The sequence below is a fragment of the Myripristis murdjan genome, chromosome 5 (genome assembly GCF_902150065.1).
Source record: "Myripristis murdjan chromosome 5, fMyrMur1.1, whole genome shotgun sequence".
Taxonomy (NCBI): Eukaryota; Metazoa; Chordata; class Actinopteri; order Holocentriformes; family Holocentridae; genus Myripristis; species Myripristis murdjan.
The window spans coordinates 21,082,560-21,154,648 of NC_043984.1; the positions used below are offsets into that span (position 1 = coordinate 21,082,560).

The window sequence follows — 72,089 nt, forward strand, 5'->3', positions numbered from 1 at the left end:
AAATGCTGCCATTAACGGTTTGTCCAAATGAAACAGGGTGTGAATACTTTTGCATACTGGATTTTTGAATTTCCTTAAAATTAGCAACATTCAGCTGTCACATGTTGGCATGCAGTTGTATGTAAAGTTCTTATATAATGGGGATTATTCCAAATTTTTAGTGTAGTGAATTCACCAGACTGATGATTGATTATTGCAATTTTAATAGGTTTTTGCTCATTTTGAATTACGACACTGATGAGTTAAAAAAAAAAAAATTCAAACATTTTCAAGCATTTCCTTCCTAACACAATGAATTCATACATATTACAGTTCACAAAATTAAAGACATTCTATGAACCCCTTAAATTTCCAACGCATATTTTTTTATTTTTTATTTTTTTAAATGTTGAATCATAATTTCTATAGGGCCAGAGCTATAACTTCTAGGTCTACCTGCCAGTGGGATGGTTTACTGGATGAATTTTTTGTCCCACTGGCAGGCGGTGCTTTAGGGTGGCTGTCGGTCTGCCTGTCCATCTGTGTGTTAAACACTTACTCCACAGTAACATACACTATATTACCAAAAGTATTCGCTCACCCATTCAAATGATCAGAATCAGGTGTCCTAATCACTTGGCCTGGCCACAGGTGTATAATCAAGCACTCAGGCATGCAGACTGTGAAACAAGACATTTGTGAAAGAATGGGCCGCTCTCAGGAGCTCAGTGAATTCCAGCGTGGAACTGTCATAGGATGCCACCTGTGCAACAAATCCAGTCGTGAAATTTCCTTGCTCCTAAATATTCCACAGTCAACTGTCAGCTCTATTATAACAAAATGGAAGCGTTTGGGAACAACAGCAACTCAGCCACGAAGTGGTAGGCCACGTAAAGTGACGGAGAGGGGTCAGCGGATGCTGAAGCGCATAGTGCAAAGAGGTCGCCGACTTTCTGCACAGTCAATTGCTACAGAGCTACAAACTTCATGTGACCTTCAGATTAGCCCAAGTACAGTACGCAGAGAGCTTCATGGAATGGGTTTCCATGGCCGAGCAGCTGCAGCCAAGCCACACATCACCAAGTGCAATGCAAAGCGTCGGATGCAATGGTGTAAAGCACGCCGCCACTGGCCTCTAGAGCAGTGGAGACGCGTTCTCTGGAGTGATGAATCACGCTTTTCCATCTGGCAATCTGATGGACGAGTCTGGGTTTGGAGGTTGCCAGGAGAACGGTACATTTCAGACTGCATTGTGCCGACTGTGAAATTTGGTGGAGGAGGAATTATGGTGTGGGGTTGTTTTTCAGGAGCTGGGCTTGGCCCCTTAGTTCCAGTGAAAGGAACTTTGAATGCTTCAGGATACCAAAACATTTTGGACAATTCCATGCTCCCAACCTTGTGGGAACAGTTTGGAGCGGGCCCCTTCCTCTTCCAACATGACTGTGCACCAGTGCACAAAGCAAGGTCCATAAAGACATGGATGACAGAGTCTGGTGTGGATGAACTTGACTGGCCTGCACAGAGTCCTGACCTGAACCCGATAGAACACCTTTGGGATGAATTAGAGCGGAGACTGAGAGCCAGGCCTTCTCGACCAACATCAGTGTGTGACCTCACCAATGCGCTTTTGGAAGAATGGTCAAAAATTCCTATAAACACTCTCCTCAACCTTGTGGACAGTCTTCCCAGAAGAGTTGAAGCTGTAATAGCTGCAAAAGGTGGACCGACATCATATTGAACTCTATGGGTTAGGAATGGGATGGCACTTCAGTTCATAGTATGAGTAAAGGCAGGTGAGCGAATACTTTTGGTAATATAGTTTATCTCAAAATCAATTGGGTGAAGTGCCATGAAATTTGGTGAGCACATAGAAATCAAATGGGACTAAAACGGACATTCCCATTCAAATTAACGCAGCAGGATGGTAAGAGTGGGGCCCATTTTTATTTGAATTGCTGCCTTTGAAAGAAACTGTGACTGTTGTAGCGGGTTAACTTCACACATGGGAGAAATTTGCCTTCAGGGCTTTCTGCCAGAAAGGCTGTCTAACCTAACCCTAACCCTTCTGGCAGAAATAGAGAAGAAATAGAGAGGCTTTCTGGCAGAAAGGTGTTCTGCCTTGCTGCTGGAGGGGAATCGAGGATTTTACAGACTTCACTGAGGACAAACTTTACGGGTGGATTTTATGGAGCACTTTACAGCCCCACTGATGTGTGTTGTCACCACAACAATCGCCATTTTCTTTTGAACTAGTCAAATAACCACGGCAATCGGTGCAATGTCTGTTCTCCTCCCATTCAATTTCTATGGGTGGGCACATTCATGCTACACAGAGGATGAATCCTGTCAACTTAGAGACCTCATGACCTTTCCTTTCATGCGCCACCCTCGGAACAAAATGTCAATTTTAATTAGTGAACTGGCATGAATATTTGGTACATGCATTCTCTTCCCCAAAGGAAGATTCCTCTTGATTGTGATGATCCTGTGACTCTTCCTCACCTTTGTACACAAGATTATCTCTACATGTAATGGATGGATTGCCAAGTCATTTGCTGAGCGAACTCTTGCTTCCCAGTGAATGAATCTTATCAATTTCAGCATCACCTTCACGTTTCCTCTGCTACACATTTGTCAAATGCCAGGCCCGTGGGCCAGATCAGACCCATGCACAACTATATCCATCCAAGATTAAACTAAACATTCCAAGATGATGTTTAATTTCCAAATAATACTGTCCAAGGTACGCAGAAGTCAAGATAGGTTCACCCCACAGTTTGGACATCACGGTTCAGTACAATGGAAAAATAATGAAAAACCCCAAATGCACAAGACTTGGTTTCTTTTAATTTATTTTGAACAGACAGCAAGCCCGCCCACCCCACCCTTCCTCTTCATCCCTCCTTGTCATCCTCGTCAACACCATCAAATGGGGTCTCCTCTCTCTGTGCTCCTTTTCAAGATTTCTTCCATTTCATCCTACAGCTGGGTTTTTTGGAGGGAGTTGTTTCTTGCCCACTTTGAGAATTAAACCCTATTTGTTGTAGACTTCTGGGCATGTAAAGCCCCTAGAGACTGTAAACAGTGATATTGGGCTTTAAATAAACTTGAACTTGAACTTGAGCAATAGTGCAAGTTACAGTTTGTTCCACCTTGTGTTGTTTAGCCCCCCCTGACAGCCGCACAGGTACAGCCTGTAGTGTATTAAGCAGTAAACGGTCAACATACACAATTGCATTGGTCATAATTTTATGTAGGGCTGATAAAACGCAAAAGGCAATAGATGACAATCACCTACAAAACTGAAAAGCATCTCATATGTTATAAAAGTAAAAAAAATAAATAGAATCATAAAAAAATAAAACTTTTATTAGGAGTGTTTGAATTTATTCCACTTTGGCTGTATTTAAACATTCAATGCTTGAGCCCAATCCTCCAGAAAAAAAAGGACAGAGGAAAAGGGAGGGACTGAGCAGGTACAGCCAGGTAGCATTTTGCCAACTTCTGACTTTGGTAACATTAGCATGCTCCTTGTGTTTACCCATACATACCCTACAACTGTCAAACATTGCAGACACACCGTCTTCGTCTGATCCACCACTTGCTCTCCATTGCTGTTGTAGTTTGCTGGGAACCCAAAAGTCTCTTGAACTGAAAGAAGCAGGTGAGTCTCTTAGCTCCTTAACTCGCCATAGCCTGACTGACTCAGTCCAACACCAGTCAGCTTGAGCTAAGCCTTTCATGGCATGTTGCTAATTGCTATCATCTTGCAGCTTAAGGTTTCCAAATGGAACTCATGCATGTGACGTACGTTTACGTTCATGAGTCTTCGCACATAAACCACCGTATATTCATCATACAACTGCATGACGTGACAGTTCAAGATAAATACACATATTGTTACACGCCCTGTTGATATCTCACAGTCTATGAGGGGAGATTGCTGTTACATCTAACAAGTAAATTGCTCCATGCTCCAAAGATGATGAACCCTCTCAGTGGTGCTGATCTCTCTGATGACCTTGTGATGTTTCCTCTGGCAGCGCCCTCAGACCAAAATGTGACATGCACCAAGCCAGTGGGGCAACAGCAGTGGAGGGCCCACGCTTAATTCTTAGAGGGAGCCAACCTGAGAGTTAATTATTTATGTTCAAGAGAGCAAAGCAGACTCGTGAGGCTACTGTTTCATTTTTTTTTTTTTTTTTTTATAATTTTGACAGTATCCAAAATGTTTCAGCACAATTTCACCACAGGATGTTAACCTCAATTTTCACAGGTAGGTTCAGGGTTCAGATTTCTGAGGTCTGGATGAATGTGATTCCACTGGGCATAATAACAATAATAATAATCATCATCATAATAATGACCAAAAGAGGCTTGAATATGATTAGAACAATTTTTATTAATTGGTCTTTGCAGTGCTGGTTCATTTCAGGTGATTTTAGGAATGGAGCAATAAAAAATAAAACAGCTTATATATAAGCATTTTGGCCCGGTCAATCCTCAAACACGTCAAACAATGTCTTCTGTGTGCATAAACTCTATGGAAATATTCAAGGACAATCCCAGTATTTTGTCATGTGTGTCCAATGTCATCCGTTCCTCGATTCCCTCGGTTACTCTTTCAGACTGTCGTTTGGTCATCTTGCCCCATGATTGATATGCTATTCATTTTCGTCAAGATTCCTCCGTGCCACAGGCTTACAGTGTTTGTGTTAAATATTAAGAAACAAACAAACAAACATACATACATTAAAATCACCATGACATCAAACCATACTAATCCTTGGAAGTGTCACTTTTCTGAGACTTTGTTCAAACTATAATACCACATGTCCAGTCTGTACTTCCCCCTCTGTAGACACTGTATAAAAGTAACATGGAGCAACCTTTCAGAAATCGACACTTTAGAGATGAGCCTCAATTATTGATTTAAATTGGTTTTTGAACATTTTGATGGATATTTTTTCAATATACTGGACATCTACAGCAGAGATCATTTGGCAGAAATAAGGCTGCTAAATGTATTAATAACAGAAGTTGCTGAATATCAGTCATTACTGGCAAGACTGATACAGAAACCAAATGTCAAAAGCCCTAATACTGTCCTTGAAGACAATGTTAACATTAACTGCGGCATTTATACATTGAAAGTATGCCAGTTATCTTTTCAGGTCTCTCGTCGACATTTTTATATTCCATTTCTCAGACCTCAATTAAGGAATTCATTGGGTGCAAGGGTTATAAGTAACAAAAAATATCCCACGGCATAACCCAGACACTTTGATGCCTTGAATGGCAGTGCATTCAATGACACTGAAATCCATTTAGGTTAAGTCAGGTCTAGATTCAGACACTGTTATTTCTCTCCATAACGTTTACTGCATTTCAGCTATTGCATTGCGATTTCTCCTCATCTTGGAAATATGGGTGGTCTAGTGCATTCAGGGCGGATATTCGTCTCAAGGGGTCAAACGTCAGCATTTCCTGTGGCGAAAAAAAAGAGAAAAAAAAGTCTTAGATTACAGCTGAATCACTATGAAATATCAGGTCCTAACCAATAAAATGTATTTTAAATCTTGCCTTCACAGATGACGGTGATTCATGAAATATTCGTGAGCTGATTTATGTTACCATTTTTATTACGTTTTACAGAAGTTGGTTTCAAATGCTGCTCATCCATGATAATCCTATTTTTGTATTCATTCATGTATTGATCTAGTAGAAACAATCAGAAACAAAAGTAAATACAGGGGGTGAACAAAATAACAAACACAAGCAATATACATGAATATTATGAGCTATTGTGCTCATGCTATTTCGGTGCTTGTGGGGTTGTGCATTGTTGTGCATATACAGTTTAAACGCTCGCACATGAAATCTTAATACAGTTCACTAAACACTTTACCTAAACACAGTAGGATTTTCCCTGGGAAAATCCTCTAAAGGGCAGGAAGTAATTCATTTTCTATATCTGGCAAACAGAATTTGCTTGTTTTCTGAAAGTTAAAACAATGTAGTATGTTTGTAAAAAATATAACCAGAGCTCAGTGGTCACCATGAGCATTTAGTAACTCGAGAAACTCAAACTTACAAAACAGGCAATCCCAGGGAAAAAGAAACACTGAGGGGGATCCCACATTAAAGCTGACATCTGCTGCTAACTGGCAATGAAGTAAGTAAGACTCACCTGGGGAGCTGCCCTTTGTAATTGCTTTCTCATGTGGTGTTTCAATTATTGTGTCCACTAGAGCCACATTTTCAAGATCCACTGGCCCATTAAACATTTTGAAAAGATTTGGACTGTAAAACTCTTATAGCTTGTTTTGTCAGTGCTATGTCAATGTAATGAAAAAAAAAAAAAAAAACAGTTTGCTCTAACAGAGCTGAAATATGCCCACTCCCATATTTTTCAGAGTATTTGGCCTTGATAAGTAAAACTGGCCACAAAAATTTCCCATGTTACACACTGAAATTCTTGTGGCTAGTGTTAATTATCACCAGACTATGAGCAAAGAGGAAATACGTCTGGAATCTAAGACAGCTTCTCTGTCAATGTTTCCTGAGTTCCTGACTGTCTACAGTTGGGGAAAAAAGTGAATAAATTACCAAGCAGGGTGTACTGCAACTTTTAATTTGTAATAGAGAAAGCCTTACCAGCAATAGTTGTGCCCCCTGTTCATTGATCTCTGGAACAAAGTCTGTGATTGGGCGGGGGAACAGAGGGGGGAAGTTTTTTCTTGAAAGTGTAACATCAGTTGGCCATTCTTCTTCTGCTGGCAAACCAATAACCCTGGAATGACACACAATGTCCAAACAAATTGGTATGATATGATCAACTGTCAAGACTGCACAACGTCTTTCAGCCGGTTAAATGTTGAAAAAATGATGTATTTATTACTCACTCAAATATTTTCCCCAGCTGGTCCACTTCTGACTCTCCACAGAACAAAGGCCTAACAAACAGAGGAGTTTGTATCAAAGTTAATATACTGAGGGCGACATATCGCCTGCTGGTCAAGTGTTACTTTGTTAATCCACGTCTTCAGCTCCTGACTGTTCACTAGTGTAAGCAGTAACGTTTAGGTACAGATTGTCAGCTGGATATGTGGTGCATGTTGGACATCTAGACCCATCAAGGGCCACAAAAGACTGCACCCTGCTTGCATTTATGGATAAATGTAATATCTCATTAATGTAAACTACAGTATGTATGTAACAAAATGTTGATGGCATTACCCTGAGCTACTGTAGCCTTCATATGTCACTTGGCTGTATAATGTTGACATGATTCCTGATGCTGAACAATCTTGGACTAATCTGTCTATGGTGCCATTATTATAAAGGCAAGATTCAGCTCCACCCAAGCTTACCACAGCCTTGATGCAGAGCCATGCAATACATTGTTTTTACCACTAGGCGGTGTAACTACTGTGTATTTCAAGACTAGGATTAGTTCTCATTTCAACAGAGAGTTGTTGCAGGGGGGGTTAGACATCAGTATGGCTTTCTGATACACTTCACAACATATCAGCTATAAATACTATCAACATTATGAGGCTCCCGGTGCAATGGATTGACTAAATCTAAGAGTTAATGACTTCTGGTAGCCACAACAAAAAGGCCTTTGTGCAAATGCTATACATAATCATTTTTAAGGGTCTTTGAAAGAAGGTCATACTCTTCGCACTCATAAACGCATGATGCTGGACTATTTATGAGTGTTACAGCCCTGCATGAGCGATATACAACTGTGCTGTCAACTGCTCAAACTAACTATGACTTCTGAACCATTTCAAGGTAGTGGAGGATTACCACATCCACTTCTTTTGAGGAACTGGTAAACCAATGAATAGGTTACATTACAAACTGATGGCCAGCAAAGCTTGTTTTTACACATCTGGCATTGATTCTTGCACATGGTCAGAGGAGGGGAAAGACTGAAATTTAACATACAGGCATGCTGTAACATAATCTGTACTCATGTCCCGTTTCCCCACTGTCATTCCTGTTGCCTATTTAAGATACTTTTCACCAACTTGCGTGTCAGACTGTTATGGTCTGTTTTTCCCTTTATCATTTCTTCATGCTCATATGACTGCAACACTTGAAGAACTGGTCAGTTCTCTTGCAGACTTCTCAAAATGATGCAAAACAATGCAGGGAGGGGAAGTGGCTGGTTGTTGGCGGTAGAAAGAGCATTGTCATAAGTGAAGATACAAAATACCAAACATGTGTGCATGTTTGGTGTACATGGCATGCATACAGTGTGTGCACACACACACCTATTCCCTATGCATGTTCTGTGATCATCTTAAATTCAGCAGATACTATAGCACATAGTCAAGAACTGACAAGGACAGAACATATCTTCTCTACTCACTTTAAAAACAGAGGGGGTAGATAAGATGTAAATCTTGCAATTTGAAGGTCCTGACTGAGGTTGCAATATTAGCTTTCAGTAGGGTTTTCGCAATATATTGAATTACTTGCTCACCTCTTTTTATTCTTAGAATGTTCTTGGAAATTTCATTTTAAAACAAATAAATCCTATATCTTTGTGCAGCACACTTCATTACAAAAGCTGACCTTTGCACTGACAACCTACTTAAGCTGCATTTATGTTATTATTCTCTGCAAAACACCTAACAGACCATAACATTTATTACCTCTGATAAATGCTGCCACAGGGAAAGCCACATGCTGTTACACATACTGTAATTTAATATTTTTTAAGTCAATAAAATAAACTCATAAAGTGCATCTTATGTGACTATTTTTATTCTGCTCACTCACTTGCGCCTGAACATCTCGGCAAAGATGCAGCCGGTGCTCCAGATATCCACAGGTGTGGCGTATGTGGACTGCAGCAGCACCTCGGGGGGGCGGTACCACAGAGTCACTACCTGGGAGACACAGGTTTGGAGACAGTTAGTACTGCTGGGCCTGAATACTTATTATATAAATAAAAAAATATATACCAGTGAGCATTAGAAATGTAAATATAAGACAGGACTTCTTGTGAATTTTTACCACAGGAGTGAGGGCCATGTGGCAGCTGTAGATCCTGGCCAGCCCAAAGTCTGCTAGCTTCACCTGGCCTTGGCTGGTCACCAAAATATTCTCTGGTTTCAGGTCTCGGTGCATCACGCGATTAGAGTGAAGGAATGCCAAACCACACAGCAATTGCCGCATCAAGTCCTGCAACACCACACAGGCATATTTTAACTGCGTCTTCATCTGTAAATGTTGGAATAGAAAGTTTTGAAAGATTTACCCAGCTGTGTTTCAGTCATTTCTTACTTTGATGCGGTCGGGGGATAATCCTGGTGCAGGCACTCTCTCGAGGTAGGTCTTAAGATCTTGGTCCACATGCTCAAACACAAGGGTAACTTTAGTCTCCTGGTCCGTCCTCTGGGTTGCACACACGTCCATAAGCCTGAGATGTACAATAAAAACAACACATGATTTTGTCTATGAGGTTTTTTATGCTGCATTGTAAAAAAAAAAAAAAAAAACACACTTCAGCAAGCCATAGACATATGACCCTTCATAATTGTCTTACTTGACTACATTGGGATGGTCAAACTGCTCCAGCCGTTTCAGCAGAGCCACTTCTCTGACTGTGGAGATGGGGAGGCCCTCTTGGTCTGTCTGGACACGTACACTCTTCAGAGCCACAAACTGTCCGCTCTCCATGTCCCGGGCCTTATAAACGGTTCCATAAGCGCCCCCTCCTATCTCTGCCACGGGCTCATATTGGATACTGGTGCCTTGGGCCATGGCAGGCTCAAACAGACTGAAACACAGAGACAGTATAATAAGCAAAAAAATATCCAAAAAATATGCACGATTAAAAATAAACTGTCACATAGACATTGGACTGTTTGGAATAATATTTTCTTTGTATTTCTCTCAGCAGTTTGATCCCTCCTCCCAATTCCACCCAATCCACATCCCCGTGAATAGGCTGCAGTTGCTAAGAAAAATAATATCACACATTAGGGTCTAAGGGCAGTGTATGTTGTATTGCTCTAAAGTCCCTTGAGGCAAATTTGTAATTTGTGTTATTGGGCTATACAAATAATTGGGCCAACTGAAGCAAAATTTACATTCATTTGACAAAAAAAACTTACATTATCACCAGCACTGACTCATTCCAGCGCTGCTCACAATGACTGTATCATGTATGACACCATGCAGAAAAATGAAATAGGAACTATAAAAATGTATCTTTAGGTCACAATGATGGGTCCCATATTTCTCTATGCTGTACACTGGGAGAAATAAACTCCTCTACTGGCTGTGGAAAGCTGATGGATGCTCAGTAATAAAGACTAAATTGTCCTCAGGCTGAGGAACAACACACTGGCGAAGGCCGACAAGTTTTCAGACGCTTTCATCACCTACAACAACAACCTGGACCGCTGTAATACATAATACGGATGCTCTGTGCGAACAAGGACAAAGCAGACAGTTCTTCTGCCTGAAGTCATTGAGCATGCACAACACAGTCTACACCTGCTGGCAGCGTGCAGTGGCCAGTGCACCGTTCAGCTGGTCTGTGCACAGGAGACAACATCACGGAGGGGGATGCTGGCCTGATCAACACCAGTAGACAAAAATACATGTGACCAGTAGTGGCTAGTTCTTTGGTGAATGGGCTATGATTCATTCTAAAAATATTTACTATAGTGTCCTAGGTATTTGGCATGCATTTTATTTGCCTAGGCTCTATTCATCAGCTCCTAATGCGCTTTCAGCCAGCTAGAAGAATGCTGAGGCTTGGGCTACACTCAAGAAGACCTGCAAATATTTCTCTACATATGAGCCTATCTGTATTTCTGGACACATTTCTGAGCATATGCTGCTTCAATCTGCAAATCTGCTGATGTCAACAATACCTAAAGATGCATATCTGCTCATAGGATCTGTACATCTAATGTGAGTATCCACCAATGAATGCGCATCCCATGTGTGTGGCCGTGCCCTGGACTGTGAATTTGCAAATCTAGAAACTGCCAACATGTGTAAATCTGTGAGTAGTTCACGGAGAGGGATTTTTTTGGAGCCAATAGGACCTCTGCATTGCATGAATACATGCATATCTTTAATCTGTATTATTTTCAGAGCATTATAATGTCTTTAATGCTGAAGTGACCCATTTTCCTCTCACAGATCAATAAAGTTCAACTTTTCTCAACTCTGAAAGTCACTAATGGCAGATTGTTAAGGGATCATTTTGCACGATCAGACTGCAATCAGCATTAATCAACTAAACATTTAAATGTAGCCATCCCTTTAATAATAAGTGCATGAGGCAGTGGGAGCCTAATAGTCCAGTAATTTTAGGCCAAAATTGGGGTCAACCTAGGACAAATTGCAATATATATATAGCAACCTTTTAATTCATTGTTTAAATGTCTCTTCTGGCATTTATTCCTTATATTCCTTATTAGCGCATATCAAATCAGATAATGTGTGATATGCATGTGTAAACAGAATAATTCAAAGAACTTGTAATTGACTTTTTTTCTTGTCTTTGTGTGTGTAATCAATTTGTGAATTTTTATAGTGATATCTGAAAATAAATTTTGAACCCCTTTCCCCTGTGTGTTAAAAACAGTGTTTTTTGGTAATATGTGGTCATAAATAGGTGATTTTCAAAACTTTCCACCAATGGGATTTCTTGGGACTTTTTTCCCCTCACTCAGGACAAACTGAGGATACAAAATCAGTTGAGTTTGCTTCTCTTGCAATTTGTCCTAGGTTTTTACATAAAATGACTGGACTATAAACCACACTTGTCACCTTCTCATTGGAAAAGAAGGATAGTGAATATCATGTTATTCATTATAGTTTAACCATCTTGGCAGTGGGAATTGGGAATTAACTGTGACCTTGACTAACTGGACAACTTTCAGGCTATCTAGCAAAGCAATCAGAAGTTAGCCATGGTAGCCTCTGATTACACCGAGTCTCCTTTAAGCCCTCCAGCTGGCTTGAAGGATTTTATTTAGTGTTTAAACACTCGGAATGCTTTAAAATCCAGGAGCTGCAAGACGAGGTACTTGACCTCAAGAGAGAAGTCAAATCACTCACTGAATGGAATGCACTTTGAAAAAAAAAAAATAACACTTGACTCTGGACAGTTTTAACCTTGGTGCAGCAAGGTTTGGAAGTCCCCACTCAGTACTGTTTGTCAGCACTCTGCCAACAAGGGAATCACCTTCAACCACCACAGCCAAACAGCTCTTCTCTCCCATTGCTGCTGACCTTCCTCCAGCCTCCCCACCGGACAAACTCCACCTCCCCGGCCTCCTGCCTGGCAGCAGGGCACTCTGGGAGAGCCCCATGCCCTCCAGTCCCTGCGTCCGACTCTCAGTCCATCTGTCAAACCGGTCTGATGCACCAGGCCTGAATGAGAGCCAATGCACTCAGCCTATCGCATCACCTCGTCCCACCCCGCCCATGCCCTCTCCACCAACTCAGCCATGCTCGGCCCACGCACCATCACCCCCAGCGGTCTAGCCAGCATGTACCTCCCAGCCGCTCCCGTCCTTCCCACAGTGCCCTTTGCTTTCACTCTCCACACCAACTGGCAGCTCTATAGTCCACAGCCTGCACCTACTCCCAACAACAGGACCTGCAAGAGCCATCCAACTACACCATGAGCCTGTTCATCAGGAAGAGGATCGGCATCTCCAGTGCTGGAGATGACGTGGAGAAGTGGAGAAGCATCCACAGTTGGCACAAGAAATGCTGTGCCTCCTTTAGGGTCATGGATAACTGCACTGATCATTTTGAGCTGTTTCAGGGGAGACTATTTTCTCAAGTGGGACTGCAACAGCCCAAACTGCTCTCCGAGAACATGAACTTCTGCCTGAGGGACTGACAAGCAAGTCAGGAAAGAAATATGTAATTATTATGCAATTGTTCCCTACTCATCCTCAACCTAAAGCAGCAAAAATAGAATTTGTAGTGTGTTTCAGATAAAATACTTTTATTTCTTTAAGAGTCTCTTTTACTGCCAACATGACTTGCTGCTAATGGGAACCATTTCATTCAAATTCTTTGTTTAAATGACCAGTAATCAAAACTGCTCCTGCTAATAAATAAATAAAGGTTTTCTTTATCTTTTTCATCTTTTTCAGCTTTTTTTTTTTTTTTTTTTAATAACTGTAACATGACTTAGTGAGTGAGAGACTCACACACTGATCGAAGCCTCTAACCCAATTTACTGATGCTTTCACCAGCCCGGGCTATGTGGTCACAGTGGCACACATGCGGTTATCACTTATTCACTTTGTTCTAATTAATAGCTCCATAGGTAAAGGGTGAAATCTTTCATGAAACTTGTTTCTTTAATACTTGGAGAATTTGCTGTCCATGATTAGTGCCTGTCGACTGGTTTTCCATGTTTTGTTTTTCCAACTCAGGTCAATGTGTTAGGGAGCCTTCTCACTCAAAGGGACATTTATTATCATGTCGATTCAGCTGCACTCATAACAAACATGTATCAGACCATAAGGCCACAGTTTTTCCTCTTAGTCCACATTAGCATACAGTAAGTTCATAGTGGAGTTATTTTTTTCTCTCTATTTATAGCTATTTATAGCTGTGGTCGTTAATGGTTGTGTTTATAAAAGACTAGGTTTATGCCTTCTTATCATCTAAGCTGGTGTTATCCCTTTTATAATGTCTTTATTATTGATACATCAGCCTTGAGCATTTAAAAAAAAAAGCATTTTAATGCCTTAAGATCTCAAAAATAGCAATGGCAAAGATTGAAACAGGAAGAAATTAAACATCTGAATCCAACACCTCTGTTCGACAACACCAGTCTGCGGAGTATAAGCTGATACTTCGCTGATATCCAATATGCTGATATATGCAATATATATTTTCCTACTCTTCTGGCTGACTGCCGATGCCGATACATGCACATATTTTTATTTCTCCTACTAGCAGAGACCATCAAGACTCTCCATTGGAATTCACATATTATTATGCCTACTCTTGTCGTGATGGCCCACAGGCAGATGCAGACGTAAAATTCAATGCTTTACAAAATGTACACATTCACTGGAGCATCAAGCATTTAGGCATAATTAAAGTGTCATCTTATCGGCCGAAACCAATATTCAATTTAAAGCTGCTATTGGTGAATACCAACGACGTACCAATGCATATCATGCATCCCTAAAAAAAGAAAGAAAAAAAATGTTGAAAACACTTGAGCTAATAAGTCAGACTTTGGAAAAGCCGGATGCAAACGGAGAGCTGAAGAGCTACAAGAGCCCTACAGTATCACTGACGGCTGGTCAGTCGAGCTGGAATAATTCAGAGTGGTTCAGGTGAGTGGCTGGTGCCCTTATTTTTAAAAACCCTTATAACTGTAGGGTCTTTTTCAGTGTTATTGTTTCAGGTGTTAACTGCTCTCCTCTCCACTGGAAAACTATCAAGTTTTTTTTTAATATATATATTCTTCACAAAAAGAAAAAAAAAAGCAGAGGATGTAAGTCTCCAGATTCCTCCGTGTTTAACCCTTTACGAGCGTCACTGCAGTCTGAGTTTTCAAGTGTTTCCCTTCTGGCCTCTCCTAATCAAAAATAGGAGTATTTACAAATATGGAATTTTAAAAAGCGAAAAGAAGTTCAGATGTTGATTTTCATGTTTGGGAAAAAAAATGGAAAAATATCTTCATATGGACAGATGAAAGTACTTGGCAAGACATTTGAGAAAGATGATATTTTCCAATAAATACAATTAAATTAAGTAATAAAAACAACAAAATTAATTGATCTAATTTAAAATTGATTCACAAATTCTATTGGACTCTGTTAAGGTTGTATATATTTCAAAATGAAATTTTCAAGATGCAAAAAATACATGTGTCTTTGACATGTGGAAATTCAAATTCATTCCACACATTTACTAAATAAGAAATTAAAATCTCCACTAACTTTTAAAACAATTATCTAAATTTCTTCTATTAGGAAAACGACTTAAAACACATAATTGTTTTATTTTCAAAAACTTTTGGTTTAAATGATTTTAATCCAAGCAGTCCATAGTTATTCTCTGATTCTGCTAATCTATTTATTCCAGATTACCATTTCAACGTATGTCCTGCCTCACTCTTGCTTATGTTATGGCAATACTACACTATAATTCAGATATTATATATGCTCTATATCTACTTACTTATCTATTAATTATCTATTGTTGTGTTTTTATGTTTACTTATTGTTTATGATCTGGGTAGGGGAGGTGTGCATGTGGTAGAGCTTGATGTTAGGAAATTCAAGACAAAAATTAATGTTTTATATTTGTTGTGTTTTATGATATATTATTTAAATGTACATGAATCAAACCGCTGTGCTGCTGTTTGTCTCTTGCTTCTAAATATCTTTAAAAAGAAAAACGACTAACGGGGCCAGGGCTCCTAAACTTTACAACACCCTGCCGGAGGACCTGACGCTGGCCTAAATAACTTCCTCATGTTCATTTTTTATGCAATCAGTTTTATATAATTTTTATTAACTGAATGCGACTTTTCTTTCATGTTCTTGATTTTTTTATTTTTTATCAATTTGCTCCCATTGCTTTTGATGTCAATGTTTTGTGTTTTGTTTTGTTTTTAACTTCTTTGTCAAGCACTTTGCACCTCTTTTTGAAAGTAACTACATAAAGTTTTAGCCTAATTGTTATTTTAAAAATATATATATATTCTTGGTCAGCAGCAAACCAAAAACTTCAAAAGGAAATTATGTCATAGTTTTTTTTTTTTTTTTTTTTTTTTTTGTATCATCATATGATAAAACAAACTATCAAAGTCAACTGACTAAAGTAAAAAAGTACTCGCCCTTCACATGTCAGACCCTGTGTGCGAGCCTCCAGTCTTGATCATCCTGCTGCAGCAAATAAAGTGTGAAAGAAACGGCAATGAAGCTGAAGGTAAAAGTGATGTTTGGAGCAGAGTGAGAAAACTAAAGCAACAGAAGTGAGGATGACCATCAACTCCACACCAAATGATTCAATAAGGAGTTTGTCCTCACATCTTTCTGACAGTTGCTGCTGTGGCTGTGGCTCACAGTTCAGAGTGCAGACAAGACACAACACTGATGCCAACGAGGTGCTGGAGCTGAAACCAGCTGAATGTGACTAAGATTAAATAAAATCTACATCCTTTTTTAGGCAAAACTCAGCATATCGCTTTGGCCTCTACAAACTGCTTCACCTATCATCATCACTTCAGCTGAGGTAACTCTCCAGACTCTCCAACAGCTGGTTAAGGGCAAAACAACAACAACAACACACACAGCTGCATCTCAGCTATTCCCTGAAAACCTGTGGTAGGAATGCACCAGTCCATTGCATCAGTGTAATGACGTAAAATGTTGGATCAGATATTGGAAAAGTAAAATGTTATGATCTGACGTAAAATTATGTAGCCTAAACGCTCTGCAACCAAGGGTTCAAATATAAAGAAATGCTTCCCAACCATAACAGTTAAAGCAGCTCATCAAAGTAAAACAAAGTTAATGTGAGGATGGCATAATTTGGCATATGGCATAATTTGTGTTGTACAATTAATTTCTTCCCCTTACGCAAGGGACGTTGAGTCAGAGTGTCTGTGGACGATAAACTGTGCTTGTACATGAGCGCGTCACAACAAACAATATTTGAAAAGACATCTACCAGCAAGCAATGTTCACCTTGAGATCTGGCTATGAAATATAATGTTAACAAAACTGAATCTTTCCCACAATATATAATAAATCACTTCAATAAGCTTTGCAGTGATACAAATGTCACCAGTACAAAACAAGAAGCAAGAAGCAAAACAAGAAGAAAATACACATTTATGCATGTTATTTCCTTAATGAACTTAATGAAGTCCTTTATGAAGTTCTAACAGATTCTCAAAAAATATATATTTTTTCATAAATGAATTTAATCCATATGCATTTACATTACATTAGTGAAGAATTACATTTACATTAGCTGTGAAGAAACTATTTAAACACTTTAAAAGATTAGTAGACTGATTTATTGTGAGTTAACACTCTACAATATTCCTGACTGAAGCAGATCTTTAATCTTTAGGCCTATAAACCTTACATTTCTTGGCCTGCAAAAGTTACCAACAGCCTTTCCTTTGCTTTGGTACAGAAATTCATAAGCTCAAAAACCAATATTCCATAATGTAAAAACAAATCTGAGCTTGTTTAATCTGCATTTATGAGATCTTGACAGGGATGAGCATGCCATTACTTCTGTGTTTATTTAATTCTTGCAATCCAAACATAATGTCTGTGTTTTCTGCACATATAAGCAACATACCATGCAATTTATATTTCCCAAAATCCCCTCATCTCAAAACACCATCTTCTACCCGACAACTAAAGTCAACTATCAAGCTCTGCTAAATCACAGAGCATTTTCATAAATTAGGATTTGATGATAACTCGCTATTAGGCAATCACGAGCTGAGCTGAACTGTGATGCTTTGTAATTACTGGCTCATGGCTCATATCCGGACGAACAAGAATTCCTCAACAATATATTGTCGTGAGAAACCACTCAAACTGGCTTCTGGTGACAAAAACAAAAAGTATTTGAAGTTGTTAAAATTGGTAAGACAGAGACCAAATTAAAGCAAACAACCACTCCTATAAACAAAGCCTCAGTGCTCAGAGGAACATTCATTTGGCTGAGCTGAGGTTAGTTGGGCTCAAGTCCCTGGTTAAGAATAACTGTAGCTGCTTTGTCTATAGGCTAATTGTAGCCTGTATATAGGCTATGAAAGGTCAAGTTCAAACCGTAAGAGGTTTGAAATTCACACGCACACACATGAACAAAACAGCAGTGTCAGCTTTGGTGAACTGTTGCCTGTTTCTTGCTCTCTTTTTCAGACGGCAAAACAACCCATGTCACAGGATTACACAGACTGAAAGCAGCCCAGTGAAAGTCAAAAACTCCCCATAGCTGCATCATCATGAACAAAGAGCAGTGGCTTGTGTGTGACCTCAAGCTCCCAAACAACAAAAACCTCAACTAATTCCAGAAGAAGGTGTCACTGATTACAAACATGTCTCCACTGTCTGGCTCAGCAGCAAAACAACACACATAGTTTTCTTTTTATTATTATTATTATTTTAAATGGACATAAATATTGGGACAACACCTGGAGGTTTTTCCACCAGCACAGGTTATCCAGGCGGCCACAGGGTGAGACAGACAGGATCAAGCCGCACTCATGATCAAATAGACGGAAGTTCACGTTTTGCTCGTTTATTTCATTCATTTAGTTTCCCCAAACGTCAGCAGCGGGACACTGGCGGCTATTGGACGGCGGCTGGTGTTGTAGACGGGGCAGCGGGGCAGGACAGCAGGGGAGCCCTCTGTCCCGACACGTGGTGCTCCTCCATGGCTCTCTTTTGTTAATTAATCGGACAAGAAAGTGTAGCAGCAGCAGCAGCAGCAGGCCACACGGACTTTCCTCCTGTATACCTAGGCATTATTCACTGACGTGGCAAAGTAAATGTATGTGAAGCCCAACATGGGAGCGGATCCACCAGATCATTGCCATCAACTTCACATTTTTTCCACCACCACCATTATATAATTAGGTGTGCTTCCAAAGTGCCACACAAGGATCACAAGCAGCGCAATCTCAAGCCAACGATAGTTTAAACACCAGCAGTAGCGCACAAACACACACTTACCACGTCTGCTCTTCTCTGTGGCAGCCTGGCTTATTTATTTGAGCTTTATAAAGGAGACATCCTCAGCAATCTGCCACGTTAAGTCCCGTGTTCATGGATCTAAACTCGCGGCTCGCTTCGGCCTCAGATTTGGTGGCTCGGAGCGGATCTGCTGTGGATAAGCCAATCAAGCGATATGATTTCGGCCTCCAGTTTTTTTTTTTTTTTCTTTCCCGAGCCGTGCGATCTTTTTTGGGGGTAAAGCAGAGTCGCTTCCTGTTGCTTCAAGCAACTCTTTGGAGGCGGAGCCAAAGCCTTTCCGTCTGCTCAGATGAAAACTTATCAATGAGGTTTTCTCTAATTATGTCCGCCTGATGGTCGCTGTGACTTTGGGGTTTAGGTGGGGCGTCTTGTAGCTGCATGAATGAGCTGCATTTTGTGAACACAGCGGCCTGATGGCGTGTAGTTTATAATTTTTCGTGTAAAATAAATACACTTATTTTTCTGTAATCAAATACTTCCTGGCCAGTTTTGTGTAGACTGCTTGATGCCTGATACATGCCTATTTCATGACTACAATGATGTTTTTTGTTGTTGTTGTTGTTGTTGTTGTTTTTTTAATTAGCAAATATTTTTTCTTTGTGTGGCAAAAAAAAGGCTCTTTCCTAACATCTGATTTTTTACATATTAATACAAATTGCACAGGATCTCCAAACGGCATCAGGGTTTGATTTATATTCACAGTTAGCAGAAAAGAATAACTTAATGTTCAAACATATTCCCACAACAAGGGACTGCAATGAAATCATGAAAAATACAAAAAGTGAGTAAAGAAAAAAAAAATCAGTTCAATAAAAGTATATGTAAGTTCCATAAAAACAAAACATCTGAAAATCAAAGAGTGCCTAAAAAATAAAAAAGCATTAGTAAATCAATTATATGAGCTATATAAATTAGTATATAAATAAAAATAGACTGTACTAGTTTCAGGATGTTAGTTATTGTGTCATAGCATCATCAAAAGCCTAATATTTAAATATGCAAAGTAGGGTGTAAATAATTAAATAAGCACAAGTATGTCACTTCTGCTTTTGATAACTGGCAGTCCCCATGTTGATGCCTGCAAAGCCCCCAAAATTTGACTGTCCAAAGTCCAAAAAAACAAACAAAAAAATTGTCTCTGTGCTTTGACCATGTAAATGCCAATGTAAATGCCCATGCACACACGCAGGGGCTGTGTGTGTGTGTGTGTGTGTGTGTGTGTCTGTGGCCATCTGACCTCACTCTGCCAGAACACAGACACTGAGTCAGTGTTTGCCAAGCCAGTTAAAGGAAGTCCTGCATATCCGGTCTTTCTGTCTGCAGTGCTAATAACGGGGATCCTGGACAGGTGTCACTGAGCACCTGACAGTCACCGAGTGATTTATTCTCTTTAGTGGCTGCTCCGTCCCCAGGTGGAGTGAGGAGAATTAAAGGGGAATTACCACAAACATTTCAGTCTAACATTAATAAAAACAAGCAGGTGAACATTGAAGGTGAATGTATATTCTAATCACAACAGTTTGGTAGTGTGTGTTTCTATTATACAGTGTCCAGTGCTCACAAACAAGACAATGCTATTTCCATTTTTTACAAGTTGCAAACAATCAAGAGACATGGTCTTTGGTTTTAAACAAATGAAAACAAGGGAGCACAACAGGGGCTGCCAAATCAAAGAACACAATAAATCAGAATTGACCCTAACTAAGTCTTGGGTTAATCTCCCTACAAATAAAATAAACATATCACCAAAACATAAATACAGCTGGTGGCAGACATCTCTTCCCAAGTGTCCCTGACAAACAGAAAAACCCAAGGTGTGCAAATGTACAGGATACAGAACAACAAAAAAGGACAGGTTACAGACCAAACAGAGACTTTAGGTTTGAAGGTGCAGTGTTTTTAGTAATTCAACAACAGTGATGGAGAGAGAGAGAGAGAGAGAGAGAGAGAGAGAGAGAGAGAGAGGAAACACAAGTGCAGCAATGGAGCTTGAATGGTGGATCGGGGTGTGGTTGATTGGAGGTCTGGTGATGACGGGCAGGAGTGGAGACAAATCATGAAGAGCCAGGAATGAGGAACAGAGAGATGAGCACGTAGTCTGGGCTGGTCACAATCAGCTGTTTCGGATGAGCATGTCAATCACACAGAGTCTGCGTGCACAGATAAAGGAAGAGAGAGAGAGAGAGAGAGAGAGAGAGAGAGAGAAAGACCGGGTGGAGGACGACAACAAATCCAACACAGAGTGTACAGAGCCCTGGCAACTTGTAACAGTGGCTCATAGACTTCATCTGCATAACGTGCACAAAACAGCATGTTCAAGTCCCGGGCGGTGGAAAACATGACCAGTTTGCTTGTGGCTGTCGATAAAAATAGTCCAGTTGGTCAGCCATACACGTTCTGCACAACTAATGCATTTGGCATTCGGTCTGCGAGTGCTTTTATATTTGTCTTTCCAGCCCCCACTTCTACATTTGTGTTCTTGCTCCATGCTAGAAGGAAAAAGGAGTCACTGTCAGGATCCTGACTTGAAGCCGCAAATGGGGATGTGATGTCTACTCAGTGACAGTGGCATGCAGACTCTCTGCAAGGCAATACTTCCCTAAAAATGCTTAGTTGCCCCTGGCCACCCCTCCCCCAGGAGGAAACACACTCAAAAAATCTTATGTCTGGTCACGTCTAAGAAAAGCATTTTTATTCAAACCATAAAAAACAAATGTTTTCCTGTCAGAAGAATTAATGTTTAACAAAATATTTGTGTAACAGTGAGATTAGTCACAAAAAACAACAATATAAAGAGAGAAAATAGAAATCAATAATATAAAAAAGAGAAAAACAAAGTAAGATTTTTTTTTAAAGACACTTAGAACAGGGTAATGGTACAAATTTTAGAACATTTCATACATTCATGCATCTGTCAACACACAAGCACATATTGGTGCATTTACACACACATATTCATATTCACATTTTCATTCACATAGACATTTGCTTTAGTTTCTGTTATTGATCAGAGCAGCAGCAGCGATAGTTCAGAGTTTAGAGAGCTGGCCTTGAGACTGAAGGCTGCTGATTCAAATCGTTGCATTTGAAATGAAAAATAGGGGAATAAGTAAGACTCTCTCCTGTCTCAACAAACACCAAGCTGAGATAATCAAGATAAAAACGTAGCCTACCTCAAGAGTGGCCTTGGTTTTGTGTGACTAAAGCAGATCCATACTGATATAATCTTTCACAAGGCCAAGCAAACATGAGCTGGTCTTTCTTATATAGAACCATTGAATATACAGACACATAAATATTTCACACCCATGTGACCATAATAGCCCCAAACATGTTATACGGGCATGATGGATCTTAATAATTTCTCACTTCTTGGCATGACAAATGTTAAAAAGATAGTTGATGGTATGTTTTACGGATTTCATAATTTTTCTGCTTGTTGACAACGAACCCAGCACTGAGACAGGATATCTATAGTTATCTCTGATTTAATGTTAACACAGAAGATGGTGAGTTTTCATAGGTTTATAAAAAAGTGTCAGTCATAGCATTAAGTTGACATAACCAGATTTCTGCTGTCAGCTATCTATGACATGTGTCACCAATTGTCTTTGTCATGTTTGTTTTACACCTTGACGAAGAGGTATTTCTAAGATATCTTGAGATATTTCACCTTCAAAGACAATCTTTTAGCTGACACACTGTCTACCAAAACATGATGGGCCACACAGTCCAGGTCAGTAATCAAATCCTGGCTTCAGTTAAACCTCCTCATACCCAACTGTGACGAACATGAGTTCAATTTCACTGGCCCAAATTCTCTAATCCTGACTGTGCAGTTTTTTTCCTGCAACACCAGAGGCTTCAGTGTGTGACTATCAGCCAGAGTCTGTAACTTTATATGAAATCCCCTTATTCTAGCCAAGCAGCCAAAACTGCCTGAGGAACGTTCTTTGCCTCCGCTCAGGATTGTAGTCAAGACCACCATAACGAGTCCAAGACACATTCAAGTCCAGACCCAGTCAAGTCTGAGTCATCATGACCAAGTCTAAAAATAGTCAAGACAGAGTCAAGTCAGAGTCTTTTTTCAATTACAAAACATAAATGAACAGTGGGTATATGCCTTTCAAGGAGTGCAATGCTTCATGAGGAGGTTGGAGTGGAGACCCAAACACAGGAGCAGACAGGCAGGACTTATATACACAAGGAACTGATACGGTAACAAGGTTCACCAGGGGAAGGGGGCTGGAGCACTGGACAGGAGAACACAGAGGACTGGCCGAGGGAAACAATAGGAGGGATCAGGACAACCAGAGATAATCACACAGACTCAGGGCAAGTGTGGAACTGGGAGAGGCAAACAAGATAACCAGACACAGGTGACACCACTGATGGGAGTGACACAGCTGGGCAAAGGAAACTACACCAAGGAAAACACAGAGAAACAAACCAAACGTCCAAACACTGGAAACTCAGAACCATGACACACAAATGATAAGTGACAAGTTTCTTGTCTCCGGATGAAGGGAGAGATAGATTTCCCTTTCTGTCATACCTTAAACACCTATAGTGTAGTCACCAAGACAAAATTAAGTCTGAAACATTATAGATCTTTTTTTACAGCAACCATTTTGTCATGAAATGGTGGGTACAGACAGACATTACTAATGACATTAATTGAGGTTCTGTTCCATTTAAGTGTATCACAGCCTTTCCAGTGAGTCAGCACAAACAATAGCAGTACCCTGGATCTGTTAGAGCGAAATGGAAAGGCAATATCATCAGCGACGCCTGTGTTTACCTTCCCAGTCATGTCAAAATGGCTGCTGAGAAAAAGGTCTGCAGAGGCCAGTCCAAGTCCTCAGAAAAGAAGAGTCAGGACCAAACCGTGTGGTGCTAAGAAAAACCTTGTTACATTAGTCTCTCAACTCCCCCAGTGGCTTCCCACCACATGTAGAGTTTAATTTGCACTCCCCCCTCACCATCTACCACAATCTCATCAACATGTTTTAAATGAGCAAGAAATTAAAAGCATAAAGAGCAAGGTTTAGAATCAGATGAATAATCATTGAGCATTCCTTAATTGACTTTCTGGAGCCAAATTAAACATAATATCATTACATGTAACTATTGTTCAGTCTGACACCATTAAGAATCAGATATATCACATTATAGGCACATTAATGGCGCATGAAACCAAAAATATTGTCCCGGGGGGAACAAGAGGGCCATCATAGGGAAAATAACTGCTGTAAAATCTAGTTTGGGGGAATAATAGAGTAATCACGCATCATTCATGCATTATACATTAAATTTGAATGTGCCACATCTGAGCAAAATATTATAGCAAACCCAAGCTCCCTCTACAGCCTGTACCTTGCCACTGTCACTGAGGCACAGTGGTACACCTGCACACCAACACCCACAGCACATCTCAGCCTCCTTATTTTAGACTAGCCCAGTAAAAATAGGATTATGCCTCTATATGCAACAGACATTTCCCCACACCAGTAAATTACCACTGAAGGAAATCAAGAAATGTTGCAGGCGTATGTGAGGGGGGAAAAAACTCATAACTGGGGTAGTTCCAGGAAGTTTACAAATCATGCATGTTTTAATGACATTGAGGATTAATTGTATCATTTGCATAATTTCCTTGTTTTTGGCACACAGTTCTCACAGATGAAATGTCACAGTCATGGTGAGTTATTGAACACTGTGATCCTATTTATGATTTCTTAAAGATAACTGCAGGAACTGGCAAATTATTTTTCCCAACTATGTATTATTCCCTTCACAGGTGTTGAAGCAGGTTCTCTTTAAATTCAGAATTTATATTAAGTTTGATAGTAAACTTGGATTTCAGTGCGCTCTCTCTCTCTCTCTCTCTCTCTCTCTCTCTCTCTCTCTCTCTCACACACACACACACACACACACACACACACACACAACGATTCTCTGATCAACTGATTAATGTCAGCACGTGGCCTCCACGTCACGTGGTAATCAGCACCCTGGACAGCAGCCTCTGCCAGTTCTCTGCCTACTGTGGACCTTTTGTGGCTTGGCGGCTGCACAGGGAGTACTTTTTAATGAAAATGTGTATGGACCTCTGCATTATAGACGAACAAGTTTGTGTATTAGTTGCCTCTGAGCCAACTTGAAGCCGAGTTTGCACGCTCTTGAGATTAATTAGGAGAAAGACTCGCGCCATGCAGACATCATTATACAGTATGAAATAGTGTTTTATTGTTTTGGATTGATGAGGGCCTTGTGATGATTTGTTGACGATATGTTGATGACATGCAGACAGCCCTGTTGTTTTTCAGGACTGTCTGAAAGGCAACAGACCGTCAGGGACAGTTGTCTGTTGTTGCCTCATTGTGAGTTTTCGGAGATCTTATCTGGCATCTTCGCTCCTCCTGGTCTGTTGCGTAGGGATGAATAGGAGGAGAAGAGAACTGGGACTTTAAGTTTCAATCAAACGGGAGTATTATTCTTTAGATGTACCCTCGTCTACTCTCAGAGATGCGAAAGCGCTGGGCTGTGAATGGACTTGTGGACCTGCGTAGTGGAGGAAAGGTGTGGGACGAAGCCAACTCTATACAGCCAAAAAATACAGCCAAGAGGAGACAAGGGAAACCGTGGTTATTTAATGGCTAACATGTCGCTGAGAAACAGCAAAAGATGCGCGGCTGTCATCTCATGTAATTTCATTTTCCCTCTAGATAGATGATAAACTCAAATATGCATCGGGTTTTTTAGTTGTTAATACTGTAGGGTTTAATTTCGTGCCTCCGTACACCATCCGCTGCCTTTGTGCCCGAGGAACAATATAGGCAACACAGTTTTGTTGTGAATCGCAGGCAGGTCATGGTCATTTAAAAGGCCTGCTCTCGTTTCAACTGTAAGCTATTAGTAAATAACCGATTGAAAATGAAGGCATGAGAGGATGCAGCTGCACCTCGCTGACTTTCATGTCGGTCCTGACAGCTCCAGGCTCTCAGCCTCCATTGAATCCCGAAAGAAAACGCGTCTATCAGTGGAAAAAAACATCCTTCGCTGTTGGCTGGATTGTGGTACACTTGCTGTAACAACACAAGATGCAAAGAGCTGCGATCTAATCTCATGTTATGCTTCTTTTGTGCGCCTTTTGACCGAGATCTGTACTCGGTGGCCATGCTCTATCTCGCAATTTGTTTAATAGGACGTGAACTATTACAGTTTACATAAAATCAGGTTGTGCAAATGCCAATAACAGCGACAACAATAAAACAACAACAATTATAATAATAATAGTAATAATACACCATTAGTCCGTGCTGATGATCGATCTAACTCCATTCCTGTTGCCATAGCTCTAGGCTGTTTTGCTGCAGGACAGCTCAGCTTGTGCAGAGAGTTGAGGATGTTTAAGTACCGGATCCGCATGTTTTTCAATGAACTGAAAGTGCTGGCACGGCTGCGGTCCGGATCCAGGGGGAGGACCGACACTGACACCGATCCAGACAGACGCACGAGAATGCGCGGGCTCGGCGTGGGAGGCTGCGGCTGCCCCCCTTTGGACTGCTCTGACCGGGACGATGAGGAGGAGTACTATGGTGCTGACCCCCGGCCGCGGAGCCTGGCGTGTGCGGAGAGGGACGCCAAACTCCAAGCGGGCCTGGACGCTTCACTCCCCAGCCTCGCAGAGAGCGGCATGCGCTCGCCGCAGTGCCGGATCTGCTTCCAGGGGCCTGAGCAGGTACACTTTACCATGATGTGATACTGTACAGGGAGCTCCCCTCTTCAGGGAGGTTAGGACAGGGTCAGCTCCTGAGCAACTCCCCTTGCGCTGCTCTAGCTCAGGGGCACTTCGGCAGGGCAGGTGCTTGCTGGGCTTGAACCCAACTGGACTTCCAGTTGAAGGAAATCCAGCCCACCTTGTCATGTTGTCCGTTCCGCTGCTTTGGGTTAAATCCAAAGAAATGCGCGAGATAATGAAAACTGAATAGCAGCATCCAATGAAAAGATGTCTCAGGAAAAGCAGCCACACTAAGCCACATGATCAGAACTGCCTTAATTAATAATATGCATGATACAATTCAGTTCATATGACATTTTAACAAACAAGAATTCAACAAACTTCACTATAGCGCCAGCTGATCTGCTAAGAGTAAGTCAACAAAGATTTGGTCATTTAATTGAATCTAGCAATTAAACTGTTATTTTGACCTAACAAGGATAATGTGAATTAACATGGCCATGATAACACATATTTTTTACCTCAATAAACTGTTTCAAATAGCTGCAGGGCCAAAACGTCAAAAAGATGCCCTTCATCTAAGGATTTCAGTAACTTCACTTTGATCTGTAAATCTGCTCTCTCTCTCTCTCTCTCTCTCTCTCTCTCTCTCTCTCTCTCTCTCTCTCTCTCTCTCTCTCTCTCTCTCAGACACACACACACACACACACACACACACAGAGTTTTTTTTTTTTTTTTCTCAGATTTTGATTCTAGGTTTTGACAGTTTGCAGCCCTGAACTCCCTAGTATGTAGCACCAGAAGAAAGCAAGTGAGAGTTAAGCTGTGCAGGAGACATCCTTTTTGAAAAATGTATTACATTTTGGAGAGTTATTACAAAATGCAGCGTTGTTACATAATGCGTTTCACTCTCCACCACCACTATCATCGTAAGACCAAATGAGGGAATGTCTTTTGGAAGAGTGGAGCTCCATCCCTCCAGTAGAGGTTTAGAGACTGTTTATCAAGGAGGACTGAAGCTGTTCTGGAGGCTCAGGGTGGCCTAACACCTTACCAAGACACTAAGACACTTTATGTTTTGCCTTTAATTTGTCACCCGCCTGTAGGTAAGTAGGGCATCGAAACAGGTTGAGGGTGGGGAAAGGCAGCAGAGATGGATTCACTTCTCACCCATCAGGGCATACATGAATGTTATAATACCAATAAGCACAACAAGAACTTGCACAGAATAAGTGCTTGGCAAGCTAAATAACATCAAAAAACGGATCAAAAAGATGGATGGATGGGCTACATAACATGACAACATTATTTTAACTTTCTGTATTCAGCCCATGTAAATGCAAAAGTTATAAATAAAAGGGAAAAAAATCATTTTAAAAAGGGGGGCAGGATGAAAGAAAAGCTGGGAAAATTGAGAATCTTGAATATCCGCACACTGGATTACAACTCCCAACACTTTATTTAACTAATTGCACATCATCATCAGGTGGCCTGAAGAAGACCCTGCTGGATTGAATCATCGCATAGTTAGTCAAATAAAGTGTTGGGAGCTGTTATCCAATGTGCAGATATTTTTCTCCTTCTATGTCCAAATGTATCTCTATCCTGCACCTGGCCCGAAAAACAGGTTAGATATGCACACATTCCCACAGTGCTGTGAAAACTGAGAAGCTTCACATTCATTCACTGCTAATGAGGAGCCAACAGTAACTAATGAATCTGACACAATCATACAGTATATAGAACAGTACAGTTTCTTCAAAGACAAATGGCAGATGCAGGATCTGAAGCAAGATGGTCTCAGGACACTGTGATAAGATGTGCAGCGCTGAGTTTGGAAAATGAACTGAAAGGAAGCAGCCTATCAAGAACAACTGGCAGTGAAACAAGAGAGCAAGAGTAACGGGGTTGTGGGAGCCTTAATCTTGGTGCCATATGGAAAAAAACATAACATCCCCAGATAAAGGGTAATTGGTAGAACAGGTGTGTTGGGGGAAGTGGCAAGCTATGCCAAAACAGTTTCTCGTGCCAAGTAGAGGCAGTAAACCAGGACAGTGTGGAGAAAAAGAACATTATCTAGAGTTTGGGCATATCCTGAGATAGCTTCATCATCATAGCAGCACACTGTGACCACCCCAAACCTGAAACGGCGTCTAAATGAAGACAACACTGCCAGGGGCGATACTTGCCAACCATGACAGCGGTGCAAAATCGATCAGGAGTATGTAGGTATTACTGGCCCTGCAGCTTTGTGATTACCCTCTGGACTGAGACTGAGAGTTTGGGAGTTAAATCACTTTAAGGTAAACACCAACATTGAGATTTAACAAGTCCACAGGGTGTTGAACAGCAGCTCACTCTAATGCACACAAAAACCTGAAGGTGCAGGGGTATTCATTTGAGTCATGGCTCAGCGGTATTTTGTGCTGCACTTCAATATTATTACCTTTTCTTTGGGTGCAATAGCTTATTTCAAGGAATATTAGTGAAGGCTTATGCAGTCAGCTTTTCAGTTGGACTGAATCTGTCAACTGGCTATTTTGAAGGTGATAAAACCATTGTTGAATATTGTCAAATTTGTGGCATATCCCTTATTATTTGTCAGTTGCTGTTTTTTTGTACCCACAGAGGCTGGCAAAATCTAACACATACAAATATGTGATGTGTCAATCTAACTGCAAAACAACACTGCATCTATCCAGATTAGGACATAAGAAAACATTACTCATCAGTCACCACTAATATTTTTATTTATTTTTTTGTTTCATTCCCAATATTAGCCTCTAAAACAACATAAAAATCACCTCAGTTGACCTGGATTCAGAGTTAACTTTTGCAGTAGCACCTTTCTCCCTCTAAAAAGCATCTTAAAGGTGTTACATTACACAGTGCAGTCAAAGAGTTGACCAGCACTCCTTATTGGTTCATTTGTGTACATGTAGTCCTGGTATTTTTACATTGATTGTGATATTTGATAATCTAGCTGTGATGTTCCAAGCTTTTGTCCTTTTCTATTTCCAAATCTATCTCTTACTAGCCTCAGGCAGCAACATTACAAACACAGACAATACTGAAAATGGTTTTGTAGCTCAATAGGTAAAGCGAGGTGCTAACACTCTCAGCAGGTTATGGATTTGATTTCTTGGGCCAGCCATGCTGAAAATTCATGCAGGCATGAGACTGAAGAGCACTTTGGATAAAAGCATGCATCCACTGAATTACATATGTGAACAAATCACACCAAAGGCATATAAAATTCACTATATTAATTTCTCATATACTTTAAAACCTTAACAAATTATATGAAACTTTCACTTTTTACTGTTATCATTGTGTCTAAGTAACCTCTCGGTGGCAAATGTTTCCCTTCTTATTATCATGTAGAGAATTGTACACTCTTGTTCTTTAAACACATGGATGTTGTGACCATACAAAGTGACAGGCACTGATGGTATGAAATAAAATTCCTCCTGATGGGTTAGTCATTTGATTCTCACTCCAAGCCTGTGACTGGAACATCATACTCACACTTCAGCAGCTACAAAGTACCACATATGAGATTAAAAAAAAAAAAAAAAAAAAAAAAAAAAAAAAAAAAAGTTGTCCTGCTGTTTCAGGTGTGTGAATAAAAAGTTCTGAATATCACAAATAATTGACATTTCATCTTGCCACCAGATCATTTGCAGAAGCATAACCATAATTCTGAGAGCGTAGTTCATCTAATCAGTTCTGCAACAGCGGGAAATCACACACACAGCAGCCACTCTGAACACTGGAATACTGTCTGCCCCATGTGATTGCTCTGTGTGTCCTGCAGGGGGAGCTGTTGAGCCCCTGTCGCTGTGATGGCTCTGTGCGCTGTACACATCAGGCTTGCCTTATCCGCTGGATCAGTGAGAGAGGCTCCTGGAGCTGTGAACTCTGCTACTTCAAATACCACGTTCTGGCCATCAGCACCAAGAACCCACTGCAGGTAGTGCGTGCGTGTGTGTGTGTGTGTGTGTGTGTTTCTCTCTCTTTCTCTCTCTCTCTCTCTCTCTCTCTCAGTGTCTTTCTCTCCCTCCACCCCTCTATATCTAATTGTCTCTTTGGCACACTCTTAATAAGGCACAAACATTTAAAAGCATTCAGCTGAGAAGGGATTCTACTGTCAAAATTACCTAAATCTGACCACCACTCTGTGCACCAGGCCATATTAGGATACCATGCACAAACTACATGTAATGAGTGAAACACACTGGCAGAAAAATGCAGTCACGTTACACATATGGTAGTCATGCATAATGTAAATCCCTATTTATTGTGCGTACTGTAATAACTTGCAGGTGAGGCTAGTGGTTGCAAACCATCCTGGGAGCGTTTTGAATCCTGATTTTGACCAGTCACCATGCACCTATTTCCAACAGGAAGCGCATTCCCATTGTGCTTTACAAGCTGAAGACATGTGCCAAATAGTGGGTTGGTGTGGGTAAATTTAGAGTGAGCTGCATATGGGAAATGTTCACAGAGGTATTTATGCTATTTGCATGAACAAAGCAGTGAAGACGCAGTCATGAGGACCTACATACGGATGCCAAGAACAAAGAGGCATGAGATGCTGCACATCGCAGTGAGTTGGCAGATTATTTAAAAATGGTAAATGGCACATGGGCGGCAGACTGACAGATAGTTTCACCTACTGATTTCAGCTTCTCAGAGCTGGAAGAGATATTTTTAGATGGAGTACCTGCTCTTTCACTTGCTCGCGATACCTGCATCTGGCAGCAATAATATTAGCTATTCTCAACAGTTGCCCTGAATAGCAAACCTGCGGGCTTGCCACCATTATGGAAAGCTATTGTTTGTACAGTAACTTGAGAGCGTAACGTTAAGTATTCATGAATTGGATGAATTTGTATTCTTTAACTTCTCAACTACAAATCATTATTTATGCAAAAAGGCAGCAAATGGCTCAATGTGGCTGTGATTTTCTCCAAGCTCTCTACCCGCTGCACATGGTTTGTGAGTTACACAGCACTACAGTCACATTATTTTGGAGGTGTAACACATGCTTTACACTCACAAACCCATTGGGAACCAGGGCAGCAAGGCATTTTTCTAATAAATTATATATGCAGTCCTGCTGAATTTAACACTGTCAAATAATTCAGGGGAAGCCTGGCTATTGATGAATGATACTGAACCCAGAACTAACCCCGCAATGCCAGGTGGTATGCATCATTCTGCAGCAGGTACATCCATTTTATATCTATAAAGTCATTAAATCTGGTATTGAACCTTCACAACTCCATTTCTCTGAAAATAAGTCAAAAAGTATGCCATGTGAGTCAGATAACTTCAGTTATTTCCAGGGCAAATCAGCTTGTTTCAGACATTTTCTTGAGTCAAGTGGCATTCTCAGATTATGGAGTGACCTGCATTATGCAAACAATAATTTCACTCTCTGCAGTCGTGCATAATGCCCCACCATGCGTCTATCTAGTCACACAGAAAGTTCAATTGATATGCTTTGTTTCAAAATATTAACACTGATTTGAAGAACAGTCTTTAATCAAGTGAGTGCAAAAAAAAATAAAAAGATTTGTTTTTAAGTTTGAATATTAGTATGTCTCACTTTTCAAAAGGGGTACATTTTTGCCATCTATGCTACCATAGAGCAGTGAGGTCCACTGACACACCAGACAACGCCAGACACACACATTGTGTACCACAACACTGGTGAGTCAGACTGATTATATTCTTCAACCACAGAAAACATTTGGAAAAGCTTTGAGATTAAATGGGACCATTCAGGTGCACCGTGCCCTAAAGAGAGGCATTTTGTGCAACAAGATGATTTATATTGATTTTTTTCAGAAAATAAGGCAAACTTTGCAGTGTTAGATCACAGTCAACGAGAAATAAAATTGGGCAGTTTACCCATGAAATACAACCCAGTTTTTGTGCGACGTCTCATGCCCCCCTCTCTCTCCAGTGGCAGGCCATCTCTCTGACTGTGATTGAGAAGGTCCAGATCGCTGCCATCATCCTGGGCTCATTGTTCCTTGTCGCCAGTATCTCCTGGCTGGTCTGGTCCTCCTTCAGCCCCTCGGCCAAGTGGCAGCGCCAGGATCTGCTCTTCCAGATATGTTACGGCATGTACGGCTTCATGGACATCGTGTGTATAGGTGAGACTCTGGAATCTATCTAATTTTTTTTTTCACTTTGACACAGCTAAGCTAACGACTCCCATAGACTTCAAGTCTTTATGCAAAGCTAAAATGAAATGCTAATAATAGAAAATGAACCAGTGGACGTACAGAGGTGAAAATGATATCAAATGTCTTGTCTCAGCCTGGGTAAGTTGAAAAAAGCTTATTTGCCCATAATGGTGGTATTCCCTTAATATTAATCATCATAATCAAATAATATCCTTTATATCTTTTTTATATTTTATCTTATTGGTTGCTCAGTGGTGGTCCTTACCTCTGAGGTAGGCCTACTAGAGATGTTTAATGATAGCTACTCAAGAGGTAGTGGATTTATGCTTGCCTGAGTGCTGCTTCTTTTTATTTTTGTTGTGTTTGAGTTTGTTTTGTCATTATATGTTTCATACAGCATATACAGTGTAATCTAATCAAGTCTTTTTCATGGAGCTTAGAGCTTGAGTTTGCTCTTCTGTTCTAACATTTCTGCCCCTGGTGTTTTCCAATTCATCAAATTAACTGTCTATAACCTTCTTTTCTCACCCTGGTCTTCATCCTCTGTGTCCAGGCCTTATAATTCATGAAGGATCCTCTGTTTACCGGATCTTTAAGCGCTGGCAGGCGGTGAACCAGCAGTGGAGAGTACTGAACTATGAGAAAGCTCAGGACTTGGGTGAGCCCATCAGTCCCAGCAGGAAGGGTGCCGGCCCCAGCGGGAGGCTCCCTCCTCATGGCTCCACTGTCCCAGGAGGCGGAGGGCCGAGTCGCCATGTCAGGACTCCTCTCAACCACCACTGTGGCTATACGATTTTGCACATCCTCAGCCAGTTAAGAGCCAGTGGTCCACATATCAGCACCAACGACGAGGTGGTCATGAGGGTGACCACCGTGTGAGGCTGCTTTTACAGAAAAAAAGGGCTCCGGTGTTTAAGTGGGAGAAAAAAAAAAAAGGTTTGATTGGAATTTAATGAAAAAATCCAGATTTACCACACAGACAATGATGTTACATTTTGCTCTCAGACTCTCCCTGAGCTCAAAGTTGAACATGGTAAAATGGAAAAAACAAAAAACAAAAAACAAAAAAAACATAAGGGTGTTGGAAGACATCCTTCTTCTGATGTGGAGAGAGAAAGGACAGCTCATTATTATCTGATGTAAAAGACAAAGATTTAGGAGAAGAGTGAGACATCTGATATAAAAATATACACAGCTTTGATTCTAAAATCTGTTTACCGTTTTTGCCATCATAAAAATGATACATTTTGCTATTAAGTTTTTATAATATAGAGCCTTACGGGGCAAATGTTTTTGCATCTGCTCCTTCCTGTGTTACTGCCATGGCAATGGCCACACTTTATAATCTATCTTTATTACTGAGGTTATTCAGCAATCTGGCATATTTTAGCCATCTTAATTCTTGGCAGAACTGGTAGATCATGCATTTTTCAGAAAATATCCAATTAAACATTTTGGGGTCATGCAATAGATGTTTAAAATATGAAAGCACAATTCGTCTTTTGTAATAAAGACTTTCTTCATGTCAAAGCAAAACTGTCTTGTTTATCTATAATTTTTATGATATGAGCTTTATTTAATGCAGAGGCAAAAAAAAAAAAAAAAAAAAAAAATTACGCTCCTTACTTTCAGCAGATCAGACTTTCTGTCAGATCTGCACAAATCTCAAGACCCAAGTTTGTTTATTTGGAACGGATAGTCTTGAAATGAATGTGATGGCATGACTTTTTAAATTGCAGTGAAAGTCATGTTTTAAAAAAGCATTCATCCTTTGATTGATCTGGCCAAAATCGCCTTAAAGGCAACTTTCAGAATGCGCGATCATTATTTAAGGTGTTAAATTTATTTCTACAAACTGTTCTGATTCTCTCTTTCTTTCTAATATATCAAATACTACGTCACTCCAGTGGGCCCACAGTCCATCTCAGTGAGACTTTAGGTTGGACTTGCTCAGACTGACTTCCACACTCTCCTTACACTCAGCAACTGGGCACTCAAGTTAACTTTAAAAAAAAAAAGGAAAAAAGGAGGCCATCTAAAACCTGCACACTTTTATATTCACATCATCCCCTCTTAATTCCTGGAGTTTTGTATTTCAGTTTGAATTTGCAGCCTTGGGCTCTTCCTGCTCATCTTACAGAACTGGGAGCGAGGAATTTTAACAGGATGCATATGCTCAGTGTGACTGAGGGTTAACAGTGAGCTCGGCCTCCACTGTACCTCGTATAACATGTGCAATACAACTGAACATGGCCAAAGCATGTAAAAAAAAAAAAAAAAAAAAAAAAAAAATCAAGGAAAAGTTACATTAGAGAAAACTAACCCCTTATCTTTTCTTGTTTATCATCATTTAAGCTTGATTTTGTTTTTTGCACATCTCCACTGTGGATGAACGACTCCACACCCTCCAGCCTCACTTCAGCTGAAGATCTACCAGTACCAGTAAAAATCATTTGTTTCCAGTTGCACTTGTCGTTGGATAAAGATAATAGGCTTCATAATGGTTTTAAAATAAACATAAGAAGCAATTTAGTTAGTTTTGAAGTAAGTTCTCACATACAGAGCTGCTACAGGCCGCAGTCCCAGCGTCTCTGATTTTTTAAAACACTGCTTCCAGCCTCTGTATTCATTTCTTGAAAATATCAGCATTGAATTTCATGTAATCTAACATAAATGGCTCAACTAATTTAGATTAAAAACAAAACAAAACAAAACAAAACAAAAAAAAAAATATATATATATATATATATATATATATATATATTTTTTTTTTTTTTTTTTTTTTTTTATAGATAATTCTACTTTACAATAGGCTGTGTGTTATTGTCAGAACATTTCTTATTTTTTATTATTTTTCAATACATCCACAAAGCCAAATATCCACATTAATCTGTGCTGTTCTGGTCGCCGCCGACGTTTCATTGTTTGAGTGTAACCCACCTGCAACATGCATGAGGAACCAAAGAAACACAAAACCACCGCAGCATCACGTAAAGGCGCCTAATGTGTGCGGGAGACATCAATCCTGATCGGTGTGGGCTTATTTTTACTGCCATTCTCCGACAAAACCTGGCAACCAGGAGAAAAGTCGCTGGGTTTTGACGTCATCGAGCGTGGCTCAGAGCCGGTAGTAAACAACGTGACTTTCGGATCCTGTAGTAACTTGTTTGAAGACGGTTTTTCCTCATAACCCGGCGCTTTAATCAACTTCTTTTTAAATAACGTTATTTAAAAAAAAAAAAAATCCAAGATGAGTTTGTCGATGCCTCAGAAGCGATACTACAGACAGCGAGCCCATTCAAACCCAATGGCAGACCACACGTTTGACTAGTGAGTGGTGTGCATGCCTTTCTGCGTTTCTACCAACATAAAGTTTCATAGCAGAGAATAATGTACGATCCATAAAGGTGCATTGGACGCTTTTAGTGTCTAATGTTAATGCCATTAGTTATCTGTGTGTGTGTTTACTGAATCCACAAAGAAAACAATGTTGTTGCCCAGCCGAGCCACATACTCCGCTCGGCATTTGATGTTTATTTGTAAATACTGTGTCATCATCGTCATCATCACTTGCTGTGTGTTGCTGTTTGCTCCCTCAGTCCTGTTTGCCCAGAGGACATGGACTGGTCTGAGCTGTACCCAGACTTCTTCCCTGGCAGCCAGTGTGAGAGAGGGCCGGCTCAAGTTGAGTTTGCAGACATCGGATGTGGATACGGGGGGCTTTTAGGTAGCTGTGCCTCTTATCTGCTGGTGTTTCTGCCGCCTTCGCTGCTCTGGAGTTTACTGTTACGTTCAAGTGTAGAAATCTCTCCATGCATCAGTTGAAATCTGCATCCAACCCCCTGTGATCGCCAGGTTCTCCTTCCACATCAGTCACATGTCGTCTTTATTTCTCTCTCTGCGTCTCCCTGTGTGTCTTTGTTCTCCTCCTGTCAGTGGAGTTATCTCCACTTTTCCCAGACAAGCTGATTCTGGGCCTGGAAATCCGTGTGAAAGTGTCAGATTATGTGCAGGACCGTATCCAATCACTGCGTGCCTCAACACCGGGGAGCTACCAGAACATCGCCTGCCTCCGCAGTAACGCCATGAAGTACCTGCCCAACTTCTTTACCAAGGGACAGGTAGTTTTAATACACTTTAATCTGTATCTTTCCCCAACTGGATGCTGGGTGTGTTTTCTTGTAACCAGCAACTCTGTCACTCAATGAGGAAAATGTTTAGAAAAATGATTTGTAAGAAAAAAAAAAAAAGCTGATTTAAACACATTTGACATTTCCATTCCGTCATTTAATTTGTACTAGTTATTGTGCAGAATAAAACATACACAAGATAATACAGTTACTTATTTATTATTTGGCTGCACTGTCCTCTAAGGGCTGAAACATTTCGGCACAGTCGGTGCCGTGACAGCAGGTATTTTTGCAGGTATTTTTGAAGTAGTTCCTATTATTTCCATCACTGACAGTGTGTGGCCAAACATGCAACACCCCGTCAGGTTTCTACCCCCAGCGGGCCGTGCAGCAGAGGGTTTCTACCAGTGTTGATGCACTATTTAAAGAAATGGATGGTTCACAATGTCTTTCTGCAGCAGGTTACTCTGCAAAACATAAAATACTTCAATGCTCCATCAGATAGCAGATGAATATACAAACATACCACACAATATGCTTCTGGTAGACTTGAGTGGATTTGTGGGAGTTATAGTGGGATGTTTTTGAAAAAAATACAAATATTCATTCTATCTATATCTTTCAGCTTCATAAACAGTGCTCCCACTGCTTTTGTTTTATGAGTTTTTATAATGTGTCTTCTCCATTCCAACCAGAAAGCCCCAGCAGATGTGGAAAGAGGATTGCCCATTTTCATCCATTTTGTTCTGTTTATCCCTTGAACCCCCACCACAAAAAAGTAAAGTTTGAAAGTGGTACCTTCATCGCGTCACATGCAAACGACATTCTGTTTTTAGGAAATACTGAGGTCTTGCTCCCTCTGCTTTCCCTTCACTTATCCCAGTGAGAGACTCATTTATTTCCCTCTGCGTTACAATATGTCCAGCTATTTTAAAAAAATAGCCCAAGATCATTTTGAATTGGCCCCGAACAAGATCAAAAGTGACACTCAAATGTGGTCTGACCTCAAAATATCTTGCCAAGACAGCCAAGATAAACATATTGCCGTGGAAAACTTTTTGATTTTTATGTCTCCCCCCTAAATATTTTCATAATATTGACTTTATGGTTTCTAAATGTATATGGGCTAGCACACATGCTAGAATTCATTTTAACAACATTTCAGCCAACTATATTATTAGCTGGCTGGCTGTCAAAAAATATTATGTGGGCTTGTGGATTAGAGATCTCTGCACAGGGTTGGAGTCGGGTTCTGAAGCGCTGTGGAGAGTAATTGAGGGAGCTCGGGTTGGTCCACATCTGTGTTAGTCCACTTCTGGAGCAGGACGTCAGAGTTTGAAGTATTAATGTAGCTGCATTAACGTAAAAGCTGTGAATGGGCAGGCGGGGAGAAAAGTGCAGAGAAATTTATCAGAGGAGCTTTTTGTTTTTGTTCATCAGTCCCTTTATGAAGTAATGTCATCATTATTTTTTGACCATTGACCAGTTTTTGGCACATTTGGTCCTCACGCTGTGTTACAGATAGCCTGTACAGTGACCAGAGTCTCTGCTCCTTCCCACATTTCCAAACAAAGTTCAGCCTTACAACTGCATCGCATTTTCTTTGCTTAAGTTACAGCAAAGATTAGTCCTCAGAGCCTGTGGAGCACCATGGGACTGCACACCTAATCCATCCAGTGTCCAGTTGGGTTACTTCACCCTAGCCTTGATTAATAATTAAATAGAGGCCCCGTGAAACACCTAGAGTTGTGTGTTTGCACGACTGAATTTTAACTTTATGGTTGACCAGCTACCTTTAAAAAAAATAATAATAATAATAATACACACACACACATTATTCATGCTGTAAAGCAGGAACACTGATACGGATTTTGTAATACAACTCCTTCAACCTCTAAATGTAAGAAATTACCTGAATGGCAGTTTGCATTGTTTCCATAGTTGAAACAGATGTGGCTTGTAGGCCAGGAGCTGGAGTTTTGGTCCGGCTGTTAACAATGAGCCCGGTCCAACTATAACCTGATACTTTACAGCCTGAGGCCCAGCCTGGCTGTGAAGTTATTGCATAATCTCAGGCCCACTCCAATAGCAGGCCTGTCTGCAACTGATGGAGCAGGAGTAGACACTGGAAGAGGGGGCGTGGCGACCCCCAGTGTGGAGGTGTGTCGGTATGCCACATCACAAGGCTGATGAGTTCCTCTCCCAGCACTTTGTGAGCTGTGTGCCACACTGATCCTCTCATAACGTTACATCATTTATCACCGCTTTGGTATTTTGTTAATCTCTTGAATTAAACTTAATATTTTGGACTGAAGTCACTTGCCGGCTGCAGCACACTGAGCTTCAGGTGTAAGACCTGCTGGCTACTGTAGCGCTCAGTTTCCCAGGCGACCCCAGTTGTTCATTTGGACTTTTGGACCTGTATATCAGCCACTCTGGTTAGTCCTTTGAATTTATTTATGCAGATTAAATAACATAAAATCATCATTTTACCACAACCTTGACACACAGAGGCAACCAGAAAAAGGATGACTGCATGGATTGAATATATTTCCATGTTTTTCATGTATATATTAAAGACTCAGTGGCCACTTTATTAGGTCCACCTGCACAATCTAATACAATCCAGTTCAACAGTTCTGCCATAAAATTTACTTTTCTGCTGCCTATAATGCTCAGGTTTTCTTTTTGCCACAGTAATAGAGGTGTTCATTCAATTCTATGTTTGGCATTGAGCTCATAGTTACTGCTGCTGTTGTGCTGGACTGCATTTTATTGAGAGGTGTTTCCACTATTTTGTCCCCCCTCATTGTATATAAATAGGGACAACAAAAAATTGGAAACAGCTCAATATAATGTGGTCCAGTACAAGACCCCTGCAAACTACAATCTCAGTAATAAACACAGGATTAAATTTAAACATTCTCCACAATGTCAACAAAAACTGAACATTATAAACTTTGTGAAAAGGTAGAATTTATGGCAGAGCTGCCGCATTGAACTGCATTAGACTGTACACATGGACCTGATAAATTTGAATGTTTAAGACTTGTTGATGATGTGTATTTTTTGCTCATGTTAACTATAGTCAACATTTAAATTAAATTTGCCTGCTGTGGACAAATTTTCCAGACAGGATCCCTTTGGACAATAGGATTTATGCGGTTTAAGATGACAATACAGCTCAGTATAAGAACGCTTCTGTTTCTGTCATCTGCTCTGACAGTAAGATCAATATTTCTGAACATGTGTCCCCTTTTTTCCCCCTAAAACAGAAACCAGAGACCCAAAACTCAAATTTATGGTGCCATCCCTGTAACACAAGCATGGGTTGAGGGATGGCTGAGAGTTTTCAGTTTCTGCTTCCAGCCAGAAACACTCCACAGCTGATTTTACTGATTAACGTCTTCAAGCAGAGAGAAGGAACTAATCAGTGAAATCAGGTGATGTAGCCTCAGGTTGGAAGGAAAACCTTCAGACTCACATGGCTGCTGAACCCTGGTGTAAAGTCTGCACCTGAACCATAAATAATGTGTTGGAAAATATGGTAAACGGTTCTTGGAGAGCACCCAGGGCACTTTCTGGGTATGCGGGTGCTTTTTCTGGCTCAGAAATCAAAGTAAACTGTTTGACGAATAACCGCAAACATTCTGTGGATCTACAAAATCGCCCTCCCTTTCTTTGCCTGTGGACTTTTGGGAGTGTTTGTTGCTAATGTTCACAAAGATTGCTTACACAGTCCTAGACCACAGGCGCACTAAATTAATCCTTAATTTAAGTGAAGAGCCTTTTTTTGCAGGTTCTTCACTTGACTAACAATATTCCCTCTCTCAAATATTGTCACAAAGTAGGTGGTGATTTGGGAGTTTTAAGTTGAAGGAAAGGACACTTCTTTCTTAAGTGTGTCTGTACCCAATCACTGCAGCAGATTTTGTGATCTTATCCATCATCTCATGATTTCTCATGATTCGCTTTATTTTGATTATTTTTGAGGACAAGAGTTGAGTGAGAGTAGCTGAAAATAAGAGATATTACCTCAATACCAGTGAAGTTAAGAACACTGCATATCAAAACCTGTTTTTTTCCTTCTCTCTTTTTTTACTTGATGTGGAAATGACTACTTCACTCAACATAATTTAAATGTCTCCAACTACTGTTAGTGCCCTGACATGGGGTGTATATAAAAAAGAGCTGTAGTTCTTTCCCTGTACATCTGATGTGGCTGCTAATACCCTCAAATTAAAGTTGACAGTTTATCTTGGCAGAGTGAACGCAACAAGAACGTGGTGCCAAAACATCAGCATGTTCCTGACTAACAATAAATTACTTCTCCCCTCATGTTTAAAATATGAAAGGTTTATTTTTAATCGTCAGCTTGGTCTTGCAAATTAACTCTAGACTCGTCCTAATCAGGATAGGGCTGATTAATAAGAACTGCTGAATTAATCCAAGATTTCACAACAATGGGCTTATTGAATGACACGCCTGGCATCACATCAGCTGAGTATAGAACCATGCGAGACGGCATTTATCCGTTCCAATTAGCTGTAGTAATCTAGGCCTACGACTTGATGAAACAAGCATTTGATTAAACAGTGGGCTTAGTGTACCAGGGTTAACTTAGGTACCCCGGATAAAACTTTACCTCAGATGCCCTGCGTGTAATACAGTATATATTATGAAATAAGGCTGGACAGAGAAGCGTAAGTGCTGCAGCGTTGGCACACTTTACACGGAGCAGAAAATGAATGGCTGTACTAAATTTAAATAAAGAGCCCGTGTTGATTTATTCTTCGAGCCTGCATGTGCTATTTCTGACTACATTAAAGGATGTAGGTAATATTTGTACAGATAGAGGGAAGGCTCCATGCTGAGAAGGTTTTCTCAAGTATTTTAGAGCCACAGTCCTCCAGAAACACACATTTTTCTGACCCAGAGGCTTGAAGTCGGGCATTAAGGTGCTTTCAGACGCCATGCAGGCAATGTCACCGTCTTCCACACCTATAAGAGCAACACGCCCCGGAGTGGTTATCTTTTTTTTAATGTCAGAAGTGAAGTTTTGACTCTCTTATTTCCCCCTTGGTAGCATGTGTCTCCCTGGGCCGACACAAAACTGTCCTCACCATTCAGACTTTCAAACAAAGTAGAGAAATGGAAGACCACCCTCCAAACGATTGCTCAGAACGCAGCTCCACCCTTTCCCACATGTATGATGTAAGTGTTAAAACAACATGCTCTAATCCCCAAAATGTCCTTTATTTTTTTCTCAGTACCTCATGCAACCCAAAATAATTCAATGTGTTAAGTTTTTTCCATCTTCCATCAGCACACAACCAACCCCCCCAAGGCTGTGGCAGTCCCTAGTGATTATCCCCACGTCTCGCTCTGTCTTTACCTGCCATAATTTATTTTTAACTAATAAAAAGTTAAGGTAATGGTTTTTAATGTATCAGCAAGACAAATGTCAGTCGAAATGGGCTGCTGGGGTTGTACACCTCATGTCAAAGACGGAGACATGGGGAACTTTATGGAATAAAAACAGAATTGAGGGAAATTCCAGTTTTGCAATCCAGGTTGCTTAACTAACAAGAAGATATTATGGGGTCCACATGTCAATCACAACATTCGTTGTATAACTACGGTGAAAAAGTAGCCTAAATGCAAGAAAGCGATTTTGATTTGTCACCTGGGAATCAGAACAGGTGACGGGAAAACTAATTTGATATTGTTTGTTGTTGTTGTTGACATGCTATGCGTACCTCACCAATTTCTTCTCTGTGTCCTTTAGCTCAGCAAGATGTTTTTTCTCTTCCCCGACCCCCACTTTAAGAAGACCAAGCACAAGTGGAGGATCATTAGTCCCACTCTGTTGGCAGAGTATGCCTACATACTGAGAACTGGGGTAAGTACATAAGCAAGTCTTGTTTCAGCTGAGGTCGCCTGTAGAGCTGGCACCTTTCTCCTGTTTTCACAATTTATGTGCACACACAGCGATGCGAAATAAGTTGATTAGCATTGGAAACAAGTGGGATTATCTCATCCCACTGGCAGTATTTTTTTTTTTTCTTGTTTTAAGAAAAGCAAGATGTGAACATTCATTGTGAGACCTGTTAAGATGCAAATGTTTTGCGGTGCCTGACTAGGGGCATACTCTTTTCTCAGTTGAGCGATTTCCAAATTAAATTCAAACAATTACCTCGACAATTCGACAGAAATGTGGCCATGTTTTTCATCGGTTTATCAGTTATTTGTAGTTTGGAGAAATCCCCTCCCTGAATTGATTGAAATGAAAGTGAACAGCCAATGTGGCCTGCAGGTGGTTGACTTCTGTACACACCTCCCCTCCCCTGCCTGTCAGATTTTAGCTGCAGTGGGGCTCTTGGATTTTGTGCTGCATGGAAGGGAGTGCAGATGAAGGTTATGGGGGAACAATGGAAGGCTTGTATCTAAATTTGACGTTATAGTTTGTCCTCCTCTGTGTGTGCGTGCGTGTAAGCTGCAGAGAGACGCTCAGCACTGGCTTGCAGCCATGCCTGCGCCTGTGGGTGGAGACACTGTCAGGAAAATGTTTCTTTATAGAAACAGTTTCACACCGACATTAACCTGCCCAGATAACACGCACACCTGTCAAGCTCTTATCCCCTGTCATATATTTCCTCATCTTGGCTTCACCGAGGCGGCAGCATCACTGTGCTGACATGCACGCCTGTGGAAATCTGTGCCATTGCTATATTTTCCAAGAAATTTCTGTTCTAGTAATACTATCTGTGCAGGTTCCAAGGTAAACTACACTGACATAGGTGATTAACCTCTGTGTTGTCTTTAGGTTATTTTGGTCTCTTTTTTTTTTTTGCAAGGAACATTCCTCTTTTACAGTATTGAAATGACTTCACTCAGGCTGGAATGTTTTAAAAAAGTAAAAGGAAAGAAAAGACATTAAATAAGAAACCAATGTTTGTGCTTGCATTTGCATTTTTCATGTGATTCATAGAGAACCCTGAGTGTGGCCTACATGTTCAGTTTTCATAACTGTGTAATTAGGTCCTTCATTGAACCTCTCTTCACTCCTGTGTTTTCAGGGTTTGGTTTACACCAACACGGACGTGGAGGAAGTCCACCTCTGGATTGTAAAGCACTTCACTGAGCATCCGCTGTTTTCACGTGTTCCTGACGAAGAGCTGGTACGCTGACGAGGAACTTTTCATTGTTACATTTGCTAACTAAGATCACTCTGTTGAATTTGTTGTTGATCCATTTTCTAGGCCACAGAAATTTTGTCTTAATCTTATGAATCTTTTAATGTTCTAAGAATAATCAGGGTGACTTAATGATCAATGTAAAGCTGACAACCACCCCAATATTACTGTAAAAAATTACATCTTGAATAGACATAAATTTAGTTTATCCTGGAAAAAACAATGTACTTGTGTTAGATACAAACTACACTAACATATACTATGAATGTCTGTCATAAAAATTGAAATTACCTAAAAATAAAAATGGATAAACCCTCACAAAAAGCATAGATGAACTTCATTTCAGAGGGTTTGTCCGGCACTGCGTCCTCATATGTTATTCATGTTAACTACGTTTTTAACTAAAACTTCTCCTGTTGCTCTGCAGGACAGCGACATCATCATAAGCCGCTTGGGCACCTGCACAGAGGAAGGGAAGAAGGTGCAGAGAAATGGAGGGAAGAATTTCCTCGCAGTTTTCCGGAGGATAGAGGATTCAAGCTAGGACCAAACACGGCACACAGCCATTTGGAGGAGAAACAAACTGGAGGAAGTCGTGTTTGGTCTTCAGCAGAGCAAACGGCTGCTGCTTTGTGTGTGTGTATGTGTGTGTTCTAGAGGATCGGGCTGTGTGTTCTCCCAGCTCATGAACAGCAGTGTGTTTTCTGATACAAATGGACAAACTATTCACTTTGTCACCCGATGGAGGATTTGCTGCAAGTCTCCTCTGACATTTTATTTCTGTCAAATGTGCTTGAGACTTCTGTTATTCGTAACTGGAATCCCACTGTTTTTATTTGACAGTTCAAAAGGATGTGCCAGATTGGAACAAAATTTGCGTTTTAGTCAAATTTGACCACAGTTACCTTTGCCAAACCTCGATTACCGTTTTGGATTTCTCATTTGGCCATGAATTCCTTCTCTGTATTAACTTGTAGTGAAAGATAGATAATGGCATTGTTTTCCATGCAAATATTGGTAGGCATATTATCTGAAAACAGTAAAGCAATGTTATGAGGGAAATGGAATGGCTAAGATCAAACACATTGACATATTGTCTTACCTAAGTAGCTAGTTTTTGTTTTTGTTTTTGTTTTTTTACTTATTCACAAATCCTTGAAAATGAGTGGAGTTTCTCTGACATGATGTTAACAATATTCTTTGGGTGTTCTTGGTGTGAGTTTGCAATTACAATACTCAAATGTGACTTCAGAATCAAAATTCAGGATATTTCTGTATTACATTCCTAACTGATGTGAAAGAGCTGAAGGCTTTTTTTTATGTGTGTGTGTGTGTGTGTGCCCGTTTCACATAAAGTAATGGAGGTTTAGTCTGAAACACAGGCTTTGAGCTTTATGTCTTTTTGGCTCCATTTTATATTATAAAATATATGAGTACAGGGCCAGTTTACACAAATTTTATTTCAAAATCATCACCAGCCACTTGATACATTTTTTGCCTGGCTTTAAATGCACCAGCATGCATTTCAAGTTTCAGTTCTACAGAACTGCGTGAAATATATAACTCTCTCAATGACTGATTAAATACGGCCTCTGTGAGCTCCACAAAGAAAAACTCAGTGTTGTTTCTGCCATAACTCGAGCTAAAAACAACAGCGGTTCCATCACTGTGTGACTTGGACCTGCATGCTGACCATGTTGAGGATGTGCAGCTAATGCGCTGCCCAGAGCGTGAACAGTTCAGTCAAAAGGTCGGCTATGTAATCTGCATTGGACTGGCGAAGAAGTAGAACCCGTCCCATCGCTGAACTCCTGTTTAGACGCATGAAGCTGCATTTTGGGCTTGGTGAAAGGAATTCAGAGTAAGATATGAAGAGCTTAGGGCCCCTGTTTGTCTACCTCTTTGGTGTATAAAATTCATAATACAGAGTAATCTTGTCAACAATCCACACATATCACCCTAAAAGTGATTACAGTTTCAGATCTCTGTGGATACAGTATTTCTGTATCAGCTTGGCACATCTGGACACGGGGATTTTCTCCTGTTCTTCCTTGTCGATTTGGGCAAGTTTGATCATGTTGCCGGGGGCTGATGTGATGTAAAGCCATTCAGGTGTTGATTTGGTTGCATGCTTTGTATCATTGTCCTGTTGGCACATACCGTTTGGCCCTAATCTAAGGTCTTGGATATCCTGAAGCAGGTTATGTAAAAAAAAAAAAAAAAAAAAAAAAGTGTTGCAGGAGAAGTAAAAGTAATGAAGATGCAAACAAACAAAATAAAGCCAGGGGTTTTTAGTTGTTTGTGCCTTTGAATTTAAATGCAATTGTGCGCAAGGCATTTTTGACTGTGAACCCTCTCCTGCTACATGAAATGAGTCCTAGATTCAAGGGCACCTTTTCTACATTCAGTACAGAGAACATCTGCTTTTTGTGCTCAAGAATTTATCTGTATTGTTCCATTCACAGTTCTCTCTGTCCTTCCAAGTTTCCCAGTCCATGTGTGGAAAAGGTTCCCTGGAGCATGATGATACCACCACTTTGCTTCACAGTAGAGATGGGGGTAGATGCATGGTAAGGCATACCTGGATTCCACCTGACAAAAAGATTTGGGTCGATTTGGGTTGCCTCATACTTTCAGTCTTTCCTGGTTAATTTTTCAGAGTCCAGGCTGCTGTTGTGTGCCTTTGTTTTTTTTTCTGCAGGAGTGGCTTCCCCTGGCTGCTCTTCCACACATCCCAGATTTGTCAAGTGTAGCTTTGACTATTGATCTCACACCACTGCCAAGAAATTCAGCCTGAGCCGTCATTTGGTTCTCTCTGGACCAAGGTCCTTCGCGCCTTGTTGCTCAATTTGATTAGACAACCAATTCTAGGAAGAAGTCTGTGTTGTTCCATATTTTTCTCAATCATGGTGCTCTTCTAATACCAACCACTTGTTTCTTCTTCTCCAGATGTGAAGCGTCTTTCAGTTTCATCTCTGTATTCCACAAGCAGTTGTTTTTGGACTAAACAGTATAGTATCATCTGTGTAGACACACGTTTTCTCCTGAAACACGACAATCAACAATCAGTCGCATTAGCACGTGGACTCCAGTCAAGGTGTTAAGACACTCAAGGAATTAGATTCACCTTTAATTTAATTCGTCAGAGCAAAGAGGTTCAATACTTTTTATTATTGATTGCTTTGTATAAAAAAGTAATGGTGTAAAAAAAAAAAAAAAAAAAAAAAACCTTTGATATCATGGATTATTGTGTGTAAACCAGTGACAAGAAAGAATTCATTTAGTTTTCAGATTTTAACACCACAAAGTCTAGAGCATGAGTTAAGAATTTGTTTTCAAATTACTCCAACTGTCTAATATTTCAGTGAACTCTGTCTACCGCAGTGTGGATTCACCACTGTAACTTATCGACAAAGTGACCTGATTGTTGTTCGAACATAAAATCCAGATTTATTATATTACCCACCTCTACAAAATGTGACCAAACTGCCTACTAAATGTCATCATTTTATGCTTTTAACCATATTTTACAGGTAGGTATTTTTCTCTGTCTGGAGTTTGGAAATGGGATGGTGCAGGTTTGAAGTTTGCCTTTTTTCAGCTGAAGGGGGTGGCGGTTTGGACAAGACAGCACATGCCGCGATGATGGGAACCCACACACACTGGAAAACTTGTGACGAATTCAGAGTGTAGTGTAAACACTTGTGCACACACAAACCTGAAAACTAAACACAGGTAAACCAACAGATCTAGAGTGCATTAGAGTGCACAACGTAGCCTCTTTTGTTGAATTTGCTTGTATTTTGTCATAGTTTTTGTAATGCCTGACATTGAGTTGGCTTTATACCAGGCTCATTTTTCTACATCATAACCATAACATTTCCTAGAGGACTAAATAGCTTGAGAAACCTGGCCTTCCTCCATGAATACCTTCCTTTTACATCACTGTATGATGTAGGCTTAAAAAGTTCCACCTCACTACTGTAATTTTGAATTGCAACTGTTGTATAACCTCAGCCATGCACAATATTTTGATTGTATCAGGTTGCCTTCCACCATTGCGCCATTTTACCCTCAGTTATTTCCCTGAACATGAATGGCCTGTACACCGTCAAGCAGGGTAACCACTCACACATGTTGCAGCTGCTGCTCGACCCATTTTTAAAACTTCTTGCTCACGATGCCACTGTTTTGTGGTAGTGCAGTTTCACAAATGCACAGAGACAATTGTTTAGTTTAACACACCGTGCGCAGGCTGACCATAGCATTTCATTAAACCGTCCTGGCAAGCAGACTGCATTTTAGATGGTGTACCTTTTTTTTCTTTTTTTTTTTTTTGGTCAGCAGTGACTTGAAGGTAGGGATCCCCTCCAGGCATGCGTTTCCAATGTGCTGTTCAGAGCCAAACACGACTGAAATCACACAACTGTTACTGAAACCCAATTCACCTCACTGAATATTCAGCAAGCAGATAGTCTGTTTTTTAGATTCTCCCAATAATCCCAGCTGTATGGTGGATTTTATTCACTTATGAGCATGTAGGTTAAACTCCATCTGCAGATATATGATAAACATACACATGAATCCATACACACAAACAAAGCAGTGTTTGCGCAGCCCCTTGACACCAAACATTTCTCCCTCTTTTCCCAGCCTGGCTGCACCGGGTTATAGTGAAGCACTTAAGCTCTTAATAAAAAATAGCAATTTTCTGGGATCTTTTTGCTATAGTAAATTTAAATAAATATTTTTACTGTTTTACTTACTGTGCAGGTATTGTTATCAGTCTATTACATTCACGCAGTATAATACCCTATTTCTAGCTTAAATGTTACAAAAAGCATTTTTTTCCACATTGTATGACAAGGTCACATACATATTCTTTATTTGCTGGTCACTTAAGCGCCATCAGGCTTATATTAAGTGAAATATTCAACCCCAAGAAGCCATTGTTTTATGGCTGCACCATACAAATCAGATAGAAATACTCTTGATGTCTTGTGCACCATTTTTGCACCTTTTTATACATTTCCCTGTAATTCAGCAGGACATATTTGGGATCTTTGGAAGCCTTGCAATCTCCTGCTAGAATTTAAAATAAAGTTCTGTGGGTTTGAATAAAGCTTGGGCCGCACAGCATGCATTTATAATTGCAAAACCACAGATGGGACCTGCAGGAATCACAAGTAGACAGGGAAATTTAAGTAAGCCAAAAGAGAAGGAATATATATGTACATCTCCCATAAGTACAAGTCATCTGTCCCCTTGGAAAACACGGAAACATCACTCATTGTGGATCCATCCAGATCTGCAAATAAGTAATTTATTTTGGATTGAAAGTACATGGTGATATGATAACATTTGCCTGTTACAGGATGGTTATGTAGGTGTCAAGAAAACAAAACACCAAATAAAAATCCACAATGAAGGCTTTGTTAAGATTTTGAGATGAATTCTGCCTTTAAACCATTATCCATAAAATAATTATGGAAAATGGAAATTAGTGTTTGTGTGTGTGTGTGTGTGTGTGTGTGATTCATTTCTTTCATCCCTAAATATGCTTCTATAAGTGCAAAAAGCATCATAGATCACAGAATTTCTTTATAGTGTCAAAACGTTAAAACACCACAGCTGCTGGCGAGTCTAGTTTATGGGATCTCTGATGTTTGAAAAGAGGAGCTGCTGATCCCGTTATTACTTTTTATTGCCATATAGCAGCACAGGTATTTGAGTCAGCCAAAGTGTATCATTGGAAATCTTACGATCATCAAATAAGAGTTTAAATTGGCCTGAGGGGAAAGGAGGAGAAAGTCGCCTTATTATTGGTATCTGACAAAACTGTGCTGCAGTAAAGCAGTATGGATGTTGTCTTTGCTTCTTACCGAAGAAATTTGGTGCATCAGGGACATCACAGTGTTGATGAGGTCAAAGGTAAATCACCCTGTCAGCTTGTTTACAGAGGCAGGTGTCCACAGTTGTTGTCATCAACATACACCACTAACTGCTTCACTCATTAAATAAAAAAGATGAAATTTCAAAGTAAGAAGTGACATCAGTGCCCTGTAAGCATGTGTAAATGGCTTCAGGATGGCCTACTTCACTGGCCCTCAGGTAATCAAGGCCACTGAGTAGCCCCAGCGTGCCACCTCTGACGCTGCCCTCCTACCTGCCCATCGATGTGGGTCCTGTCCTGTTTCTGCAGTCTTTGTCCAACTATGGATGCATTTCCTTGCCACATGATATCCCACTGCATCATTTATTTATTTATTTATTTATTATTTTTTTTTTGTCTTTGTCCATAATACCGTTTATATGACTGTCCTGGCTTCTTTTGCACACCAAGTCATACTGGTGGGGATCACCCCCCTGCCTTTGGGTCACCTACGATCTCCTCTGTGTTTTCCTACTAAGACTTTCCTGGGATTTTTTTTTTCTAAGGCTGGAGGTGCCATTTAAGCTAGGCAGTGATGGATATTAAAGTTTATTATGTCCTTGCTACTGTGTTTGCTTCTGTTCAATCCTGTCTATGTTTCATCAGTTTGTTCTGATTCATTGTTGACAGGTCAGATCCACAAAGGCTAATTTTGTTCACAAGGTCGTTTGAGAAATGTGGGCTCAAATAAATAAATCAACATAAATCTAAAACGCTAGTCCCGACTAACCTAGACCTGTCCTGCACCTGTGAACCACCAGATACACCTTGTATCCTCAGCTAACCTGGTGATCTCTAGATTGGATATCTCACCATTCACGTCCTACCCATTTAACCACACCCCACAGGCATTTCATTTACTGTGGAGGTGGCATTTCATTCACTGTGCACCTTCACCTCGTTTCTATCTCTACTCTAGATTTCTTGGCTCTGTAATTACATCCTACACTGTTTCCAACTTATTCCATGTCGCTGACGCTCAACTCTATCTTTGTTTTCCTTCCTGATACTCAGGTTGAGGCGCGCATCTTTGCTTGCTTAGCTGACATCTCCAGCTGGATGTCTGCCCACCGCAAGCTCAGCCTAGACAAGACTGAGCTGCTATTCCTCCCTGGCAAATCCTGTCCTCTGAAAGACCTTTCTCTCTCTGTTTGACACCATCACAGTAACTCCTGCCATTCAGCAGGGAATCTGCTCAAGTCTTTTCTCCAAGTTTAAGTTGTCTCAGTTTTAAAAGAAAGCCATTACTGGCCAGGGTATCCACCCTTGGAAAGAGTCACAGAGAAAGAGAGAAGCCCCTTCCAGGCCAGCCAGAAGTACAAGTAACAGCCAAATCAATTCAAACAAAAGTATGTGCTCTAATCAAAGAAATAGCTGTGACAAGTTATGCTTTTCCCCCACCCATTTTCCTAGAAAGACCTGGAAGTGCCTCTCAGGGCTTTTCTCTCACCTCAACCATCTCTGACGTCATGCTTAACCTTAACCAACCAGTTTGGTGAGCCAATCCCAGCACTTCTACCAAGAATATGGGTAGGTAAAAATCGTACGTCTGTGGCTGTGATTATTCATATCATATGGAAAAATCCTGGTGCTGGTGTACCATGCTACCAAGGGAGCCTCAGCTTAATACATGTAGGTCATAGAAGAGCCTTACACAGCCTGCACTCTGCACTCGACTGCAGAGTCACTCGCTGTCTTGTGTTGTAAGATGAAAATTCATCTATTTAAGAACATTTTGTGTCACCCTCTCCACCCCTGATTGTCTCTTATGTCTTTTACTTTCACTTCTCTATAATACATGGTCATTCTAAGGTCACTGAAATAATTTTTTCATGTGTCATCAGGACACTTTGCTGACCTGTGCAGGCTAGTTATCATGGTGGTTATATAGGAATTTAAGCTTTCTCCACTACTGCATTTATTGGAAGCTGCAAATGCAAATATCATAAAGGCACATCTAATAGGACATAAAGAGAAACTTCTGATACACACCTTGACTGGCTGACGTAGATTGTTTTTTTGTTTTGTTTTGTTTTGTTTTGTTTTGTTTTGTTTTGTTTTGTTTTGTTTTGTTTTGTTTTGTTTTGTTTTGTTTTGTTTTGTTTTGTTAGAGTGTTTGTTAATGTACAATGTTGGTACTTCAAAACCACAGTTGAAAAAGTGGTTTGGATACCACTTCATAGCTCTTTATGTTTAAAATCACAACAACACACAGCTTTCAACTGAGATTATAATTTCAAGTGTCCGTTATACAAACATTGTGATCATTATCGGCCAGACACAAAGACTGTGGCAAATGTTCATCATTAATTACATCCAAATTCATGACATTGAAAATCCCTGGTAAAGTCAGCGTGAACATCAACATTTGTAACACAAAGAAGCAATGGACTGCAGGGGTATTAGTTTTAAGATTGTGGTTTTATTTTCCACATAATTCCCCTCTTCCTCACTGTTACATAAACAGCAGACTTATTGTATGCAGTCATATACTCTATGTGCACACTCGGATTACTTATCATTGCTGTCCAGCGAAAACCTTGTGTCTCCAGTTGTGGTGATTTTCATGTTTTCAATTAATTTGAGTATTTGCATGCTTCTGTGTGATTTCAGAAAGTTATACAACACTTGGGAGTTATGAAACATTTACAAAACTAATTACATAAACTGAAAAATGTACAGTCATCAGTCGAGAGAATTATTTTCCTTTACATCTGAAAAGTTGATGGTATAGATATACATGGTTTTGGTTGTTCTGCAGTAGTGTTCAGAGGGACTTCATGATGAGTAGGACCAGGTGGAGTTACAGGTGTGAGCACATTGGCATCTGTTTTATCTGTTTGCCATGTCCACTGATTAATAAAACAAATCATTGATCATAGCATCCTGTTGATGTGCTCATGAGACTGATATCACAACCCAGGACCAAAGGGAGTTATCTGTGGTACATCTTCACTGGTGGGAGCGGGTGTTGCCACTGTAGCAGACACTGAGTACAATTTCCAGCATGAAAACCTCAGAAGTTTGGAGCAAGAAGATGAAATCAATGTGCGGCTTAATGTCGTTTACCCAGTCAGTGCCAGGTGTCCCAGTGCGATCTGAATCACGCTGGATACCACAGAGGCTCGTTATCATTTCTACCTTAAACACCCATTTCTCATTTATGGCCAATTAGCATGGAAGTGATTTCAAAAACAGCACAATGATTTGGTAGATATGGCAATTACATTCATTTGGGTATGGTCGTTTCATTCACTCTTTGTTCTGTGTAATCATTTGTTGCTATTAGGCATTTGGCTGTTGTTAAACTAAGCCCATGCACACCCCCACTGTTCAAGTCACATAACTGTTTCCCATTTTTACTTCTTATTAGAGCAGTAATGAACAGCAATCTGATTTCCTTTTCATGGGATCTTGACTGGCATACAGTAATACAAAGTAAACCTTTTTTAGTATTTTGGCATAGTGCTAATCTGTGCCCCAAATCCCAACATATTCATTTCATTCCTTTGCCTTTACTAAATAAAAAAAAAGACCCCAAGGCCTTTGGGACAGATAATATAATGTGTATCTGGCAAACATTATGTGAAACTGCATACGCAGCTCTTCCTACTTTTAACACTCAATATTCACAGACATACCCAACAGAGCAGAGCAAGCTACTGTGACCCCAAATAACATTTTTCGGATCAACAAATAAATTAATAAAACATCCATTGTTCTTCATTTTTCACATTCCAGTACATAAACAAGTCATCTGTGTCACATGAAGTGTTAATGTAATGGACTAGCTGTTGATTCATGTGCTGTAATTTGTAGAAAATGCATGGAATTAATAGAGTGGTTTACATTTTTATTTGTTTTATTTGTCTGCTGATTACTTAATTAAGCCCTTGAACTCTGCTTTTCCTTTAAATTTCATCCTTAAGTATAAATTCAATGTTACACACAGAAAGACAAAACATTTTTTTCTGCATTGTACAACAATAACACATAAGTATTCTGTATGTGCTGGTTAAAATTAGGGTTCAGTCGGATACTCGGCTGAAACGAGTATCCGGTACAGATAAAAAACTTTTGACGAGTACAAGTATTATCCGAGTAATATGAGTCAATATCTGTGCTTGTGATGAATGAAAATCCTCATTGGGTAGATGACTGTGTCAACATTGTGTGATAGGCCAGTCACACAAAGCCCCTCCCCTACATACACGTTCACTGCAGCTGTGCCACTCACACACACACAACAGACGCGCTGCTATTGAGCAGACAGACTGAATGCGTCACGACAGACTGAATGCTTCATGAGGTAGTCACCTGAAATGGTTTTCCAACAGTCTTGAAGGAGTTCCCAGAGATGCTGAACACTTGTTGGCCCTTTTGCCTTCACTCCGCGGTACATCTCATCCCAAGCCATCTCGATTGGGTTTAGGTCAGGTGACTGTGGAGGCCAGGTCATCTGCCGCAGCACTCCATCACTCTCCTTCTTGGTCAAATAGCCCTTACACAGCCTGGAGGTGTGTTTGGGCTCATTGTCCTGTTGAAAAATAAATGATGGTCCAACTAAACGCAAACCGGATGGGATGGCATGTCGCTGCAGGATGCTGTGGTAGCCATGCTGGTTCAGTGTGCCTTCAATTTTGAATAAATCCCCAACAGTGTAACCGGCAAAGCACCCCCACACCATCACACCTCCTCCTCCATGCTTCACAGTGGGAACCAGGCATGTGGAATCCATCCATTCACCTTTTCTGTGTCTCACAAAGACATGACGGGTGGAACCAAAGATCTCAAATTTGGACTCATCAGACCAAAGCACAGATTTCCACTGGTCTAATGTCCATTCCTTGTGTTTCTTGGCCCAAACAAATCTCTTCTGCTTGTTGCCTCTCCTTAGTAGTGATTTCTTTGCAGCTATTTGACCATGAAGGCCTGATTCGCGCAGTCTCCTCTGCACAGTTGATGTAGAGATGGGTCTGCCACTAGAACTCTGTGTGGCATTTCTCTGGGCTCTAATCTGAGCTGCTGTTAATTTGCAATTTCTGAGGCTGGTGACTCGGATGAACTTGTCCTCAGAAGCAGAGGTGACTCTTGGTCTTCCTTTCCTGGGTCGGTCCTCATGTGTGCCAGTTTCGTCGTAGCGCTTGATGATTTTTGCGACTGCACTTGGGGACACATTCAAAGTTTTTGCAATTTTCCGGACTGACTGACCTTCAGCTCTTAAAGTAATGATGGACTGTCGTTTCTCTTTTCTTAGCTGATTGGTTCTTGCCATAATATGAATTCTAACAGCTGTTAAATAGGGCTGTCAGCTGTGTACCAACCTGACTTCTGCACAACACAGCTGATGGTCCCAACCCCATTAAGAAGGTAAGAAATTCCACAAATGAACCCTGACAAGGCACACCTGTGAAGTGAAAACCATTTCAGGTGACTACATATACTGGGTGGCTACTTTGAGGAATCTAACGTTAGGTAGTAAAAAAAAAAAAAAAAAAAGATTAAAAAAATCACAGTTTGATCATAAAAAAAATAGAAAATTTAAAATTTAAAAAGAAAGTTATGTTGAGTATGAAAACTCTTGTTCATTGCATTTTACTTAGTACTTCATAATTGCCTGCTGCATGTGTTGTATTCATTGGTGCACTTAAGAATATTCATGTTCTGTTTTTATAAAAAAAAAAAAAAAAAAAAAAAAACTTGTCCTGTCAATAGTTTGTTTACTATTGTGATCAGAAACATTGATCTGGAGCTCAATTCTGAGGCTGTTCTGTAAATAGTTTTCTAATAAACAATAAATATAGCAACTACTGATAATCCCATATCAATTTCAGCCTTAAAATAACATACTGGTTTAAGCCCCACCCATTACCAGTTTAGGTCCTGCCCACTCTTAGTACAGATACAGATACAGAAGATAGTGGTGTACTCGCTCATCCCTAGTTAAAATGCTTCACTGAAGCCACGTCACACATATACTGAGTGAACCATTCAAACCCAAGATGCCATTGTTTTATGGATGCACCGTTTCATCACATAGACAATATTGTGCATTATTTTATATGCATTTCCCTGTAATTCAGCAGGACTTCTCTGATATCTTTGGAACTGTTAGGATCTCCACTAGAATTTAAAATAAAGTTCTGTGGATTTGAACAAAGATCGGACAAGCCCACCCGTGGGAGTGCCTGAGCTGAAGAGGCTTAAATCAAGTAACGTCTGTCTGATATGTGAACTGTCTGGGTTACTGTACATCACTGCGGAGAAAAACAATGAATATTGGGAAAGAGCATTTTGACATGCAGTTGAAGTAATAATCCCAACAAGCATTGAAATATGTATTACAATATGCACTGTGGGATTAAAACACTATCACAATGTTGAGTCACACCCCTCCCCAATGTATGAGGTCACTTTTTGTGTAATTATTTGACACACTATACCAAGGCGGCCATGTTGCAGCTGCGACCATTTGAGCACCAGGGGCCAAACAAGGGGTGAAAAAAACAAAAAAAACAAAACAAAAACATTCTCACCAGGTTGCTGAGTGAGGGAAAAGAGTAAACATAACCCGAGAATTAAGTACTTTCTCATTCATGTGGACATTTAGGTGCATACCCAAATACATGCAAAGACACTCTCCTAATACCACCCAGACAGGCAGACTGCAGCCATGACCTTTAACACACTAGTCTGCGAGTAGCAGCCTCAATTCTGGGCAACGAGCCAATACAGTAGAGGGAAAGAGCTCTCAGGCTTTCCCCGATAGCACGATCTCCAACTGGGCCACATCAGTTTACGCTGGATGATAGCACAAAGAAACCATTCTTTCACAGGATTTTATATTATGTTTTTCATAATCAATATTAATCCCCCTTTTCTCAGGCAGGGCCAGATTAATTAAAATGTCTGGCTTTGGAGAGAGTTTCGTTTGTGTCAGCTTCTTGTGTGGTCTTAAAACCGGTGAAGAGGGAAAATGAAGATGAGCACCTCAGTCATTGTTCCAGGGGAAATTCTGAAGGTTAAATATTTAAACAAGAGGATGAAGGGACATTTTTAAAGTACATCATAGAAACTATAATTGCAGCCTTGCATGCAATCATGGATATGCAGCCAAAAAGCCAAACACTTTCTACTGTAAGTTGATAAATAGTAATTTCTGATCAGCTGTCAAACACTAAACCTTGGAAGTGATTTGTTGCGTAAGACTTGCAACTAAACTTTCATGAAGCTGTGGCTGAAGAAGCTGTTGTTTAAAAGTTGTTTGTGTGCTAATGTAAATTTCAGAGGTCACTGGTTATCTTTCACACTTGAAGATAATTGCACATCCTCCACTGAGTGATCGTTTGACCGTGCAATGCTCGGATGTTGTAGAAGTCTCGTGTACATGTCTCGTGAGTAGACGCCTTTTCTGACAGATTGGGTTTGATCTTTGCACCACGTTGAGCTTTCATTCTCATAAGTCACCATTACAATTTGTTTTGTGGTTTCCAAAAAAGGAATCTGATTCACATGTCCAGGTCAAGTAAACACTGAGCTTCAGTCTGAGCGGGAGGCACTGCAGTGTTTCAACATGCTCTTTTAACAGTTCCCTTCCCCTCAGAGGCTTCGTTCCACACCTCTGGAGCGCTGCGCAGTTCCCTAAATCCCAAGACGTGTAATTGATTTCATGTACATTGACTTATTGCCCATCATCATTGTGCAACCTAATCTCACCCTGTTTTGTGTATTCTAATAATTCTGATCTGATGATTTTTTTTCTGCACCTATGACCTTTAAACATTAAATGGATATTATTTATTTATTCTTATTTTTTATTGTTATTTATTTTATTCTTTTATTGCCTACTTGGTGTAACAAAAGTTTTGAAACCAAATATTGAAAACATGACAGTATCTGATTCTGGCCGTTGGTGTAGAGTGTGTTTAAATCCCTCAAAGTAAAAAAATGTAAAAAAAAACAAAAAAAAAAACATGTCAAACACTGTGTGCAAAACTGGATTGTTCAGCATTTGTACCAGCAATACCTGCTTTTTTTCCTCAGTGTTTCCTATTTTTCCTCTTTACCCTTTGTTCATTTCTTCCAGGGTTTTCCACATTTCCCATATCTGATCATCTTCAAATCACAGACCATATATTTTGATAGGTACCAGACTTTATTACATGTAATCTACATACAAGCAGTAGCAGACAACCAGGACTGTGGGGCTACATCGTATTGCACCCCATTCCATCCCCCCCGGCCCCAGGCAAAATAAATCAAGCGCTCCTTACTTGCTTCTGCAGCTCGCCGACAAGTGAGATCAGCCTAAGTAAAAAAATTATAATTTTCCCAAAACATAAGGTCTATTTGTAAAAGGGTTCTGCATAAGATACCATTGCCCCGTGTAGCCCATGACAAAAAAAAAAAAAAAAAACACACATGTATTATGTCAAAAGTAACCCTTTAACCTTTGTCACGGGCCTGGCAGACGTGTGATGCTGCAGTGAAAAGAATTCCCTGTGGAATTAATTTGCTTACTCACTGTTGCACTCAATAAAACACCGTACTGTCTCTTCATGACTGAATCACAGCCTCACAGGGTAGCAGGCCTGTAGGCTGTAGTGAATCTACTGCTTTGCTCCGGTGTAAATAATTCCCTGGTAATCCTGGTCCACCTTGAATGAATTAGGCTAAATATCAGAGGAAAGCAGACATGTTGTTTTTGGGCTAACCTTTGGTAGGTCACTGTGCTCAGTTTTAGATGCCAGTCCATATAGATTTCCCTTGCAGTCTGACACAGTATACACACAGTTTTATACACACCTGGTATATCTTAATGTGTCCTAATTCGACATGGGACAGGCGTGGTATTAGGGTGCTTGTTAATTAATTTCCCTAAAGAAAAAGATATATAGTAATCCTACATTTTAGAAGTATCCCTTGTATACAAACATCACAGAAAAACTATAACACCCGATAGTAGGGTTATAAAAACATTATAGCAATATCATAATGGATAAAAAGTATCTTAAAGCACCATAAAATCACCATTGAGGAACATAGACACACTACAAGTCCCTACAGTAATATTATCCTTATTGAGTTCTCATTCTTGTCTATTTTTTATGGTCCTCTCGAGATTGCATACATAGCCAGTAAATTTCATTGCCATATTTCTCTGAAACTGGGGGATCTTAGAGGTAGTTAGAGCACACGAAATATGGGAGCAAATGTCAAAGCAGATTCTGAGTACAGCCTGGGGTTATTACTTCACAGCACAGTCCGCACACATGGCGCTTTGGATTGATTCCAGTTCAAATGAAATCAGGTCAGGATTTTCTCTCTCGCCAGGAAACCCCCAAGTCAGCAAAGAATTGGTAATAGTTAGGCCTGCAATTAATGCCACCACGTCTGGAAAAGCCATGTCTCTGCCTATTTGGCCAATCAGTTTAAGTTGAAAATTAAACTCCTGACTCCCTGTCACTGTAGGGGCCTGTCCCTAATGAAAAGTCATTATGATACTCCTGTAATATTCCCACTGGGGCTTATTGTGTCTCTATAGTGCTCATTAGTGAGAACATTATGACCATACCATACTTTGTGGTATTTTTATCTCCTGTGGCAACTCTGTAATATTTCTGTACATAGTGATATGTACATGGTTTCTTTCTGTATTATTAATACAGTTATTTCTGGTTGTTTGGCAGGTAATTTAAAATGAAAATAAACTCTAGCGTCCTCATCACTGCAACCCATACTAAGTCTCCAAAATGAGTTGATGATATGCTATTGACATTCCCCCCACCTCCCATTTAAATAAATATAATCTATAATAACATTGGCCTTGAAGGTGAGCTTTCTTATCTCATCTTAAACACACAAGACATCGCATCCACAAGTTCATGATCACTCTGTCGTAAATGTGTCAGTCCGCAGAGAGCAAAGTGCTTTACAGGAAAACAGATAAGCGGAGAAGCAGTAACAAAGAATTAATGCATTATTTAGCTCGATCTCCACGTGTGCTCTTTCTGGGATGGTCTGTCCTCAGCGCTCTGATTGGACACACCCTCCAAGCAGTTCACGCCTTGCGCCGTCCCATCCAGTAGGGGCGGGTCTTTGGGCTGTAATACACCCGTGATTGGCCTAGAATAAGAAAATTTACAGCTTTACCTCTGTGGGCTAGAGGAGCAAGTCGTGCGTTATAAATACAGCCTCCAGCCGAGGAGGGAAAAATGAGCACCGACATCCAAGGGACCTGCGTCCGGTCACCGATCCATGATCTCTGCGAGGAGGATGCTGCAGCAAGCTCTTAAAGTGTCCGGCCGGAGCGCCTCTCCTCTGGTGAAGTGGATGGAGAGGTGGGCTGAGAGCGCATCAGCAGCTCCGGAGGGGACCAAGGCGCAGGCAGCGAGGTCGCTGAACGAGATGCCCGGACCGTCGGTCGCCAGTTTCGCCTGGGACTTGTTTGCCAAACGGGGGCTATCACGACTCCACGAGTTACAGGTATGCAAAGTTTTTTTTTTTTTTTTTTTTTTTTTCCCAGATAGTTTCTTAGATTAGGGATGCGGTGCAAAGTGGAGCTCACCTACTGCAGATTCAGCCAGATTTTTTAACCTGAGATAAATCTTTACAATGTCAGCTCATGGTATACCTTAAAGTAGGCTGGGGTATTATCAGACTGGTGGAAGATATACAAAGATCAGTCTTTTAAGTGGGAAAAAAAACATGAATATATATGTTCAAATGTGTTCCTGAAAACATAACTAATTTCTGTAAATAAAAGTGTTTATTTCCCTTATTATGATCAACGAGTGGAGGCCAGGGTTTATCCGTCTTTTTTTTTTTTTTTTTTTTTTTTTTTTTTAACTATGACATCACTGACCATAAGCGAACTGTCTGCCTAACCTTAACTAACTGCATGAAGGTTTTTATAGGATTGTCACAGTAGCCTACACCAAATAGGCTTTCAGACTAAGCATGAAAACATCAGAAAACACCAAAAAGCTTTCTTTTGGCTGTACTGCTCTGAAATCATAATTTCTGCTTCCAAATGAAGCCCCAGTGAAAATAAAAATAACCAAGAATTCTATAATTCTGTCTATTTTTCTCCCAGTCCATTGACTGGGGGATGGACTGGGTCAACAGTATAAGAATAAAAATATCTAAAGATCTTCCAGTAATTCCAAGCTACTGTAGGCCTGTTAAACCCCCTGTAAACCAATTTGGCACCTTGGCTATCAGCAGCTTTTATCAGTCAAGTGTACAGTATGAGGTCACATGCTGAGGTTGTGGCAGGGTGCATATGTAACATTACTGTTGGAAAGATTTGTCTATGCACCAAACTGTGTCAGGCAGGCTCTGAAGACAAACTGGGGGCATCATCACTTTTTTTCTACTAAATAAAAGAATATGCATGCAGGAGTAAGACAATAATCCCATAGCTCTGTATGCATGGCACACAGACAAACCTCTCTCTCCTGTCACAGCTGGAGGGGGTGCAGCGGTATGGGCCCATGTGGAAGGCCAGTTTTGGTCCCATCCTGACCGTGCATGTGGCTGAGCCAGCTCTCATAGAGCAGGTACTGAGGCAGGAGGGCCAGCATCCCATGCGCTCTGATCTTTCCTCCTGGAAAGACTACAGGAAACTCAGAGGACATCACTATGGACTCTTAACATCGTGAGTGTTACTCCGCTGTCATCTCAAAATGTTCTTACATTCTGCACTCTTCTTTCTCCTGTTTTCAGGCTCTTCCACTCCTCTACCCTCCCCTCTCATCTCATACCAAACAAACATCACAAGTCCAAAATCGTAATACAGTTTCAAGCTAAATGATTTGTCAGTAAATGATTTATCAGGTATGCTTTCTACTTTATCATAGTATGAATTTCATGTATAACCTTAGTGAAATAACCATAATGCAAAAAAAGCATTAGTTACTGTTTGAACTAAAGATGGTCACTCGCGTGAGACAGTCAGATGGACAGGGTGATAATGAGAAGCCAAACTTACAAGACTTTAAATTATTTACACAGTATATTGTACTGTATACTATGTCTGGTGTCATGTTCTTTGCCATGCTTCCACATGGGAATGAGGTATTGTGCAAACAACTGTTTCAAAGCAGTAGCTAAATAGTAGCTAAATATTTTTGGATGAATACTTAAATGTGTTTGCGTTTTCTTCTGTGTGTCTGTCCAGTGAGGGGGAGGAATGGCAGACGGTGAGAAGTCTCCTGGGGAAGCACATGTTGCGGCCAAAGGCGGTTGAAGCTTATGATAAAACCCTCAACAGCGTGGTCAGTGACCTCATTGCCAAACTTCGCCTCCTCAGACATCCCCAAGGCCTCGTCACCGACATTGCCAGCGAGTTCTACCGCTTCGGCCTGGAGGGTAAGCTGTGACATTGTCTGATGAGTGGCAATATCATGCATCACTACTCAGTGTAGGACACCATGTAAACATTAGCTACTGGGGCCAGCTACATTGAAGTACCAATATTATCTGCTAAAACCGACATTTTACACATATGTCAAAGCAGGGATATGTCACTGATAATGGTCTAATAAATTCAGTTAAGCGAATCAAATAATTAATGGTGGAATGAAAACCAATGGTCCGTTTTTGGAAAAACATAAGCCGTTTTTAACATGCAATGTTTACTTCACCTTTACTTCAACCTTTCAGTTTATTGTTCACCTAGATGCTAAGCAAGAACTTTGACAATTTGGGTCTTTTCACAGTACAGTGGTGCATATCATTGGCATCAGTTCCTAAGATTCAGGAAAACAAATGGTTTCCTCATTTAGATCTAATACCAGTTCAGATCAGCTTGTAATTTTTGAATGGAACTGAAACTATGTGACAGATCACTTGTCACTATGTAGCTGGGCGAGGTTGCATCAGAATACATAACAGTAGTGTAAGGATGCAGTTTTTTAACCTTTATTTATCCTGCTCTGCTGCTCTTGGTTGCTGAGCAGCTCCGCTGGGGGTTTGTTGCCTCAAGGAGAAGTCCACAGCAATTGTTGAGGCAGGAGAGAGCATTATTCATTCATGCTCCTTGCCCAGATTTTCCAAGCCAGTCCATAGAGTCAAACCAGCGACCTTATGGTCACATGCCCAATTCTCAAACATTTATGCTGTCTTGGCCCCAATTACCATATTGTTGAATGTGAAAAGGAGCTTGGCCCAGGACTATACTCGGAGGTGTAGCCATGATTGTTAATAAAATCTGACCGCACTCCATGCATTCAGATACATTTAGTCCTAGCTCGCCAGAACTTTTGGAACCTGGAGCTCTGAAAGTGGAGGGTATCCAAGACAAACCAATGTTTGTGCAAATATTGTGTATCTCCAAACTTTGAGAGTATGAGAAAAAAAGTATAGTAAATAGTAACTGTTATGTTTGTACACTGTCGCAGTTTCACACAGTCCATTATCTTTTTCAGAAAACCTGTCACTTTGATTGTCTGCAGCCTTAAAGCTTCAGTTGTCGACTTCGCACTCTGGCAGCCCCAAGTGGCAGCAACAGATAACTGATTGTATTTTCAAAAGCTTGAAAATCAGTCCTAATGTGATGCCAGTAAACTGAATTCTCTTCAGATAAAAACTTTTTGTTCTCAGAGGCTGGTCAGGTGGAGTTGATGAGGAAAAAAAAAACGTACTGTGTCCAGCTTTCTCTGGACAGAGTGCTCGCTCATTTTTAGTTAAGTTTTGAGTTGATGTCTGTGCACTGTTAGGACACGACATCCCAGCTATATAAAAGTGATAGTTAACTATGATGTACTATCGCCATTATCCAAATCATCCTTTAGGTAAGCAATTCCCATCCATCCTTTTGTACGTGTTTAAGCCTTCTCATTTTACCCCCTTTTTTTTTTTCTTTTTCTTTTTTTTTTGACAGGTATTTCCTCGGTGCTATTTGAATCCAGAATTGGTTGCCTGGATCCGGTTGTTCCTGCAGAAACAGAGCGTTTCATCCAGTCCATCAACACAATGTTTGTGATGACGCTTCTGACCATGGCCATGCCAAGCTGGTTACACCTGTTGTTCCCAAAACCCTGGAACACTTTTTGTGAGTGCTGGGACTACATGTTTGAGTTTGGTGAGTGGCACAGCAGACGTTTATCATGAAATAGTTGTGTTGTTGTTTTTTTTGTTTGTTTTTTTTGTAAATATAATATTATTCGCATAGCTTGATTTTCATGTCAGCAGAGGAAAAGGTTGCAAAAGACCATTTACAAAACCCTTCTTAAAATGATGCTTTTATGTATAATACAGAGCAAAAATAAACAAATAAATAAATCCAGAAGGAGAAAACTGACACTAAATAGAGGAAAAAATACAGAATAGAAATAAAATAAAATAAAATAAAATAAAATAAAGACCCTCAAAAGCAAGCCTATAAATATTTGTTTTACAATGAGATCTTCAAACATGGGCAAATTTAGAAGATGATCAGCCTTCTCCTGAATTTTTGCTAGACAGGCCCCCCGGACACACTGCATGATTATTATAAAAAGATATCACATCACATTGCACACTTAACAACGGCATTTGCAGATTTTTTTGCCGTCTTGCATTGTCGAGGCACACGTGAGTGGGATTTGTGGATCACACACTGGGTGACGAGGTAAAGACTGAGATCAAACACTACCCACAACCTCGTGCCACGCAATCCCCAAATCCTGTGAGAACACAAGCGCTCACGCCACCAGAACTAAAACAAACATGGAAGTGGAGGATTTTTCTTTCAACACTTCTTTATCCTTATCCTTTTCTCCCACTCAGCTCTCATTGGCTATTGCTGATCAGGTTCAGATTTTAGCTGTTGACCCACTCTTGCTTGTCCCAGTTGGATTATTGTTAACTTTAAACTGCTGTGATCCTGTCCTGTGCTCTCCCTTTTAATCATGACTGCCGTTATACTCTTGAAAACTGTTCCCCATCTTTAGAAAGCCAGTGTGGTGACAATTTTGAAAGTGTGTAATATAATCAGTAGACATCAGCATCACGATTGGTATGAAAACTTGAATTCTGGAATTACAATACCTCATTTCATCCCCGGGATTATTGTGTTATTAGATTAACCCTTTGACCAGTGGTGTAGCAGAGGTTACAGATGTGTTAAAATGTTTCTATGAGTAGTTTTATCTGATGAAGATGATGATTAGATCTTTCAACCCATCATTAATCATCAGTAATCACCACCATACCAGGATGCAGATGATTTGTTAACCTGCCTTCAGCTCCTTCACTCACACGGACCCCTGATCTCTGTCGTTACAGCTAAAGGTCACATCGACCAACGTCTGACGGAAGAAGCAGAGAAGGTGGCCCGTGGAGAGAAGGTGGAGGGCCGATACCTCACCTACTTCCTGTCCCAGACGGGGCTGCCCATGAAGACGGTCTACAGCAACGTTACAGAGCTTCTTCTAGCCGGAGTTGACACAGTAAGAATAATCCCCCTTTCCTCTGATTAATCTCAGTTTTAATCTATCTGCAGTCTAGATGTCGCCTGGGATGTTGGATGTCATAATATCGTGGTTAGACGCAAGTGTTGTCTTTTCCTGATTTTAAAGGCTGTATTACAGTGAAGGGATGCAACTTTCTGAGCTTATAAGTCTTATCTGACTCTATTTGCATGGTCATTATATCCACATCATATGTTAATGACTGTTTATCAAAAATCACAGTGTGCAGACTACTGTATATGAATGTGTATATGACACTGCAAATGATGCCTCTTTATAACATATCGATACATCTGTATATTGTTTTTTTACACCAGCTTTCATAAACCTTTATAAAAGGCTGCCAGATGTAGTTTATTGTAGATCCTTGCTCTTACATGAACACCATGTGTAAAACGCCAATTTAACAAATGTTTAAAATACGTGGTACAGTCCAAATAAAGATATGTATCCAACTTTTTTACGGGGATGTCGGGGAAAACTTTCCATGGTCCAAATAAGCTGAAGCTGATGCTTCTCTCCATCCACTGGTGGGTCACACTGTTGGAGTCTACTCCCAGTCCAATTGACAGCTTCCCCTGTTGTGCCCTGTGTGTTTTCAGATCTCCAGCACAATGTCCTGGTCATTGTATGAACTTTCACGTCACCCAGAGGTGCAAGCCGCACTTCGAGAGGAAGTGTTGTCCGTAATGGAGGGTCGCAGAATACCAGAGGCAGCAGACGTGGCCCGCATGCCGCTCATGAAGGCCACCGTTAAAGAAGTGCTCAGGTACAATTCAGTAGGTTACATCTGTCTTCATCAAGACCTCTTTTTATTTTTATGTTTTATATTTTATCTATCAGTGTCCACTTAGAGATGTTGTAGTGAAATTGCACTTACATCACTAAACTCTGGTTTTCCAGATTATACCCTGTTATTCCAGCCAATGCAAGGGTCATCACAGAAAGAGACATTCAGGTTGGAGGCTACCTCATTCCTAAAAATGTGAGTATTTCTTAATTTTACAATTTATACCTATTGGGCTTCAGTGTTTACCTTAAAGATACCCTTGGTGGTTGAGAAAACTAGGTCACATTCTTGAGAAATCATGCAAATGCTCATGGATTCAAAACTGGCTCATGACATGTGCTGTCACGTTGACCTCTTTCTTAGTGTCCAAAGTTTGTTTTTCCTTCTGAAAAAAATCAAACACTGAGGGAGGGTGGAATTCCCACTCTCTTAGAGGAAGCTTCCTTATTGTGCTGAGTGGTTGTCACAGTGCTAACGGTTCACCTTTTCAGTGCAACAAGTAGCTGACTGTTAACTCTTTCCATCCAGACTCTGATTACTCTGTGCCACTTTGCAACATCTCGGGATGCAGCGGTGTTTCCAAACCCAGATGAGTTCCAACCGCAGCGCTGGCTCAACAGGGACCCGGGTCATCACCCTTATTCCTCTGTGCCCTTCGGTGTGGGCAAACGCAGCTGCATTGGCCGCCGTATCGCTGAGTTGGAGCTTTATCTCGCACTAGCCAGGGTGGGTTGACTGGATTTGACCTTTCCTGTGTGTTTTTAAGGGGTTACATGTGGATTTATAGTGTTGGGCAGATTAATCAGAAAATATAATCCCGGCCGACTACACGACTATCTTAAGAAATACTAGGAAGTGGTTTTAGTGGAGGCCTGTCCATTTGCCATAAACAATAGTCTGAAAATTCTGTTTGCTAATGATAAGTGGTGGGAACTGATCAGTCACGGCACCCACACTGATAAAAAAAAAAAAAAAAAAAAAAAAAAAGGCACACTGCAATATCAGTTCAACCTCTTTCACGCCTTAAAGGTGGAGTCAGCAATTCTGGAGAAAGATCACTGATATTTGAAATCAACAAATTCAGCGAATATCTCCTAGCTGTCCATTCTGTTTGTGCACTGGAAAAAAAAATCGGCTCCAGCCAATCAGCAACAGAGGGTGTTCACGGTCATGCACAGGACGGGGGAAGGGGAGGTGGGAGGAGGCAACACTAGCGAGAAGTCTGATTTCAAATATCAATACTCTTTCTGCAGAATTGCTGACGGCACCTTTATTACATGCTCTGCAGCGTACTGCCGAGCGTTTTTTGCTTTTGGCACCAAATGAAACAAAACTAGAAACTGTACCACAGGTCGAGGCTGAGAAAGGTGGAAAAGGCAGAGAATAGCAAGTACATGACATTATAGTTACATTTGCATAGATTCAGTACTTATATTTGACAGTGACTGAATGAGTAACTATTGAAAATTATTTGTTTACTATTATTTATAGACAGATATTTGTCAAATACAAAACAAGTAATATATAATGAGGGAGGCACACAATCACAGCATGATACCTTGCATGGCAGTCAGAATATTAACAAAACATTGTATTGCTACACTTGTATACATATTACTGTAATTATTTCCACAATCAGGACACATGGCTTAGCCTGTTTAGATTATTGTGTGCAATCAAATTCAGTTTCGAAAGCTGTCTTTCAGAAATTTCAAGCATCCCAGACAAAACCAGCAGTCGCACTATTCATTCACTCTTAAGTTTTAAGAAATGTATCAGTTTGATCAAGTAGAAGTGACTTTATGTCATTTTACCGATATAATTTGAAACTGTTTGTTATGATTACACAATGCGGGGATGTCAACACCTCTTACATCAAGACAGTGTGTGTTTATCATGTGTTAAATGTGTTTTCTCTTTTCCTGGTCTCATCAGATTCTAATCGAGTTTGATGTGAAGCCGGACCCAGAAGGGCGGGCAGTGAAACCAATGACCCGAACGCTCCTAGTCCCAGAAAATGTCATTAGCCTCCAGTTTATTGAACGATGACCTACTCTCCTTGGCTACTCAGTTACATGAGAGCGCACGAGAATCTCTCAGAAGCAGAGAGCACCAGAAGGTGAGGTTATCACAGAAACTGTTCGCCTGGCGCATGTCAGAGCAGACCTTCAACCTTCTACATAACCAAGACCAAAGCCCTCCATACATGCAACCCAATTTGTCTAGGCTGACAGGGGGAACAAGATCAAAAAATGAAAGAAGGATGAAGAGCAACCACTCATCACGTAGCCATTCCAGTGGAAGCAGTGTAACTCCAATTTCCAGCATTGTCTTTTCGAGTAAATTAGCTGTTCTGAGTGCTTATTTGCACAGAGGCCAAGAGCAAACCAATGACCTTCTTCCAGTATATGTCACCATACTGTACAGGCTGGATGCAGGGTTTAAACTTTTATTTTAAACTTGAAGCGGGTAAGACCATTTTCACCTTTCATGGCATTTCAAGGAACATGTCAAAAATGCTGGGAGCTGCTTTTTCCTGATCTTGCAACCCCATCCAAATGCCTTATAACCAATTATATGGACACTTACACTTTATTTTTCCGTATTTAGTTTGCACCAGTATCTCTGAATTACACAGTTTCATAGTTTCTGACTACACAAGTATTCATTATGCATTTCTTAAGTATTTCTGTATGTGTTACTCCAATGCACCAGAGAGGCTGTAAATCTCCCAAAGTCTGAGATTCATGGTGCGCTATAATTCAGCATTTTAGATGAATGGGAGAGTCACAGGTTGGCATGGTGCCATGCTTTTCCAATCTTTAACTCTACTGAGGTATTATGAAAGTTATGTAATTACGGTATTCAGTGTACTGATGACAATGTTTTTCATAAGGTGCTCAAGATTTATAAGGGTGCTTGTGTGATGGGTTTGTTTTGAAATCTCCACAAGAATGGCAGCTGTTGAAAACATTCCTGTTCAGGAAAGAATGGTGCCACTGTTCAAAATCCCAAACCGAAGCCATTCTGCACTCTCAGGCTTTGTAAAACCTGTCTTTGTTGTCTTTAAATGTTTGTATGGACAGCACAATGCAAGCTGCTGTATTTATTTATGTACTTTTAAATTTTATAACATCTACAACCTGTATGTTACAATACCATTTTGTAAACTTAGTAAGCTTCAATGTCTGAATTCTGTATTTATTTTAATTTAATACATTTTGAAACTGTCATGGTACATGTCATCAAAAGGCTTCAGGCGAGTCCATTGCCTATTTGTTGATGTATTTACCAAACTAAAGAGAATCTAGTTTACATCAATTTTGTCAGCTGTTCCTTTTGTTAATGTACAGTCCAATTGTCTCATTAAAATGTTTTTCTCTCATGATTCAGAATTTGAATTCGTCTTAATCCTTATCCTGTTTATCAGACCAGTTCTATCAGATCAAGCCAGTTTGTCATTGTAGTGAAATTGTGGCCGGTGAACAACTAATATTTAAACACGTAGGCATTGACTTCTCAGAAATACAGTGCTGAGTATCATGGTTCCTATCATGGGACGTGACCATGAGGCCGCTGCAGTGTGTGTTACAGTGCACCGCTGTGAGTCAATCATCTGCAGCCTCAGATCACTCCACTGGCACACACTGCAGATCCACGGTTTTCCAGGAAGTGAAAGTAATGGAATTTTGATATGAAAATACAAGAAAATGCAGAAATAATTTTCTTGTGCAATTTTTGCTTTTAATGTTAATTGGGTGCACATAATATAGTCAAAAGGTGAGATGAGGTCAGTCTTCATTTCACTGTAACTTTAAAGTTGATAGAAACGACAGGCCAATTCTGTTTTAAGGTAGAACTTTACTTCCAGGTTAAAAGAAGTTGTTCTCATCTTGGAAGAGAAGTGAAAAAGTGAAAGCTCCAACCAACAATCCTGCCTCTCTGCCTCTCCCATGTGATACAACTGTTTCTCCTCTAAGCTGACATCCCATTGGTTTATGCCTTGGGATATCAGGAGGGAAGCAAGACACTCTTAAATGCTGTTTCATTGTGACTTTAACATTTCAATCAAAATCTGAGTCTGAGTCCCAAAGTTAGAAGCCAAACAACCAAGACAAACCTGAATCAATATCTGTAGATACTTTATTCACTATTAACCAGCTGCTGATTGGGTGAACCTGAGACACTTGTTGCAGCATTTGTATTCACATTACACATATTCAAATGAAGAGCTGACAGTTCTACTCTAAAAACTGACTCCGTATGCTCATTAAAGTCCATGTCACATTCATTGTCTGTTAGATAGAAAATATTTTACTCTTGACATCACAGATAAGAGTCTTCACTTCCCTGTTTTTACCTTACAGACAGATTCGTTTGTATTCAAAAACTAAAATTGCTTGTGTGTTCCCATGAAATATGACACTAGATAAAATATGTACAAGGTCAAGGGAATCACAGCACACAAAGGAAAGTGGCAGAGATAAGAAGACAGAAAACACTGGTGCAAAACACATTCATCTTCGGCAGTAAAGCCAACTTAAACTTTTGTACAGCCTCACAAAAACATTTTTATGTGACTGACTGAATGTAGTTGGACCCATCTCATAATGAAGCTGAAAAGATGTGAATACGTCGCTGGAATTCAAGAACCAAAAGAACAGAGATCAGTGCCTAAAACAAGGATTTTACCCTTTACTGCAGTGATAATAAATAAAGAGAAAATCAAGGAGAACACAAAGATGCTGAAAATGCAGCTGGGGGATTGCTTCTCTCTAGAGGAGTGCAGCTGAAAATTTTCGCTGGGCAATCAGGTTGCAGAACAAGCACAAGCTCTTGGATCATGTAGCTGAGCTGGTGAAACGGTACAAGAACAAGAACAAGGAGGAAAAATGCCACTGCAGATTAGAGAATATTTGGCTGCCATTTGCTGAGCTAATCTACAGGCATTCAGTATGGATGCTTGCTCCACTGAGAGAGCTCTACAGGTGAGGGACCTTGAAACAGCTCAGAGTTCATTTCTGGTCAGATTGGAAAAGCTCCTGAGGATAGAGATGGGGTCAGATGATGAAGAGTTACACCCTCATCCAGGAATCCCTGCAGCAGCACAACAGCTGCTTGCAACTACAGACTGTTCACTTTAACCTGTTCAACCCAAAGGAGATAGACAGAGATTAAATTAAAGATGTGCATGGATTCCAGGATCCAATAGTATTCACACAGAGGCTTTTGCAGTATTGTGTAGTGAATATACCAAGATATATACCTTGCATTGCTTTAATTATGTTCACATTCATGCTCAGTGTTGATTTTGGTTATGCAGCTTCAGCGTGAACAGTCACCAGAATTTACTGTATGACATGCTTGATTCAATTCTGTGCACATGTGAAATTTATTTGGGGTCCACCACCTTACATTTTGGTTAGAGGAAATGAGAGTAGTAACTCAACAAGATGGTAAAATGTGGGGAAAGCAATGAGGAAAGGGTAAGAGTACCGAGGTGAGGGGTGAGTAGAGGGTGAAAAATTCAAATACAACATGACTTTTAACAGGAGCAGTAAAGATAGAAACAGCAGTAGAGGTTAATGTTAGGAGGTATTGTTGGACCAAACACTGCATTACAGCTCCATGAATTCTGACGGAATCGGGGGGAATCAGTGAAATATTTGTAAGATGTGTTTTCCATATTGACAGAGGTGATGTGCGGAGGAATTTTTATAAAACTGATATTTCAAAAGTGATTAAAATGGAAGCCGGCGACTAAACACTGAAATGCAGCACCACAACTCGGTGACTGTCATTACCACTGAGTTAATGGCTTTCTTATGGGCTTCATGGTGGGTTGAGGAGGCTAAATTAACTCTTGTGATTTTTATGTAGATTCGGCGGCTGCATTAAAGGCTTGAAA

The 72,089-nt window shown here is 40.4% G+C and overlaps 4 protein-coding genes across 4 annotated transcripts; 3 read left to right on the forward strand and 1 right to left on the reverse strand.

Annotated features, from left to right (window-relative positions):
* Positions 1-4,361: 4,361 nt before the first annotated feature.
* Positions 4,362-19,006, reverse strand: cdk4 (cyclin dependent kinase 4). The gene is made up of 8 exons (XM_030050933.1): positions 18,714-19,006; positions 9,545-9,778; positions 9,283-9,418; positions 9,013-9,180; positions 8,776-8,885; positions 6,885-6,935; positions 6,637-6,772; positions 4,362-5,466 (listed from the first exon to the last, which is right to left on the reverse strand). Exons 2-8 carry the CDS (start codon positions 9,760-9,762, stop codon positions 5,368-5,370), a joined length of 918 nt encoding a protein of 305 aa, XP_029906793.1. The 5' UTR covers positions 9,763-9,778; positions 18,714-19,006; the 3' UTR covers positions 4,362-5,367.
* A 7,136-nt stretch (positions 19,007-26,142) lies between these two features.
* On the forward strand, positions 26,143-33,557 carry LOC115358848 (E3 ubiquitin-protein ligase MARCH9-like). The gene is made up of 4 exons (XM_030050932.1): positions 26,143-26,478; positions 30,296-30,451; positions 32,453-32,645; positions 33,232-33,557. The coding sequence occupies exons 1-4, from the start codon at positions 26,143-26,145 to the stop codon at positions 33,555-33,557; spliced, it is 1,011 nt and encodes a 336-aa protein (XP_029906792.1).
* Positions 33,558-35,747: 2,190 nt separating this feature from the next.
* On the forward strand, positions 35,748-45,381 carry mettl1 (methyltransferase 1, tRNA methylguanosine). The gene is made up of 6 exons (XM_030050940.1): positions 35,748-36,008; positions 36,278-36,405; positions 36,615-36,799; positions 42,597-42,710; positions 43,888-43,989; positions 44,432-45,381. The coding sequence occupies exons 1-6, from the start codon at positions 35,929-35,931 to the stop codon at positions 44,546-44,548; spliced, it is 726 nt and encodes a 241-aa protein (XP_029906800.1). The 5' UTR covers positions 35,748-35,928; the 3' UTR covers positions 44,549-45,381.
* A 14,812-nt stretch (positions 45,382-60,193) lies between these two features.
* Positions 60,194-69,344, forward strand: cyp27b1 (cytochrome P450, family 27, subfamily B, polypeptide 1). The gene is made up of 9 exons (XM_030050894.1): positions 60,194-60,421; positions 61,405-61,595; positions 62,118-62,308; positions 63,822-64,022; positions 65,207-65,370; positions 65,994-66,160; positions 66,295-66,376; positions 66,710-66,907; positions 68,117-69,344. Exons 1-9 carry the CDS (start codon positions 60,194-60,196, stop codon positions 68,228-68,230), a joined length of 1,536 nt encoding a protein of 511 aa, XP_029906754.1. The 3' UTR covers positions 68,231-69,344.
* Positions 69,345-72,089: the final 2,745 nt, after the last annotated feature.

Coding starts and splice junctions, on each gene's coding strand:
- cdk4 (XM_030050933.1), bottom strand. CDS start 9,762: ATGGCCCAAGGCACCAGTATCCAATATGAGCCCGTGGCAGAGATAGGA. Junction 9,181..9,282: donor TATCCCCCGACCGCATCAAA/GTAAGAAATGAC, acceptor GTGGTGTTGCAG/GACTTGATGCGGCAATTGCT. Junction 5,467..6,636: donor AGGGGGCACAACTATTGCTG/GTAAGGCTTTCT, acceptor TTTTCGCCACAG/GAAATGCTGACGTTTGACCC.
- mettl1 (XM_030050940.1), top strand. CDS start 35,929: ATGAGTTTGTCGATGCCTCAGAAGCGATACTACAGACAGCGAGCCCAT. Junction 36,406..36,614: donor TGGATACGGGGGGCTTTTAG/GTAGCTGTGCCT, acceptor TCCTCCTGTCAG/TGGAGTTATCTCCACTTTTC. Junction 42,711..43,887: donor CCTACATACTGAGAACTGGG/GTAAGTACATAA, acceptor CTGTGTTTTCAG/GGTTTGGTTTACACCAACAC.
- LOC115358848 (XM_030050932.1), top strand. CDS start 26,143: ATGTTTAAGTACCGGATCCGCATGTTTTTCAATGAACTGAAAGTGCTG. Junction 26,479..30,295: donor GCTTCCAGGGGCCTGAGCAG/GTACACTTTACC, acceptor TGTGTCCTGCAG/GGGGAGCTGTTGAGCCCCTG. Junction 32,646..33,231: donor CATGGACATCGTGTGTATAG/GTGAGACTCTGG, acceptor CTCTGTGTCCAG/GCCTTATAATTCATGAAGGA.
- cyp27b1 (XM_030050894.1), top strand. CDS start 60,194: ATGATCTCTGCGAGGAGGATGCTGCAGCAAGCTCTTAAAGTGTCCGGC. Junction 65,371..65,993: donor TTCTAGCCGGAGTTGACACA/GTAAGAATAATC, acceptor GTGTGTTTTCAG/ATCTCCAGCACAATGTCCTG. Junction 66,908..68,116: donor TTTATCTCGCACTAGCCAGG/GTGGGTTGACTG, acceptor TGGTCTCATCAG/ATTCTAATCGAGTTTGATGT.